Source organism: Asparagus officinalis, chromosome 6 (assembly GCF_001876935.1).
Source record: "Asparagus officinalis chromosome 6, Aspof.V1, whole genome shotgun sequence".
In the NCBI taxonomy this organism is placed as follows: domain Eukaryota; kingdom Viridiplantae; phylum Streptophyta; class Magnoliopsida; order Asparagales; family Asparagaceae; genus Asparagus; species Asparagus officinalis.
Genome location: NC_033799.1, coordinates 46,682,485 through 46,736,138, shown reverse-complemented (window position 1 = coordinate 46,736,138; position 53,654 = coordinate 46,682,485). Strand labels below are relative to the sequence as shown.

Sequence of the window (53,654 nt, the reverse complement as noted above, 5' to 3'; positions counted from 1 at the left end):
GGCGTGCCCGCACACGATAGGTTACTCTGACTGTCAAAATGACGAGTTGTACTATCATGCTGAGAGTACAAAACCCATGTTAAATCATTTTTAAAACATTTCAGATCTGGATTTTAAATTTACCAAACATTGGTAGGTTATTTATTATACTGAAAATGCACATCTTCATGTTACATGCAATAAAAACCCAATCTTTGTACTCAAAATACGTTTTAGGCCAAAGAGATCTCAATAAAACCATTTGAAAACGTTTAAAAAGAATGGGACAAGGTTGGGCGAGATGTTACTCGCCTCTGAGGTGATGAAGAGCTCCTGGATCTGAGGGGGAGTGATTCCTTTCGCTGCAAACTGAAGATCCCGACGAAAATCCTCCAATTTCGCCCCAAAATCACCAAGAACTATCCTAGGGTTTGAGAGAGAAGAGAGGGGGCTAGGGTTTCTCTGGTCTGAGGATGATAGGGGATGTTTTCGGGTGAAGAAGGATATATACAAACAGTTAAACCCGACCCAAACCCAAACCAAAACAAAACAGACCCGAAACCTGAAAAACTGGAAATCAGCGTATCCGACTGATGTGTCGACCGATATAGTCAGTCGACTGATGTGTCGACTGATCTGGACATTTTCAGTTTTTGTGCATGTTTTGCTTATTTGCAAAACCAACACACAAAACTCTACACCCATACTCTCATATCATCTCAAATAACTTGTTATCATGTACATCAATGACCTCAAGCTATTTATTAACTATGAATTATTTATTTACTAATAATTCATATATATTCATATATAAAAATTTACGGGGTTCTACAAGTAACATCTCGCCCAACCCTTCTCCCATGTTTCTAATTGTTTACAACTGTTTTCCATAAGTTTTATTAAGCCTAAGACTTATTTTCAAGTATAAATCAACATCTTTGTTAGGGTTAATGCTAGAGATCATGTATTTCGGATTTTAAATCCCCACTAACAAGTTTTTCATGAAAACCCAGATCTGGAATTTTATTTAAAGAATAAAAATGTGAGTTTTATTTTGATTAAATGCTTTCTTTCATGTATAGGAGTTAAATGTTAGATTTAACCTACAAGAAAATCGTTTCTCATAATAAATATGTTTTTCCCACTGTATTATAGTCGAGAATCGATGGCTATAGAAGTGTAGATCAGAAAATTGGAAGTGGGGATCGTGTTGAACAAGTTACAGTTGGGAGAAACACTTTGTTCAGCCCGTGAGTCGACCCAGAGCTCATCATGAGTCGACTCAACAGGTTGAGTCGACCCATGACTGTCATGAGTCGACTCACGAAGTCTAGTTGTGTTGTCTTTTTGTTTCTGCTGAGTCGACTCGTCAGTATACGAGGTGACCCATAAGTCATGAGTCGACCAATGACTATCATGAGTCGACTCATGAAGTCCTTTCCTGCTATTATTTGTGTTCTGCTGAGTCGACTCATAATGAGCACGAGTCGACTCATCGCAGTATATTCTTTCTGTTTCGTTCGTTCTTCTGTTTAAATCATCTGCTGTATATATATATATATATATATATATATATATATACAGTGTTTACATATTTCAAGGGTACTATCTACCACGTTTGGACTTGAGGAGTGCCTCGTTTATTGAGTATTTATTTGCAGTGAATATGATTTCACCTATATATGTGAGATGACTTTTCGGATACAAGTTTAAGTCAGTACAATAGGGTATGTACGGGTATAAGACATGCATACTTTCTTATATGCAGTCCTCGTGCTGGACTATAATCCATTAAAGTCCTCGTGTTGGACTATTAGAGTCCTCGTGTTGGACTATAATCCATTCTTTTTATATATCATGTTTTAGACTTTTGCTAAACCTTGAGCATGTTACGTAATCAAGTTGGGTACATGATATATTGTATTAGGCTGGGACATGATAGCTACCCAGGTTGTGCATGACACCTATTGTAGTTTTGTCATGTTTACACTTTATTGGTAGAGATGAGTATGTATTCTTTTCTTTATTTATTTCTTATGACCAACCTCGGGTTTAATATTTAGGGAGCTACAATTTGAGATACAAGGTATATACATGAGGGTTTCCTAGTTTGGATTATTTCGTTCGACGTACCAATGCTCGTGTTGTATTTCCTTATGTACTAAAACCCATAAATGATTGTGTAAATGATTTATATTATTATGTATTAACTATATTTCCATGTACAACGAGCCCTATCCCTTGGGGTTGGTTGTGATGTTGCTCGCTAGTGCTTTGACGCTCGTTGTTCCTCCCCCTTTCAGGTAACGAGCCAGGAGCCCAGAGAGTCGCAGGTTGACGGCGATGCACTTTAGCTTCAGCCATCTATTTTTAGTTATATTTTCTTTGAGCTCCACTGTAGACTTCTGTTTAGACATTTGAGAGTTTTATTCTAGAAGTTGTGAAGGCTGTGTGTCTTATTTTCTCTTGTCAGTCATTTTGTATTTGAGACTTGATGAGAACTCCAGTTTATTTATTTCGGACATTTATTTGTATTCCAACATATTAGATGGTGAAATATTAATTTGATCTCTATTATTTCATCAGTTGATTCTTGTATAACCTTTTACTTGCTTTGTACTACACCTGTTGTTGATTCCACTAGAGAGATAGAAATTATGATGGTGAAACATGTTATTACACGGTGTGGTGCATGGCAGGTTTGACATTTCTGGTTTCACCTCGGACTGCAGCCTTGTGTGAACCCAGGGGCGTCACAGTTGGTATCAGAGCTTTAGTTCCAGTATCCTTTGAATCATCCAGTGTCAAGTCATGGAGCTAGGTTAGAGTTTCTTAAGATTCATGTGTAAAGTCCGCTAAGGATTTCCTAGTATGAAAGAGGACGATATATGCGTATATCTCAAAATTTTGAGAAATTTTTTTTATGACAACTACTTTTGCTTAAAGTACATGTGTGAATATTATGTGATGTGAAAATCATATTGTGATGAACTATTTTTGCTCAATATGAGTCGACTCAATATAACTCGAAGGGCCGCTCAGGCAGAGCACCAGCAGGCCCCACCTGAGCCGTAGCAGGCCCCACCTGAGCCACAGCAGGCTCCACCCGAGCAGGAGCAGGCACCACCAGAGCCGCAGCAGGCTCCTCAGTATTTGGCGGATATCATAGATCCCCTTATTTGCCAGGATGACAGCCATTGAAGAGTTAGTAACGACTCACATAGAACCACAGACACCACCACCACCGATAGCTCAGCTGCAGGGGATACCAGCCATCCCGATCAGAGAGAGAGACCCAGAGGTAGCACCTGTAGTTATTCCACTAGCGGTACCAGACAGAGCCACAGATCAGGAAGCTTGGCTCCGTATAGTAGAGAGGTATCAGAAGATGAGGGCACCCGAGTTCCAGGGGTCACCAGACCCTCTTGCAGCACACAAGTGGAAGGAGGATGTGAGCAATATACTTGACATACTCAGTGTAGATTCGGTCCAGAAGCAGAGGTTGGCATCCTACAGTCTGAAGGGAGATGCCGGGAGATGGTACCGATTATAGTTTACCCCAGAGCAGAGGATGACCCTCACATGGGAGGATTTTATCTACTTCTTTGATAAGCAGTATATTTCTTCTGCAGCCCGGACTGGAAAGGAGCTTGAGTTGTCCCGGATGACTCAGGGGGACATGACAGTGGCAGATTATGAGAGCCGGTTTATGGAGTTGCTGCATTTTACGGGTATGTGGCAGACAGGAGAGCGTCAAGCTCAGATGTTTTTAGCAGGGCTACACCCTAATCTCCGTCGGTACCTCATCTCGAGGAGGTTCTATTCCGTTAGGGAGGTAGCTGAGGCCGCCACCTCACAAGAGGTTGAGACTACTATGTTCCTGAAGGACAAGGAAGGGAAGACCAAGGCAAGGCAGAGCGGGGATAAGGGTAAGAATAATAGACCTTTGAAAGGACATCAGCATCAGCAGCAGCAGGGTCCTTATAAGAAGGGACCCCATCAGGATCAGAGAGCGCATCAGTAGCGTAAGTTCTAGGGATCTTGTTTTAACTGCCACAAGGTCGGGCATAAGGCATCAGAGTGTCGTAGTGCACCAACTGGAGCTCAGCAGGGCAGGGGCCCGAACCATCAGCAGCAGTGACAGCAGGGCAGAGGTCAGGGTCAGTAGCCTAGGCTCGAGACACCGCCAGCGACGCAGAGGGCAAAGGGATAGGTTCGAGCAGTCCAGGAGGCTCCCCAGGGGCAGATTGTCCCATATTCTCCAGCATTAGCAGCAGAACAGTCTTCAGCCACATGCAGAGTATTTGTAGTGGTTCCCCGTGATCACGGTTCCAGCGGAGTAGTTGTGGAGGGTACGTTCCTTGTAAATTCCTTTCCTGCCCGCATTCTTTTCGATTCGGGAGCTTCGCATTCTTTCATCTCGCATGCATTTATGGCTAGACTCCAGCTCGTAGCTCAGCCTCTAGACACCCCTTTATCAGTCTCCACCCATTTAGGTGAGGTATCGCTTCTGGAGAGCGTTTGTAGGAGGTATACCATCAGTTTAGACGAGTCAGAGTTCATAGTTGATCTGATGTTTTGCATATGTCCGAGTTTGATGTCATTCTTGGTATGGATTGGTTATCGTCCTACCATATTAGTATTGACTGTTTTGCAAAGACAGTTAAATTACGAGCGTCTGATGGGTCTGAGATGATTGTGGCCACTTCTCTGGGCAATCGCTTTGCGGAGTCATTTCTGGCGTTCATCGACGAGGTGATGCTGCGGGATCAGAGTTCTGATTTGTTAGAGACTCGAGTTGTCTCGGATTATCAGGATGTCTTTCAGGACATACCTGGGTTATCTTCTGTGAGAGAGGTTGAGTTTTGTATTGAGTTGCAACCAAGCACAGCCCCAATATCCCGCGCACCCTATCGCATGGCGCCAGCTGAGATGAGAGAGCTTCAGACCTAGTTGGACGAGTTGTTAGCTCAGGGTTTTATTCGTCGGAGTCATTCTCCATGGGGCGCGCCAGTCCTCTTCGTGAAGAAGAAGGACGGCAGCATGAGATTATGTATAGATTACCGGGAGTTGAACAAGGTCACCATCCGGAATAGGTACCCATTGCCTAGGATTGATGACTTGTTCGACCAGTTACAGGGAGCGTGATTTTTCTCGAAGATTGATCTTCGTTCTGGCTATCATCAGTTGCGGGTTCGGGAGATGGATATCCCCTAGACCGCTTTCCTCACGCGCTATGGATCTTTCGAGTTCTTGGTCATGCCATTTGGGTTGACCAATGCACCCGCGGTCTTCATGAACTTGATGAACCGGGTTTTTTGTCCATTCTTAGATCAGTTCGTGATTGTTTTCATCGACGACATCCTCATTTATTCAAGATCGGAGGCAGATCATGAGCAGCACATCCGTTTAGCTTTGCAAACCCTACGGGAGCACCAGTTATATGCCAAGTTCAGCAAGTGTGAGTTTTGGCTTTCAGAAGTCAGATTCCTTGGCCACATCATCAGCAGAGAGGGCATATCTGCAGAACCAGCTAAGGTTTCAGCAGTGCTTGATTAGGAGCCACCAAAGACAGTGACAGAGATTCGTAGCTTTTTAGGATTTGCAGGCTACTACAGGAAGTTCATCCAGGACTTCTCGAAGATTTCGACGCCACTTACACACCTTACGAAGAAGGGTGTACAGTTTATTTGGAGCACAGAATGCCAGAAGGCCTTTGATATCTTGAAGACTAAGTTGACCTCAGCACCAGTTTTGACTATTCCGAGCAACGACAGGACATTCGTCGTCTACACAGATGCATCATTGGTAGGATTAGGAGGCGTCCTTATGCAGACTCAGAGAGTAGTAACTTATATCTCACGACAGTTGAGAGTGCATGAGCAGAACTATCTCACTCATGACTTGGAGCTAGCAGCAGTGATATTTGCACTGAAGTCATGGAGGCGCTACTTGTATGGAATACAGTTCGAGCTATTCACAGACCACCAGAGTCTGAAATATCTTTTCTCTCAGAAGGAACTCAACCAGAGGCAGCGTAGGTGGATTGAGTTTATCAAGGACTACGAGTTTGTGATTTAGTATCACCCAGGGAAGGCGAACGTCTTAGCAGATGCTTTGAGTAGGAAGCGTCGACATCAGGTTGCAGTTTTGAGGTGCTCATTGCACCGAGACCTTCTCACTCTTAGCCAGTTTGATTTTAGACCTGAGTTTGGTGGCAACAGTGTATTTTTGGGAGCCATATCAGTGGAACCAACTTGGAGCGGCAGAGTTGTTAGAGCTCAGTTGGAGGACTCTTGGATTCAAATCCGTAAGGAGGAGATTTTCAAAGAGCCTAAGGCCGATTGGACCATTTGAGCAGATGGAGGTCTACGGATGAATGGTAGAATTGTTATGCCAGCCAGTGCAGAGCTGAAGAGGGAGTTGTTTGATGAGGCACACCGTACTCGATACAAAGTACATCCAGGGACCACAAAGATGTACAAGGACCTGAAGAGGCACTTTTGGTGGAGTAGTATGCGCAGGGAGATTTCAGAGTATGTGGCGAAGTGTTTTACCTACCAGCAGGTAAAGGTGGAGCACCAGAGACCAGTAGGCACACTTCAGCCGTTGCCTATCCCAGAATGGAAGTGGGCGGACATTTCTATGGACTTTATTGTAGGGTTGCCCAAGTCGAAGAAGGGGAATGATTCAGTTTGGGTCATTGTGGACCGGTTGACGAAGTCAGCACATTTTATCCCAGTAAGGACTACTTATACAGCTGAGGCGTATGTGAAGATTTTCATTCGGGAGATAGTTCGACTTCACGGAGTTCCGGATACGACCGTGTCGGATCGAGGATCGGTTTTCACTTCGCACTTTTGGAGGAGTTTTCAGGATTCATTTGGCAGCAAGCTATCTTATAGCAGTGTATTCCACCCACAGACAGATGGTCAGACGGAGAGGGTGAACCAAGTGTTGGAGGACATGTTGCGAGCATGTGTCATTGATTTCCAAAGCAGCTGGGAGGATCATATCACACTGATAGAGTTCGCTTATAACAATAGTTATCAAGCGACTATCGGTATGGCTCCGTATGAGGCACTGTACGAGAGACCTTGTAGATCACCGATATGTTGGGCAAAGCCTGAGGATAGTTTGATGCTTGGACCAGAGCTTGTGAGGCAAACTACCGAGAAGGTAGCGTTGATCAGAGAGAGGATTCTAGCTGCTCAGAGTCGGCAGAAGAGTTATGCAGATAAGTTCAATGGAATAGAGGTGGAGTTGAGGAAGCTTCTTGGGAGCGCGAGGAGGACATGCGACGCGACTACCCACACTTGTTCGAGCAGGTAAAACTAATTAAAGTATTTATGATATGACTTATTACTTGAATATTTATATCTACATATATATGTTGATACTTATATTTAACACTAGAATGAGGGTATTTTTACTTAATTATTAATCTTACGGAACACATGGTATATACATGGGGGGTTCCTTGTTTGGATTTTTCGCCCGACGTACTAGTTCCGTTAGATTTGGGGTTAAGTAAGAATATTATCATTTTAGATCGTTAAGTATGAATCTCTCTATGTGCTAACTAGCATTCATTATTACGTAATGTATATGTGTACGGGTTAGATTAGACCCTTGTCATGCTTTTCAAGTATCTTTATGAGTTAGATGTGATTTCCTGAATTTCAAGGACGAAATTCTTTTAAGGGGGAAGAATGTAAGACCCCGTAGAATTTTGAGTATGTATATGTACATCAGTAATGAGGTTGAGTGTGCTAGATTTTAATCATATGCAGCAGAGTCAGAGTATGCAGTTTCTAGTCCATGAGTCGACCCATGACTGTCATGAGTCGACTCACGAAATCGAGTCCTGTTGTTATTTAGTCTTTGTTGAGTCGAATCATTATATCATGAGTCGACCCATGAGTCATGAGTCATGAGTCGACCCACGACTGCCATGAGTCGACTCATCGAGGTTTTTCTGGCTTTTCTGAGTCGGGTTTGTTTGGGTTTCGGGTTGGGTTTCATCCACTCATATATGTTTCTCCCCACCCGAAAACACTCTTGTTCATCAGAAAACCCTAGAGAAACCCTAGCCTCTTCTCCCCCTCTAAACCCTAGCTCGTTTTTGGGACTTCTTGGACGATTTTTGGGAATTTTCAGCGGCTTTTCGTGGATTGCAGCGAAGGGGATTGTTCATCATCACTTCTAAGGCGAGTAACATCTCGCCCAACCCTTCTCCCATATTTCTAATTGTTTACAAATGTTTTCCATAAGTTTTATTGAGCCTAAGACTTATTTTCGAGTATAAATCAACATCTTTGTTAGGGTTAATGCTAGAGATCATGTATTTCGGATTTTAAATCCCCACTCACAAGTTTTTCATGAAAACCCAGATCTGGAATTTTATTTAATGAATAAAAATGTGAGTTTTATTTTGATTAAATGCTTTCTTTCATGTATAGGAGATAAATGTTAGATTTAACCTACAAGAAAATCGTTTCTCATAATAAATATGTTTTTCTCACTGTATTATAGTCGAGAATCGATGGCTATAGAAGTGTAGATCAGAAAATTGGAAGTGGGATCGTGTTGAACAAGTTACAGTTGGGAGAAATGCTTTGTTCAGCCCGTGAGTCGACCCACGGCTCATCATGAGTCGACTCAACAGGTTGAGTCGACCCATGACTGTCATGAGTCGACTCATGAAGTCCTTTCCTGCTATTATTTGTGTTCTGCTGAGTCGACTCATATTGAGCACGAGTCGACTCATCACAGTTTTTTTTCTTTCTGTTTCGTTCGTGCTTCCGTTTAAATCATCTGTTGTATTTATATATACATGTATGTATACAGTGTTTACATATTTCAAGGGTACTATCTACCACGTTTGGACTTGAGGAGTGCCTTGTTTATTGAGTATTTATTTGCAGTGAATATGACTTCACCTATATATGTGAGATGACCTTTCGGACACAAGTTTAAGTCAGTACAATAGGGTATGTACGGGTATAAGACATGCATACTTTCTTATACGCAGTCCTCGTGCTGGACTATAATCCATTAAAGTCCTCGTGTTGGACTATAATCCATTTAAGTCCTCGTGTGGGACTATAATCCATTAAAGTCCTCGTGTTGGACTATAATTCATTTTAATCATGTTTTAGACTTTTGCTAAACCTTAAGCATGTTACGAAATCAAGTTGGGTACATGATATGTTGTATTAGGATGGGACATGATAGCTACCTAGGTTGTGCATGAAATCTATTGTAGCTTTGTCATGTTTACACTTTATTGGTAGAGATGAGTATGTATTCTTTTCTTTATTTATTTCTTATGACCAACCTCGGGTTTAATATTTAGGGAGCTACAATTTGAGATACAAGGTATATACATGAGGGTTTCCTAGTTTGGATTATTTTGCTCGACGTACCTATGCTCGTGTTGTATTTCCCTATGTACTAAAACCCATAAATGATTGTGTAAATGATTTATATTATTATGTATTAACTGTATTTTCATGTACAACGAGCCTTATCCCTTGGGGTTGGTTGTGATGTTGCTCGCTAGTGCTTTGACGCTCATTGTCTCTCCCCCTTTCAGGTAACGAGCCAGGAGCCCAGAGAGTCGCAGGTTGACGGCGATGCACTTTAGCTTCAGCCATCTATTTTTAGTTATATTTTCTTTGAGCTCTATTGTAGACTTCTGTTTAAACATTTGAGAGTTTTATTCTAGAAGTTGTGAAGGCTGTGTGCCTTATTTTCTCTTGTCAGACATTTTGTATTTGAGACTTGATGAGAACTCCGGTTTATTTATTTCGTACATTTATTTGTATTCCAACATATTAGATGGTGAAATATTAATTTGATCTTTATTATTTCATCAGTTGATTCTTGTATAACCTTTTACTTGCTTTGTACTACATGTGTTGTTGATTCCACTAGAGAGATAGAAATTGTGATGGTGAAACATGTTATTGCACGGTGTGGTGCATGGCAGGTTTGATATTTCTGGTTTTACCTCGGACTGCAGCCTTATGTGAACCCAGGGGCGTCACAGTTGGTATCAGAGCTCTAGTCCCAGTATCCTTAGGATCAAAACGAGCCCAGCGGTCGACCGCACCGGTCGACCGCCGAGCGGACAGAAACCCAAATCTGGGTTTCTGTCAGCTCGAAACCTGAAACAAAATTTCTACGATAACAAGTGTTCTAAAGTTATGGAAGAATAACAACTAGTCTCAAGCATGAAATCCACCTTCCCAATATTTCAAAATACATGAGAAACAAATTAAAACATTTTAATGACAGTAAAACATGTTTAAACTCTTGTTTAAGAAATCTCAGATCTAGATCTTCATTAGACAAAACGTTGGTGAACTTTCATAAACTAAAATATCGATTCTTGCAATCCATGTTGTAAAGAACTAATTTTTATACGAAAATACATGTTGGGCTCTTCAAAAACTCATGAAAAATCGAAATAAAACCATAGAAAAATAGGGGTGAGGGATTGGGCGAGATGATACTCGCCTTAGATGCTGACAACTGCCCTGGAGATGATCCTCCTTCGCTCAAATCTGTGAAAATCCCCTGGAACTCCTCCGAACTCCTCAAATCACTAGGTCCAGCTAGGGTTTTTGAGAAAAGAGAGATGGGGATAGGGTTTTAGGTCTGAGATAAAGAGAAGCTCTCCTGGGTTGAAATAGTACATATACAAATGCCCTAACCCGACCCAAAACCCAATAAGACCAAAACAAAAATCGTAAAAGAAAACAAACCTGTAAACCCTCTGTCCCGCTGATCGGTCGACCGCCACGGTCGACCGCTCAGCACAAAAATGCCCTCTGTTAGGCATTTCACATGCTGGCCTTAACACTCGATTTCTCTAACTTAAATACACTTGTTGGGTGCCCAAACACTGATAAAAAAATATACATCTGATATATATACATGATTATTCATCATAAGAGAATTATTCACTATTAATAATTCACATATATTTATTATAGAATTTTCGGGGTTTTACATTCTTCCCCCCTTAAAAGAATTTCGTCCTCGAAATTCAGAAATCATACTTAACGATCTAAAATGATAATATTCTCGCTTAAATCCTAATCTAGTGGGACTAGTACATCGGGTGAAAAAATCCAAACAAGGAACCCCCCATATATATACCATGTGTTCCAAAAAGATTAAGAATTAAGTAGAAATATTCACATTCTAGTGTTAAATGTAAATATAACCCAAGATGTAAACATAAGACTTCATCGATTTCGCTCAGGCCATCGCTCAGGCCAACCCACCGCCGCCGCTCGGACTGAGAAATCGGCGACCGCCGCCGCTCGTTTCGTCTCGTGAGGCCAACCCCGACTCCCCCTTTCGATCTCTCTTGACAGGTAAAATTTCAACTCGACCGCCCTCCTTTCTCTTACTGTAATGTTCTGTAAATTCTAACATCATTTACTGTTAAATTTTGAAATATTTGTTCTAGGGTTTAATTTTGAAATACTTTGCAAATAACGACACTCTTAAAAACAGCATGTTTATATAATCTCGATGGTAATTTTGGTAAAATATAGAACTGGATCTAGACAGTGAGACGGACATGAGATGGTTAATTGCATTACAGAGAACAAAAGTTGGCATTATAGAGAAATAAAACATGTTACAAACTTCTTATTCAAGGAACTTTTGAATGTTCCATAAGCGTAGCTGATATGAAGTCAAGTTTAATTAAAACATGTTACAAGAAATTAAGAGAATTTTTACTGTGGTTTTGCTTCAAACCATAATTTTTTAGGTGGTCCATAGCAAGAAAGAGTTTTTACATTGTGAAGAGAGGTCGACGGTGTGGAATTTATAATAATTGGGAGGACTGTAAAATGCAAGTTGATAAATTCCCAAATGTCGTATATAAATTGTATGCAACGTATGAAGAGGCTTTGGTTGAATGGAATAAGCACGGCATCGCTAGTGATTCAGTATCCAGTACAGGGCATGTCCAAACACCTTTTTATGTCCCGACACCTGATTCTGCATCAAGCTCAAGAACTACTATTTCCCCCACCTATGCTTTTGCATTAGGTTCAGTGTTTACCATGTTATTGTTTGTAATATGTATCGTTGTCGTATTTTTTTTTTCTCTCTTGCAAAAAATATGTGATTGTGAGAACTTATGTATCGAGTATCTTATGTGATTGTGAGATTGTGAGAACTTATGTATCTTGTGAGAACTTATGTGATTGTGGGATGTTTTATTACTTTGGCTTTTATCTAACCCTGCTATGGATGTGCTATGCCTTCTTTCTATATTAGTGATGCATAAGAACTTATGTCATGTTTGATAGAAAGCTTTGCTTGTTCACCTAGGCTCTGCTGGAGTTCTAGAAAAAACCCACCATCATTCTCTCTGGGAGGATTTATTGTCCTATGCTAGTCTTATACTTGACAATTTTCTGCTCCCTCAGTTTATTCTCAACAAGTTTCTAAATTGAAACAACTTTCATGCCTCGAATTACATCAGAATAGATTTGTGAGTTCAATTCCAGATTCTATCTCTAATCTTCAATCACTCTCTTACCTTGATCTCCATGGGAACTTGCTGAATGGTTTGATTTGTGAGTTCAATTCCAGGCTTCTGGCCGACTGAATCCAGCCTCGTTCATCTGGTTACTGAGTACATGTAATATAGGTTTCTTTGATCCGTACTCATCTCTGCTGTTCTCCGCATACTCTGTAGCTTCAGCAGCCACCTCGTTCACAAAATCGAACCTATTCTCCTCTGATAGCAACAACCTCGCGATGTCCATAGACATTATCTTTCTAGTTTCTCTAATCATCCTCACTTGTTCTTCGAGAAAAGGTATACGCTCCATCTTGTAGCGCAATTTGTCATCTTTCTTTGTCTGAAATAAACACATAACACACCAACATTAGCTGCCAAATAAATTGAATTTTCTTCCTGAACAATGTTATACTTTGTCATTGAGGATTCTAAACCCCAAAGATTGTAGAATTTATATAACTTGTTATATCAAACTTGTCTCTTCTGTAGACATAGAGCAAGCTAAAGGGCCAAAATTGGATTGAATTTATGTTCCCAGGAGATTTAACACCTAGCACTACTCCCAATCCAATTTTAAATCTGACATTTAGAATAAATAACATAATACAATTCACATACATCAGCATAAATGAAAGTTACTACAAGAACTGCATAAATGAAAGTTACTACAAGAAGCCATAGAATTAAAACTTACAAACTTCACAATATAATTCACATACATCAGCAGCTACAAGACAACAATCCATATCAAATAACCAATAACACACACACATACTCGGTCTTAATACATTAGTCTTAACACATCAGCAGCTATAAGGCACAATCAGTCTTAACACAATCAGTCTTAATACATAAAATGTAGTAATACATCAGCAGCTACAAGACAATCAGCAACAGTTGTGGATGAACCTGAGCAACATGTACAAGCAAATAAATTATTTGTTAAAAGTTAAAAACAAAGTAAATAAAGCACTGTTAAAGATTGATACACAAAAATGCATAAGATCATACGTACATTAATCATGAGATAATGACTTCTTGAACAAACCAATACATCCACCACCCGTGCATATGTTTACCTGCAAATTATATGACAAATTAATCATGAGATATGACTTTGTGCTATCAAGTTTCATAAACTTATATAGGGTTAAAACTGAATATAAACGAAAATGGTACCTTTGCAAGTTAACTTTACAACTAGTTCTATAATGCCCGAGTTCACCACATCTGCTACATATGTGTTTCTTCCTTTCTTTCTTTTCTTGTGCCTGTTCTAAACCTGACTGGATTCTAGTAGCATTGCGTGGACGACCTTTAGTCCTTACAAGTCTATCAGGATCACGAACTGCTATCTGAGGAATGTTCTCTATTGTATGTGAAATGGGTGCAGAAGGTTGAGGAATATCCATAATTTGATCTTGAGTTTCTCCAACTTCTTCTTCAAGTGATTCTATGAAATTTGTTAGCACATCATCAAGTTGTTGCAGCTTCTCTTCTGAATCAAATGCAAGCTCGAGCACATTATTGAATTTTGCTCTTAAAGCCCAAGATTTTAATAAATTAATCTTCTCTTCATAGCTGGTGATGTTTCTTCCAAATACAATATTGCCAACCCCAATGTTACGATGCCTTGCATGTATGGTCCAACGGTGTAGGATGTAGTGGTCGGGTAATGAATCCATTTGCCTAGCCATCATTAGCGATAATATATGTCTACATACAACACCATTAGTTTCAAACAAAGCACAAGTGCAACAGAACTGGATCTGACTAGATTGTTCATAAGTAACCAGCTCCCATTTTCCTCTATCTGTAAACTTACAGACCTTGTATTCAACAATGTCCTCATCTTTTCTCAATTCTTCACAGAACTCTGTACCAAATCCTTTGAATTCAGTATGGAACACATCAAACATATTGCGTGTATACATTTCTCCAGCTTGGATCTCAATTGGATGTCCAAGGAGCATAACCGGCTTTGTGTTCAGACTCTTATAATCTTCATGGGCTTCACTTAAGCGACGATGAGTTACTGTTTTTTCATATTGTGTCACAAACTCGTGTAACTGAGTCTGTGAGTTAACATACCCATCAAAAAATGTATTAATACTTTCACTCCTTTGGCTCGATCTCATTCCAGCAAAAAAAGTGTCCTGCATATAACACGGCACCCAGTGTTCTCTGCATTTGTAAACTGTTTGCAACCATCCCTCCCTTTCTTCATTTATATCAAACTTCTCTTTCATCTCAACCCAATATCCTTCACATTGTTCAATTGAAGAACTATTGCACCACAAGCCCCAATACCTTTGAAACTGTTCACCATAACGAGATACCAAAGTAGGCAAATGATCAATAATATGCTTTTGCATGTGCCAATAGCAATAACGATGTCTTGTCGTTGGAAACAGTGAGTGAATAGCATTACACATTGCTCTATCCTGATCTGTTATAATAGCACATGGTTCAATGTCGTGCATGCATTTCAGCCATTCTTCAAATAACCAAACAAATATATCTTCCTGTTCATCGACTAATAATGCACAACCAAGTAAAGTGGACTGCCTATGGTGATTTACACCAGTAAATGGAGCAAATGGAAGACCGAACTTATTAGTTCTGTATGTCACATCAAACACAATAACATCACTGAATTGCAAATAAGATGCTCTTGATCTTCCATCGGCCCAGAATACACTCCTCATTTGTCCACTACTGTCTACTTCTATTGCAAAATAAAATTCTGGATCATTCACTGTCATACTCTGAAAATGTCGAATGATAGATATGCATTCATGACCAATATTGTTGACTTTTTGGGTTCTGATATGATCAATGCACTGTTGTGATGTCACAAGTTCACCATCTCTTCCATTGGTTGCATTGATAACGCGAGAAATAGTGGAAGGAGGCATACCTTCTTCTCGCAGACTATCAATAAGTTTTTTACATCTTTGAGTTTTATGAAATTGTTGATGTGATATGTGCATTTTTGCTTTGTCTGGACTACTCAACACATGATTTGTATGTTCTTCAACAAACCCCGTGACCTCCCACGATTTGTCCTCCAATAATTTAACTCACATCATTGCCTTCATCCCACTCGGGTCTCTCACCGAAGAGGGATCTCTATCTTGCCACTATTAGATTTATTGCCCTCCTTATCACAAACAAACTTTCTGTCTACCACTTCTCTAGTCTTGCGAGAGTAATTCACACTGCTCTTCCTTATTCCAAAGCCCATCAACAATGCATAAGAGTTATAATAGTTATAAGCTTCTTCATTACTATTAAACTTCATTCCTAGTAGTGGTTTAGGAGCATTTACAGAATTGGTCGCAGTTTCAATTCCAATAACACTTGATTCTCCCATTCTGAACTCTACACTATTTGAATTCGTTTCCTCCATTCCAAACTCCTAAAGAAGAAAAAAACAATAATAATGACCACGTTAATTATTTGGGAACAAAAAAAAACATACACAAAAAAAAGACACAAATAAATTTGCAAAATTAGCATATACATTACTGCAGTACCCCATTACTGTTTCCATGACTTCATAAAATTTGCAAAATTAGCATATACTTTATGAATTTCACTGTAGGATCAATAAAACTCAAGTTCATAAAACTCCATTGAGATAAAATTAGCATTTCACTGTAGGATCAATAGAACTCAAGTTCATAAAACCCCGATCCCGGTTAAAATTTTAATCACATCAACACTTAGCAAAAATGCTTTGTCTGGACTACATCAACAAAGCATTCATACAACACAATACATTCTGTATATAAGATTTTTACTTAAATTTAACAGTAAATGTTAGAATTTACAGAACATTACAGTAAGAAGTAAGATTTTTACTTAAATTTAACAGTAAATGTTAGAATTTACAGAACATTACAGTAAGAAGAAAGGAGGCGGTCGAGGAGGCGGTCGAGGAGGCGGTCGAGAGAGGAGAATTTGAAATTTTACCTGTCAAGAGAGATCGAAAGGGGGAGTCGGGGTTGGCCTCACGAGACGAAACGTGCGGCGGCGGTCGCCGATTTCTTAGTCCGAGCGGCGGCGGTGGGTTGGCCTGAGCGATGGCCTGAGCGAAATCGATGAAGTCAGGCGGAGAGGGAGGATTTGGGGTCGATTTCGAAGGGGGCGGCGGGCGCCGTGAGCGATGGCCTGCCAGCGAATCGAAGGAGCTCAGCGTCAGCGGTGGCTGTGGCGGCTGCCAAGGAGGGCGGCCAGTGCTCGCGTCGGAGGAGAGGAACTGGGAAGAGAGGAGCTCTCAGAGAACTGAGATGTTGACGATCGGTGGGAGAGTAGCTAGGAGCTGGAGAGGAGATTTGGAAAGAAAAGTGATTTGGTCACGAGATCTTCTTGGAACTGGCGGAGAGAAAAGTGAAGTTGGGGTTTTACAGCTGTAATCGACGGGCGCGTTCTTTTCAAATCAACCTCTTGCACGCGCACATATCCCTTAACCGCTGGCAGGCTCATGGCCAGTTTTCATATATCATATATATATATATATATATATATATATAATATATATATATATATATATATATATATATATATATATATATATATATATATATATATATATATATATATTATATATATAATATTCTTCGTTACTCATATGCTAGGTATTTACTATGTGAGGATGCTTTCTACCATTGCAAAGGCAGTAATCATTTAATTTTCTTTCAAAATGATATCAGGTATTTACTATGTGAGGATGCTTTCTACCATTGCAAAGGAAATAATCATTTAATTTTCTTTCAAAATGATATCAGTGTACGTTTTCTCTCTTTATGTTTATAGTGGCTTTCATGGGTGTTGAATTCTGAGTTATTTCACATGGAGACGTACAAACTGATCCCAAAATACAACTTGTGTTCGCTAACACCTCTCTATTTGGCAAAATTTCTAGTTGTGGGTCGAAAGGATTTGTTGCGATACATATCCTTCATTGTATGATGAACTAACCTTTAGCATCCAGGCATTATTACATCCTTTGGAAGAAATAATTTATTAGCTATTGTTTTTTCTATACTGGAATATATTTTTGTTCTTGACAAATAGGTATTCAATATTGGTGATGTATGGATCTGAAGTAGAAATTGCTCAATCAATTCTAATATGTACATCAGTACATCTATGTAATCATGCTACTAGAATACTGTAGGTTCCCATCTTGCACAGAGTATAATATTAACACTTAAACTACATGCTTGTACTATGACTTATGGTTGTAAGTACATAGCTCCAGTTCAATCCAAAAGGTGTTTTATTATGAAAATTATGTGAACAAGCAGCTTTCTAGGAAATATATTCAAACTTGTAAAATTTCCCTATTTTAAACATATAATAGCAAGTTGGATATAAAAATAGAGAATATGATGTACCTGCATCCAATTATTGTGATTGTCTGTTTAATCCAGCCATGGCTTGAAAGCTAGACACTATCCTTTGTATTTCTTGCATTTGATAATCTCTTTCTTCTTTTTCCTGTGCTTTTTCTCTTTCCTCTTCCTTAACTTTTTTCTGTATCTCCTCATGTAACTCTTGAATTTTCTTATTAGCAGCATATAACTCTTGGATTTTCTGGTTAGCAACATCTAGCTCTTTTTGAAGTTGAGAGTTGTTTATACTACTCTCGACGTTATAGGATGTAGAAAACTGACTCGTTGTCCTTCCTTTGTATCCAATACCATATCCTCTTTCATATCCCCCATGGTGCTTTCCCGCTACCTCATCAAGAACAGTTGATAGTTTCAATTGATGGGCTTTTGTTACTGGATCTACATCTTGAAGTTGAACTCTGAGCTCCTCAATCCTTTTAATAACCTTCTCCTGCACTTGAGCATATATTTGTGTCCTTAAAGTTCTGTGAGCTAGGTTCAGCATATATTCTTTTCTTCTTCCCGATGATATTTCTTCTCTTCATCATCATCATGATCGCCTATTTAGGCGGCATGTTGTATTATCTGAAAAAATTCCTTTCATTAATATTCATAAATATTTATCACAATTAAGAGAGGATTTATACAATACCTAAGCATATATAATATATGAGTTAAAATTTATTTCTCAATTTAAATATAAGAGGAACTTTGATTTAAAGCTAATAATTAACACCTGAAACTTCTCCAAGTAATACTAAATATGCTTGGAAATGTTGGATCCCATGGCATGTACATGTTTATGTGCATTCTTCTTTTGCTATAATAAAAAATACTGAAATGTACTTGGGTAGTATAGCATAATTGCAGGCTTAGTTAATTAAATAAAATTCTAGCTGGGTAGATAACTAAACTAAAAACAAAATCATAATCTGCATCCAGTTGTCTATTCCCTTATCTTTTTCTAATATATTCATATAAATCAACCATCAAGTACTTTATGTGCATTCAATTGAATTAAATTGAACGGAGTATTAAATGAAAGATAAGCACAAAGAATAAATATAATGAATAAATTTTCAATTAAAATAAAATATCATCTAAAATACCTAAGATTTCTTTTTGTTCTTCCCAAGAAAACTTTTAGCCCCCTCGAGATCTTTCTGACTTACAAATGTGCCAATTCCCATATCTTTTCTAACCCACTCAATATTACCATCATCAATTGTAATGCCTTCTGAAGGGATACATGGATCGATGCTCTGAACATAATTAATATCTTTATCTTCAATTTCCTCCTCTATATGTTGCCCCTCTTCAGGAACTTCATAAGTATCTCTTGGCTTTCAATGACACACAACACTCCAGTTTGGATTTTTAGGATCCTTCGAGTAATTTTTAGGATCCTTCGAGTAATACACTTGTCTTACTTGTGATGGATAGATGAATGGCTCATCTATGTAGCTATTCCGAGATGTATTAAGAGATATAAGATTGTAATCATCTTTCTTCCATCCCAATCCTTCTCTATAGTCATACCAAGTGCATTTAAATAAAACAATAGATTTCATTTTTGGTACTTGTATAACTAATATTTCATCGATTATCCCATAAAATAATTTACTCTCATCACCCACAGTTACAACGCCACTATTTTGTGTTGTTCTTGTAGCCTCGACGGCTTTGGTTTCGAATTTATACTCATTGACACCAAATGCTGGATAACATGTAACATCGGGCAAAGGACCAAAAGCGAGATTGATCACTTCATCATCTAAATGAACATTTTGCCTCTTTAACGTATTAATATATGACAAAGTAATAAATGCATTAGAAATTGATATTATGAAAAATTATAAAGTTTAAGTAAAGTTTTTTTTGAAAGCTTACATGAGATATAAACCAGTCAACGAAATTTTTATGTCCTTCAACTTGGACTTGGCGGTTGTCCAAATTAGAATGTCTTTGCTTTACAAGTTTATCATATAACCTAGATTACCAATATAGTATTAAAATAAAAAAACATTAATGAAAATATAAAACAGATCCACACAACATACTCTCGATATGGGTGCATTGATCCCATATTATCAAGTATAAAGCAATATGCTTGGTACAATTCTTAGAGCGATAGTTTTTTACTCTTTTCTGTACCAAGGGAACCTTCTTGAAGTCGCACTGGTCGATTAAGTTTTGACTCCACATCATCAAGGTAACATGCACAAAATATTGTGGCCTCCTCCATCAAGTACCCCTTAGCAATTGAACCTTCTGGGCGGCTTCTATTTCGTACATAGTTCTTTAGTGTAAGCAAATACCTACATAGAAATTATAAATTATACTTCTAGAATAAATGTAAAATAAAGTGAATATAATTCATTTCACCATATCTCTCAATAGGGTACATCCAACGATATTGAACCAGTCATGCGAGTTTAGCCTCATTCGCTAAATGGACAGTCAAATGTACCATGACATCAAAGAACGCTGGAGGGAAAATCCTTTCAAGCTTGCATAGAATAATAGGAATACTTTGCTCAAGCTTTTCTATCAAATGTACATTAATGACCTTAGAGCATAATTCTCTGAAGAAGCTACAATAGTCATTCAAAACAAGACCTACATCATTTCTAAGTGATGTTCTCATGGCTAATGGAAGGAGTTGTTGCATCAAAACATGATAGTCATGACGCTTCAAGCCAATGATCTTGCTTTCGAATCTGAACTTGTCCTGAGCAGTTTGAAGAAAAATCATCAGGAAGTTTTAAGTCCTTCAAAACTTTTAAGAATCTTTCTTTTTCCTCTTTGCTCATGCTATAGGAGCATGAGGCAATACAAACTTTCCTGCTCTACTAGCTATCTCTTTAGGATGCAAAGGCTTCCTAATGTTTAAAATTTGTAAATCTCTACGAGCATTAAGATTGTCTTTTGTTTTTCCATCTCGACATAATAGAGTACTCAATATGTTATCACAAACATTTTTCTCAACGTGCATAACATCTAGGTTGTGACACACCAATTATGTTTTCCAATATGGTAGTTCAAAGAAAATACTCTTCTTTTTCCAACCTTTTGGTGTTGGTTGCTTTTCAAAAAAAAATTCCAAATGCCACATTATTGTAACTTTGCCACTGATTTAATACATCATGTCCAGATAATGAAATAGGAGCAGTATCTTTCTCCACTTCACCATTGAAATTTTTTCTATCATTTCTCCATGTGTGATTGGTCGATAGAAAGCGGTGATGCCTTAAATACATACATTTTCTGCTACAAGGTAAGTATATGGAACTATGGTTAGTATGACAAATAAGGCATGCAGTATACCCTTTAGTGCTCCAACCTGATAACATACCATATGCAGGGAAGTCTGATTGTCCACAAAATGGCAGCTCTCAACTTGAAGGTTTCATCATTTGCCGCATCATATGTATCGATACCATCTTCCCATAAAGTGTTGAGCTCATCAATCAAGGGTTGTAAGTAGACATCGATATCATTACCAGGCGACTTTGGACCGTCTATTAAAAGGGACAACATGAAGAAAGATTGCTTCATAGCAAACCATGGTGGAAGGTTGTATGCAATCAAAATCACAGGCCATGTGCTTCGGTTGCTGCCTGTCATTAGTTTAAAAGGACTAAACTCATCACTAGCAAGACCAAGCCTTACATTACGAGGTTCCATGGCAAATGAAGGATGTTTTGCATCAAAATCTCACCAAGCTTCAGAGTCTCTAGGATGACTCATTTTTCCATCTTTCCTGGGAGCGTTGTGATGCCAGGTCATGTCTACAGCTGTTTTTTTGGACATATATAACCTCTGCAACCTTGGAATCAACAGAAAGTGACGAAGGATCTTAATAGGAACATTTTTACCTCGAGAATCTTCTCTTCTTTGCTTCCATCTTGATTCTTTGCACACGGGACATGAATTCAAGTTTTCATATTCCCCTCTAAATAGCACACAATCGTTACAACATGCATGTATCTTGTTGCACTTTAAGCCTATTTCATCCATCACCTTCTTTGCTACATACCATGTCTTTGGCATGAGATTGTCTTCAAGTAAAAGATCTTTAAGCAGCTCAAGAAGACTGGAGAGTGACTTATTGCTCCATTTATTCAAATTAAATGTTTGAAACAAACGAACAATAAAAGATAATTTTGAGTACTTCTGATAATTTGGATAAAGTGGTTTCTTTGCATCCTCGATCAAATTTTCAAAGTTTCTTGCATTCCTATCTCTTCCTGTTCTATTTGATGAATCTGAAGTCGCGTCATTTTCATAAGCCGAAGACGATGGACAAATAGATGCTAGTATTCCTGCCATGTCATCTCTTGATGGAAGTATATTAATTGTTTCCTCCGAAGCCTCTTTCGATTTTCACCATGAAAATATCATTTAGTGTAGCCATGTACAAAACCATTCTTGACTATATGCATTTTAATAGTTTTCGTATCATAGTTACAATGGTTTTGACATTTTTTGCATGGACAACATACATTGGACCAGCTATAAAAATTTCTTCAAAGCATTCATTTTCCTCCTTATACATCCAACTCATGTCGGCAATGTAATCGTGTTCCATCTCTCAAGGTATCTAATAGAGTAATTGACATATAAAATTCATTATATTAATTTTAATAGGAAATAATTATGGGTAAAATGGCATATAATAGTCATGGAAAAGGTGTGAATGACCTACTAGAATATAAATATATAAAGTGGAGTCTCTTAAATTGACCATGTATGATGGATTATTTCATGATTTTGTTTTTCTTTTCCCTCTATAACAATTTCATGCATAGTTTATTCAACTATTTTGAGAAGCCCAATAGGGGACAAATATAATGGGTTATATATAATTTATTCACAACACATGGAATTTTGAAATGGAGCAAGAGTTTGAAGAAATAATAAACTTCTTATACTAAATGATTAAATAAGTAATGAAGACAAGCCTATGTAATTTATACAAACCTCATTCACAATCAAATAGATATCTGAATAAATCACAAAATAGATTATTTGTTTAGATTTACATGAATCAAACATATATTTGTACAAGAGATTTGTTTAGATTTACATGAATCAAACATATATTTGTACAAGAGAAGGAGTTTCTTTCAAACAAGAAGGGTTAGAGCTGAAGAATGTCGAAAGTGAATCCAGGAATGCAAAAATTAAAGCAGACTTTAGTATTCTGTATCTAAATAGATCAAATTGGGATTTGAATACGATGATGGACACATGGGTAGATTCTTCTACAGATTCTTTACTGAATAATGAAATTGGTGATCAGGACAGCCTAGTTCTTGGAGGCATCCAGCAAAGAGGTTGGAAACAAATATTATTTAGGGAACACAAATGTTATTTAGGGAACACAATGGAACTGATATAATATCTGGAAGTAGTGGGCGACAGAAAGTTGATTCAAATCCTGAAGCTTCCATAGAGTTGCAGCTTAAGCTGCCTTCTTTACCCGATCCTTGCATTTCATTAGGAAAACATGAAGCTATTACAGACAAGTCATTTTTAAGCCTTGCTACTAAGCATGTGATGTCTACTATCAACCCACCATTGGATAATGGTACAGCTATAAAATCAGAACCAATTGAGAAAGATCAAAAGGAGACAGCTATGGTTCAGTTGGGTTTGTTGAAATCTTTAGATTTGAAACCTGTCAAGTTCGAATCATGTGAAGGACAAGAAATCTCGAGAACAACTATCTCTAGCAACTTGACCTTTGCATGTAGTAAATCTGTAAAGCCAGAGCCACCTACAGAGCCGACCCAAAAATCAATCTCAAGTAAATACTAGGAATTCTTAGCATATTACATTTAAAAAAACTTAAGCAATAACTTCAGATTCTGTCAAGAGAAACAATGTATATGGACATACAAAATCTAAGGAATCACAACATACTCTGTAAAGAAATAATTTAAAAATCATAAAGAAAAAATCAAATATATAATCTTACCTGTAAAAGAATTGTAGTAGGCAATGAGAAGCACGTCCTTTAGAACACGATCAAGAATTTTCGAATTAGAAAATTAGGATCCCTCTGTAAAAAAAGGTAAATAAAAATAGAAATTGATAAGTAAATTTTAAATTAGATACTAAAATAAAACCATGACAAAAAATTTATATTTTGATGGTCCTAAAGATATAATCAAATTGTATGCGTTTTCTTGGAAGTTTTCACTTGGCACATATTAATTCTCAAATTAATCAACATGAAATTACAAAATTACTGATATTTTACAATAAAAGCTCTAGTATCCACAATTTTAAGAATTATTAATTTGAAAGACCAAATAAAAAAGAACATAGAATTACAACAATTAATATGAAAAATGTCCAATTTTTACAAACCCATCAAGAATAACCAACTCCTTGAAGATCCAAGTCCAAAATTCAATCTTTAAACAAGATCAAAAAAAATTCCCAAATAGTAGTTCAGAATCGTTTATGTTGACCAACAAGCACAAAAAAAATAAAAAACAGATCTAATTCAGCAATACTACGTACAGAGAGAAACCAAGAAATCAAAGATTAAGAAAGATTTGTGATGAGTGATTTAGAAGTAGAAGAAGAGGCGGTTCTACCTGAGCGAGTGGGAGCAGAGAAGATGTCGAAGGGTTTCCCTCTATTCCTAATTTCTTGAAGCGGGTCGATAGAGATTGGAGGGAAAAATTTTCCATTGATAATCGGAGGAAAAAGATTTTTTTGTTGATGAATTTAGAGGTGCCGAAACAATTTCGCGTGAGCTCCCCCCCACCCCTGAAAATATCTCCGATCCGTTCCAGACTCTTCTCCTTTCCCATTTATGTTAAAGAAATACATTATTTTATAATTAAATTAAGTCAGTTTTTAGATGGGCCCATTTTAAATAGAAAGTTATTATTAGACCCACTTAAATTATGTTCTATTAGAAACAATTAACTAAAATAGTGTTTCTAATAGACCCAATTGTAGTAGTGATATAAAGTGGTTTTTAAATAATTCAATATATGTATATTTTGTGGTTAGAAAAAGGTAAATCCTCCTTAGTCCTTAGCCTTCCGAAAAGTAGGTTGTAAAATGAGTGAACTCACCTATAGGAAGTGGAAGTATGAGAGTAATATCAATTTGTAGCGTAGTTAGCAAGCATTAGCTAATAGAAACGAGCACAATAGTGAGTCCTAATTTTTTTAGGCTAAATGGCACTTAAATACATTGTAGTTTCACTCACTCAGTATTTATATATGCTCAGTTGTGTTTCGTAGCATTTATATATTTTTTTAGTTGCTCAAATTTGGCAAGTTAATACCCTCTATTTTGTAAACATTACTTTTAGGGGCTGTTTGGTTCGCTATTATAAGGGGTGGAAAACTCAGAAAACCCATCCACGTCAGATTTTTAGCCCTCCACGTCAGCTTTTTTGTTTCCGTCCATTTCTTTGTGCCGCTTTGGTTCGCTCGAATGGAAGAGGGAAAACTCTGCTGAAATCACCGCCAACTAAGATTTTTTTCCCTCTCCGATTTCCTTCCCCAACCAAGTGAAATTGATGAAAACTCTGCCACGTCAGATTTTTTTCCTTCTCTGCTTTATTTACAAAAGTTTTTATTTTTTTCTATGCGAACCAAACACAAGAAAAATAAATACATTAGTTTCCCACCATTTTTTATGTGCGAACCAAAGCAAAACAATCTATTTCTTAGAAAAGTTTGGAAAACTCAAAACTTGTGTTTCTTTACATGGAATTACATTTCTCTATATCAAGGAAACGAACCAAACAGCCCCTTAATCCAAAAGTTCTCATATAACATTTACACACACACATACATACTTAATTTATAACTTACTGTCTATTAAGCTTGTTGTATTCATTCTTAAATCTTTCAAAGTTTTTTTCTTAAAATAGAATTAGGATACATTTAAATTAAAATTTGGGTAGGTTTAATAGTAAGTTAATAAATATTGATAATTAAAGAGCTCTAAAAATTAACACATAAATGTCATTTGAGAACTTTCAAATTAAAGTTTTCACATTTACATAGCATAGGGTACTAGCATGCCTATTTTAAATAACTTGGTGTGTATATAAATACTATGAAATATAACCCAGAGTATATAAATACTAAATGAGTGGTACTATAACGTATTTAAGTGCTATTTTTTGTCTTTTTTAATAGCAATTGTCATGGGTCCATTCCACACTTCTCTTTCGTATGTGTCAATTTAAAACATGTAATATGAAACTGATCATAGTATGCGTAACATTACTCATAAAAATGTTAAGCATAGTATGATCAGTATGCTTAATATTTTTACGAGTAATGTTAAGCATACTATGATTAGTATGCTTAACATTAGCATTACTCATAAAAATCGCCATAAAAAAACACTACTCATAAGAAGAACCCTTTATATCGATAATTAACAAAGTATTTAAGAAAGTGGACCAATTTGGGAGGGGATTATCGAAGTCCATAAAGAACATGGTAAGAATTTTTTTTTTAATCGCCACATATATGAGGAATAACCATAAAAAAGGAATTAATATAATTCGTATATTCCCACTGGTTATTGAATCGGGGTAGACTAAGGGGGTGTTTGGTTGCATTGTTTTTGAGAAATGTTTTCTCAAAAGTACTGACGCATGGCATTTGGTTGCATTGTTTTTGAGAAATGTTTTCTCAAAAGTACTGACGCATGGCATTTATGTAATTAAGAGTTTTCTATACATTTCTATAAACTGTGTTTGGCTCCAAAAAAATTTACAGAAATGTTTTCTGTAAAGTGCCCAAAAGTACCAAATTTTTTGGAAATTGATTTCCTTTTAAAATGGGAGGAAATCTCTTGGAAATCTGACGCATTCATTATTTAAATAATATAACTCATTAACTCTTTTCTAAAAAGTTCTCACTTTTCTATAAAGTTGGTGGTGTTTGGTTACATTTCTATAAATTATAGGAAATGTTGCTATTTTCCTAAAAGTTATTTCTCATTTTCTTGTTTTGAACCAAACAAGCACAATACAAAAAATAAGAAAATTTGTACTTTTTAACTTCTCAAAACTTTTCCTATAATTTTTTAAGAAATACAAGGAAATCAAATTTGGGATGGAAAACATTTCCTATAATTTATAGAAATGTAACCAAACACCCCCTAAGATTTCGCTCCAAAAATAACTGTAGGGACTTCAAAATAAAAGCTTACCTTAAATAATTACTATCATCACGAAAGATAACGAATGGGATGAACCTTGTCAACTTGCACTGCGTTTATCTTAACATTGGTTAGTCAGTGGTGATTGCTACGTATTAACAATGATTAAAGTATATGCTATGGTATTAATCGAAAGAATTTTTTTTCGTTCAAGAAGAAAAGGAATGTAAATTAATATATCATTTTTTAAATATAACTACATCATTGTACTATATGAGTTGTGTTACTTCCTAATTTTAAATAAAGATAAATCATTATTACTTTCTAAATTAACAATAAACGATGTAAATTATTTTGTTTCTTCATATACCCATAGTTTTTAACCTAATTTATCTTTAAGTACACCCACTTTTCCAAAACCATTCTCAACCCAAAATACTCTCAAATTAATTACACAAAAAGAATCATTAAATTAGACAAAAGAATCATTAAATTAAAAAAACAAACTTAAGTTAAAATAAATGCGAAAATAACATTAACAAAGCCTGACCCAATTTCTGCGCAGACAAGACAAACTGATTCATTTCTGCACTCATGCATGTTTCAGAGCATAAAGCAACAATAATAAGACAAAAACTAACACATTAATAAAAACAGGTTCAAAATTAATTACATGCTCGGCCACGGCCACTAATTAATAGCTCATAGAAAGAGAGAAGAGAGAGAAAGAAAACAGTGGAAAATTCTTCAAGCTCACGCGCTAATCTTTAGCTTTCTTCTCTCCTCTTTCTAGCTCACTATACCACACTGGACTTAACTAAACTAAGTAAAACAAGAATACATAGTTGATTACCTTTCTATATACAACCTACAACTATTTTGAACCACCTCCGGTCGCTCCGTCTCCATTGTGGTTCCAAAGCTGAGAAAAGAAGGGATCGGTGTCGTCAAAATCATCCAGGGCCCCCAGACTGCTCGCCGCAAATGGGGCCGTCGCGTTGCCAATGAACATAAAGTCGTCGTCGACACCACCGACCTCCATCTCCTCAACCCTAAACTCTCGAGCGGCGTCTTTATCCTCCTCCCCTACTGACCGCGACGTTGGCGACGTCCCCAGAGGTGTCGTAGGAGAATGCCTCGAAGAGGAAGAAGCCCCAGACTGCTTGTTGCGGGTGCTACCAGAGAGAACGCTCTTGTGAGTGGNNNNTCGGTGTAGGTGATGATCACCAGTTTCGGATCGACCCAGTTCTTCTCCACAAGTTTTCGGGCCGGGCAACTCTTATTAGTGCTGCACCTGTAATAACCTCTAAAATAAAAATTAAAAAAAAATTAAGATTAATTTAATGATGAAGCACTGAACATGAGTTGCAGTTTTCGTTTAAAAAAAAAAAGAAAAAGGCTGCCGATAATTAAGCAGAAGCTATGAGATTCATCTGCTCCGATACTCGAGCTTAATTACCGAGGATAAGGGGAGCCTTTAATGGGCTTCTGTCCGTACTTCCTCCAAGCCCAGTTGTCACTGCAGTTGCTGGTATCCGCCGGAGCGTGAACCACCACCTTCTTGATGGGCTCCTTCCTGTTCATTTTTATAGTTTTTTTTCCCCCAAAAAAAGTTAACCAAAAACGATCTTTCATATTTAGTAACAAAATCAAAATAAAAGAAACAAACGCCTAAAAATCGTGAAAAAATGTCCACCTACTTTTTTTTGCCTGATCTCCCCCCTAGCTGCCGCTTTTGCTTCGGCTGATCCGAGGCCTTCGTTGGGGGTCCCACAACTCCGGCGGCGGTCGGAGGCTGCTGAATCTGTGATAGGAACGGCATGCAAACTTCCTCCAAGCCCCCGAAACTTGAAGCATTGGCAAAATCCATTAACGACACGTTCTCATCAATCCTCACCATCGTCGGAGGAGGAGGAGGAGAAAAAATGTGAGAGAATGGGTCGGCCCTTGGTGGCGGCGGAGGAGGAGGCGGCGATTTGGGTTGAAAGAAGCTTCTGACAGCGGACCAGAGGTCGCCGTCACGGGGGTCCATGGACGTTGACTTTTCTTAAAGAGGGAATAAAAAATGGATGAGGGAGAAGGCGAGGGGCTTTGTGGGAATTTATAGACGGGAAAACCGCGGTGGTTTTGGGAAAACCAGAAAACAGGTTATTGCGGAAATTTGACTTTGAGAAGCTGTCAAAAGAGCGAGAGAATGCGGGTGAACAAGTGGAGGCGTAGAGACGGGTACGTCCACGTACACGCGCCACCGACCCTGGGAACTGCCGTGCCCGAGGCCACTGCACGGTTGGGATTAAAAGGTTGAGAAGGGGGTCGAAATAGTACGGTTACGGTGGGACCCGAGGTGGGTCCTACCATAGTGAGTGTGGTTTTTTGGTAGGGTTTGGATTAGGGGTGCTAAACCGTATTCGTATCTGAGAAAATATATGTAACCGTATCCGTTAGGATACGGATATGGTTACTCAAATCTATAACCGATAAGATATGGTTACGGATATGCTTTTGTAGTGAAATATCCGTATCCGTATCCGAAATATCCGAATACATATTAGTCATACTCTTACGATAGTTTCGATTCTTAGATTATGGATTTGTGATTAATTTTGATGACCAATATGTCTAATCTTAACTTTTCAATCATAATAGACATATTAACAAACTCTTTTGTACCACATGAACTATGTTTTTCTCAATACTATTTAGTTTTCTCATATCTATTTTGTATCTGCGTGTATATCCGCTTATATATCCGCATGTATATCCGTAACCATGTCCGATTTTAGCGGATATGGTTATAAATTTTTCTTACCAAGGTATATCCGTATCCGTATCTGTATCCGAGATGGGTAAGTGGATATGGATATGATAAGCATCATATCCGAGCCGTATCCGGACTGAATGCACCCCTAGTTTGGATCCATCTTGCTGTGAAAAATCTTGAGAAAACACTACTATTTTAATTATAAGGGTTTATTATTGTTGATTATATAATAGACGGTTGTGTGTATTTTTAAATTTAATATTTATTGTTACCTCTTTAAAGACAATTTTCTACTTTTCACTCAAGATATAATTGTTGGTTAAATAATAGATGGTTGGTGACTAAAAGTAGTAGTTTTGATTATGAAGAGAGTCTAATAGAGACCATGATTAATGAACACGATGAAGTGACCATACTGTGTCTCACAAAGGAACGCTATATAATGTTGTTAGGTGTCAACCCTAGCTCATGTTCACAACCGAGGAGAGACATTTCCACTGAAAAAGAAGAGAACAATGCATAAAAAATTACTATCAAACTTTTAACGAGATAGAGTCGCGATTAAGTAATTATTAGTAAAATAGAGGATAATTATCTAAAAGGATCTAGTTGAGTTGACAAGTTGTTTATGAGTAGTACTCTAAGGGTCTGTTTGGCTATTTCCAAAAAAAAAGGAAATGGAAATGTCACTTTTCAAATGCTTTCATAACATTTCAAGACATTTCCCAGTTTTCTTTTTTTATGTTTGTTTCGCAAAGAAAACTCTCATTTTCACTGCCAAGTCACACAAAAAACAAAAAAAGCCTCCATAGTAACAGTGTTGGACATTTCCATTTCTTTTGTTTGTTTGAAAACAAGAAAAAGAAAAAGAGAGAAAACCAATTTAAATAATATGTTTTATTCTCTCATCAATCCTCACCATCGTCGGAGGAGGAGGAGGAGAAAAAATGTGAGAGAATGGGTCGGCCCTTGGTGGCGGCGGAGGAGGAGGCGGCGATTTGGGTTGAAAGAAGCTTCTGACAGCGGACCAGAGGTCGCCGTCACGGGGGTCCATGGACGTTGACTTTTCTTAAAGAGGGAATAAAAAATGGATGAGGGAGAAGGCGAGGGGCTTTGTGGGAATTTATAGACGGGAAAACCGCGGTGGTTTTGGGAAAACCAGAAAACAGGTTATTGCGGAAATTTGACTTTGAGAAGCTGTCAAAAGAGCGAGAGAATGCGGGTGAACAAGTGGAGGCGTAGAGACGGGTACGTCCACGTACACGCGCCACCGACCCTGGGAACTGCCGTGCCCGAGGCCACTGCACGGTTGGGATTAAAAGGTTGAGAAGGGGGTCGAAATAGTACGGTTACGGTGGGACCCGAGGTGGGTCCTACCATAGTGAGTGTGGTTTTTTGGTAGGGTTTGGATTAGGGGTGCTAAACCGTATTCGTATCTGAGAAAATATATGTAACCGTATCCGTTAGGATACGGATATGGTTACTCAAATCTATAACCGATAAGATATGGTTACGGATATGCTTTTGTAGTGAAATATCCGTATCCGTATCCGAAATATCCGAATACATATTAGTCATACTCTTACGATAGTTTCGATTCTTAGATTATGGATTTGTGATTAATTTTGATGACCAATATGTCTAATCTTAACTTTTCAATCATAATAGACATATTAACAAACTCTTTTGTACCACATGAACTATGTTTTTCTCAATACTATTTAGTTTTCTCATATCTATTTTGTATCTGCGTGTATATCCGCTTATATATCCGCATGTATATCCGTAACCATGTCCGATTTTAGCGGATATGGTTATAAATTTTTCTTACCAAGGTATATCCGTATCCGTATCTGTATCCGAGATGGGTAAGTGGATATGGATATGATAAGCATCATATCCGAGCCGTATCCGGACTGAATGCACCCCTAGTTTGGATCCATCTTGCTGTGAAAAATCTTGAGAAAACACTACTATTTTAATTATAAGGGTTTATTATTGTTGATTATATAATAGACGGTTGTGTGTATTTTTAAATTTAATATTTATTGTTACCTCTTTAAAGACAATTTTCTACTTTTCACTCAAGATATAATTGTTGGTTAAATAATAGATGGTTGGTGACTAAAAGTAGTAGTTTTGATTATGAAGAGAGTCTAATAGAGACCATGATTAATGAACACGATGAAGTGACCATACTGTGTCTCACAAAGGAACGCTATATAATGTTGTTAGGTGTCAACCCTAGCTCATGTTCACAACCGAGGAGAGACATTTCCACTGAAAAAGAAGAGAACAATGCATAAAAAATTACTATCAAACTTTTAACGAGATAGAGTCGCGATTAAGTAATTATTAGTAAAATAGAGGATAATTATCTAAAAGGATCTAGTTGAGTTGACAAGTTGTTTATGAGTAGTACTCTAAGGGTCTGTTTGGCTATTTCCAAAAAAAAAGGAAATGGAAATGTCACTTTTCAAATGCTTTCATAACATTTCAAGACATTTCCCAGTTTTCTTTTTTTATAATGTCACTTTTCAAATGCTTTCATAACATTTCAAGACATTTCCCAGTTTTCTTTTTTTATGTTTGTTTCGCAAAGAAAACTCTCATGCTTTCATAACATTTCAAGACATTTCCCAGTTTTCTTTTTTTATGTTTGTTTCGCAAAGAAAACTCTCATTTTCACTGCCAAGTCACACAAAAAACAAAAAAAGCCTCCATAGTAACAGTGTTGAACATTTCCATTTCTTTTGTTTGTTTGAAAACAAGAAAAAGAAAAAGAGAGAAAATCAATTTAAATAATATGTTTTATTCTTCATAACTATTCAAACAGTGCTTTTAGAAATAAATAATTCTCTGAAGTGATATTTCCCAGTGTTTTCAGAGGTTTTTGTTGTGAAAACACATTTCTTAAAAATATGAGGTGGCATCCTATGTGGCTTTTCATTTCTCAAAATTTAAAAACGAAACAAACACCTAAAATGGAAAACTCTTGAAATCAAAATCCTAGGTGGCACAGGGGGGTTTTCTTGAAAGGTGATGTGGAGGGACATTTCTCATTTTTTTTTAAAGCAAACAAACAGACCCTAATGTCTTGGATTCGACTCTTCTAAAGAGCACCCACAAAAATTTAGCTTTCTAGAATAGCCGTGGCTTTGCGTTTTGGGGTACCTTTTAGTTTGCCTAAGTGTTTGATACCTATGATCCAAAAAATCGTAGAAAATTTTCCTCAACAAACAAAGACAAATACATGTTATGTTACTAGCTTCAAACTTACAACTCACTTGTAGAATCACCTTTAGATCGTGAATAATATCACAAGATATTTTCAAGATATGTGTAAAATATTAAACAAACAAGCCAAGAGAATGAACTCTTAAAAAATCTGCTTCCCTTTCTCTCTCTTCACAAGGAATAACAAGCTCTCTCTGTAAGCTAGCCGTTCAAAAGTCTAAGAGAGAGAACACAAATCCCCTATAATTAGGTGGTAATTGAAGAATGTTTAATTATTCTAATCATATTGCCGTTTATTCCAATTTCAAACAATGAGATTATGCCACATATGCTCTTCACTTATATTGAAAACCATCATTGTGTTAAAAACCACTAGTACATGGTGTCATCTTATCCCTTGGAGTTGGAGTGGACATTAAGGAATTAAGTAATTGGGTACTCTCCAATTATCATCTAACTAGTTTGCGGTCCGTGCAAAGCACGGTTTTTTTTTTCTACAGTAATCCCGCTTTTTTAATATGGTATTATTCGAATTTTTGAAAGTGCTACAGTACCTTTTAAATGCTACGATATACCCGTGTGCTACAGTACTATTTTTAATTAATTATTAGCTATAGTAATAATGCTACAGTAAATGCTACTGTAGCATTTGCTGTAGCATGAACAGTGAATCTCTGATCCTCCTATTTGTATAAAGGAATAGATTGGAGATGATTTAAAACCTGAGATGGAAATGAACAATGTTTAGCAAATTACTCTAAATTTTAAATTAGAATTTTCGTAGAAAAATACCAAGAACTAATTTTTAATGTAAAAACAAAAAGTACCAAGTCAACAAAAAAAGTATCACAAATAGTCAGAAATCTAAAGCTTAGTTACATGATGATACCTAAACATAATTTTAATTATCTGATAATAATGTAAATCATGGTAGTTTATTCAAAAATTCATTGTAATATTCAAAAGAATAAAGGGAAATTCATCATATTATATTCATACTTAAGTTCTTCTTATAGAGGATAGTCCTTTACTAATTTAAAAGTTTTAGTAGTTTTATGCAAAACTTTAAACGTAGTTAGTGATAGTTTTTAAAAATTAATGAAAATGTTCAAACTATCTAGCAGTTACATGCTATTTCTGAGAATAAATGATAAATAAGATCTTATTAATATTTTAGATTAACGGAGTAATGTTTAGTCTAGTTAAATAATTGAGGGATTTGACATCCAAATCATCTCTAGCTCTAGAAAGAAGCATGAAATTATTTTTTCCCCTGCTTTAAGAAGGGATATATTATTTCAATTTTTGTTTTACTTCTCACAAATGTTACTTTAAATAAGCTGAAATAAAGTAGATGTTTGTAAAATAAAATTTACAGTATGAATTATACTTGAAGAATTCAATAAACAACCTAATTCTTAATTACACTCTAGAAAATTTAACGCTTTGTCGTTTATATTATTGTTTTTCCTTATTTCGATCGTCGTCAGAAACATAAAAAATTAAATGAAGTAATTTTATTCCCAAATTTGATCGTACAAGTTATTTGTCGTTTTTTAATTTAATGTTTCTTCTATTCTGACATTAGAAACACGCAGATTGGATAATACAGTAGATTCGCTGACATAATTTTTTTGTCGTTTTACATTTTGGTTTCTTCCATGATTATAAAAAATTATTGCAAATTGGATTACATAGTCTGATCTATGAATTTGTCAGCGATTGTTTTTTGTCGTTTTTAATTTGATTTTCTATTCTAACATTGGATAGTAATGATTAACGAATATATCATAGATTTGGTCGACCCTTGTACATTTTGTTATTTTTTTATTTTTTATTTTTGGGTTTCTACATTCTATTATAGGAAATATAAATAAGTGGGATACAATATAATTGGTATTGACACATGCATTTCCTAGTTGGTTTTTTATCCCTCCTTGCATATTTAATTTATTAATTATGTTTTGTTTTTAATTTTTGTAAGAAATTTGATAGAGATTGGAGTAAATACTAGTACATATGTTGAGTCTATCATGCCCAGGAGAGTAAGTTCCTCGATTAAACTTGATTTAGAAAGAAAAAAAAAGCTAAAACACGAAATCGTGTAAACCTTATCCATTTTGTATAAGACTATCTGATGTAGGAAGGTTACACTTGATCAAAAGTGTTACTATCTGATGCAAGAAGGTTACACTTGATCAAAAGTGTTAGTTGGTATTATAGATGTTACATTTTGGTGAAAAAGGTTCTGATCAAAATTGATGACATGCGCAGTACATTTTTTAAAATTTACAAAATACTTTCTCCAAAGTTAAAAACTTTTAGTTTTCAGCAGGCATATATTTTTCAGATTTCTTACTAAATTAAAATAATTAAATTTTATAATTTTTAAGATGTTTTAATACAATTTTGAATTTATAAGGGTGTTTTTGTAATTTAAAAAACTTAAAGAATATTTTTTATAAAGTCCAAAAACTTTTAGGTACTGGCAAGCATATGGTTTTTAGATTTCTCTACGAACTAAAATAAGTAAAAAATTTGAATTATATCGAACGTATCTCCTTTATCCAATAGCATGTTAAGTCCCATTATGAACAGGATAAATTATTTAATTATCAATTCAAAGAAGATAGGATAATTATTTAATTATAAAAATTTTGAATTATTTAATTAACGAAAAAAAGTATCACATGTCGTCAGAAATCTATAGCTTAGTTACATGATGATACCTAAACATAATTTTAACTATCTAATAATAATGTAAATCATGGTAGTTTATTCAAAAATTCATTGTAATATTCAAAAGATTAAAGGGAAATTCATCGTATTATATTCATACGTAAGTTCTTCTTATATAGGATAGTCCTTTACTAATTTAAAAGTTTTAGTAGGTTTATGCAAAACTTTTAACGTAGTTAGTGATAGTTTTTTAAAAATTAATGAAAATGTTCAAACTATCTAGGGGGGTGATTAGTGTCTTATGCTAATCTAATCAGATTTTATGCTAATTGAAACTAATTCAAATATTATTCTTGCAAGATAGATATAAAATATGATATGAGCAAGAATATGCAATATGAACAAAGAGATATATCCTAGCAAAGAAGTATATGATAAAATATATGCAAGAATATATAAACTAATGCAAGGGTGAAATAAACATAACCTAGATAGTTGGTTAAATAAACAAAGAGCAATACACAATGGCGATATAAGATATGAACATGAAAATAAGTGCGTCAATGCAATCTCAAACAAATGATATGTTCACGGAGTTCGGTCCCCACGACTTACGTCTCCGCTCCTCACCTCGAGGAGATTTCCACTATCACAACCGAGTTTTCTATATTTACCCGAACAACGTTTACACCACACAATACGGTTTTCTAGTTTACCGAAAACTCTATAACTAACACACTCTTGTAATCACACTCTACACCCTCTCAAGTGTTGAACTAGACGTGTCTCCCTCAAGTGCTCGGATACAACCTCTCCCTAGGTTCGTCAACTGACGCTACTCCTCTTGGGACGATCCCCGACTCTCGCCACACACTTCTCTCGGTGTACAAGTGTATTACAAAGTGAATCTCACAATAAGCACAAATACAAAGTGTTTGTTCTCTACAATGGATGAGAATGAATTATAAGCTCACTCTCTAAGTTACACAATCCCACAACTCAATTATACTATGAATGTAAATACAATAAGTTTAATGGTTGTGTGTGTGTAAACAAAGAGAAAATAAAATCAACTAAACTCAATATGAACACTAGCTTAATAAAATGATAATCAAATAATATAAAATATAAAGCTATATTGAGTTTAGAAAACTTCTCAATAGATCAAGAGTGGAAGGAGAAGAGTTGGATGCTCAAACACCAATAGATGATTTCCTCAAGCTCTTGTAAAATTGATTTCACAAACTCAAACTTCCAAATGCTTAAAAGCTTCTTAAACAACACTTAAACCCTTGTTAAAACACTTGTTTAAAAAAAACTTCTTGGATAGCCATGAGAACTTAGATCAATGGGGTATTTATAGCCTCTCAAAACCTCAGCCAAAAGCCCAATAGAAATGACCAAAAAACTGTGATGCCCCTGGGTTCACACAAGGCTGCACTCCAAGGTGAAACCAAGAATGTCAAACCTGTTATGCACCACACCGTGCAATAACATGTTTCACCATCACAATTAACATCTATCTAGTAGAATCAATAACTGGTGTAGGTACAAAACAGGTAAAAGATAATACAAGGAATACTGATGAAATGATAATAGTCACATAAATATCTCATCATCCAACAACATAGAAGTACATAGTCAAGATCTGAGTAGATAAACTGAAATACTCAACAAGTCTCAAAATACAAATATCTGACAAAAAGGAAATAAGGCACACAGCCTTTACAACTTCTAGAATAATACCCTCAAATGTCTAACCACACTACAGTGGAGCCCAAAGAAAATAATACATAGCTAGAAAGTAAAGCTGAACACTAATGTGGTCCGCTATCAACCTGCGGCTCTCCGTGCTCCTGGCTCGTGACCTGAAAGGGGGAGGGACAACGAGCGTCAAAGCGCTAGCGAGTAACATCACAACCAACCCCAAGGGGACAGGGCTCGTTGTATATGAAAATACAGATAATATATAATAGATCTAAAATCATTGATCCTACTAAAGAGGGTTTTAGTATTTAGAAATTTACAACACGAGCATAGGTACGTCGAGCGAAATAATCCAAACAAGGAAACCCTCATGTATATACCTTGTATCTCAAATTGTAAATCTCTAAACACCAAACGTGACCGTTGTCCAACGCATGGACCGGATATGACCGTTGTCCAACGCATGGACCGGATGTGACCGTTGTCCAACGCATGGACCGCATGGTAATGCATATCCAGCACGAGGATTAAAAATAGCTATGCATGTCCAACACGAGGGCTAAGAGGTAATGCTTGCCCAACACGAGTACTGTGGATTTTAGTCCAACACGAGGACTGTGAAATGGTGAAAATATCACTGGATACAGAGTGAAATCTACCTATATCAATTCACAGTCAAAACAGTGTATGAATCTATAATTGATACCCTCAGGTCTTCTATCATGCCTGGGTACATAGTAAGACCAAATAACAATGTCAGATAGTCCAGGAAATCACTCGAACCTGAACAAATATTCAAAAATGTACAAAACAGGGAAAATGCAACAGAGAGTGCTGCGGTCGACCGATCCGGTCGACCGAACTCTGGCAAGAGCCTGGCGGTCGACCGCTAGGCATCTCGGTCGACCGACCAGACGTCGCGGTCGACCGGATAAATGTCGCGGTCGACCGAACAAACGCCGCGGTCGACCGAACAAACGCCGAGGTCAACCGAAGCCCTAAAACGAGCTCAGCGGTCGACCGCTCCGGTCGACCGCCAAGCGGACAGAAACCCATATCTGAGTTTCTGTTAGCTTGAAACCTGAAAAAATTTCTTTGTTAAACAAAATCTAACTTGTAGAGGTGTCATGAATCAGTAAAATCTCGAAAATAAATCTTTAAAACTTTGCCACCAAGATTCCATAAATGTTTAGACATGATTTACTCATCGTTAACAATAAAAACAGGGTTTTTACTCCTTTCCTAGGTATTTTCAGATCTAGATCTGTTAACAGAAAACGTTGGTGAGTTTTTTAAAACAGATAAAATCACAAATCCATATTCTATGCCACAATACTCTATTAGCTATATTTAAAATACGAATTTGGCTCCATAAAACCTAATAAAAACTTAGTTCTTGACATGAAAACGAAAGGGGTGGGGGTTGGGCGAGAAATTACTCGCCTTGGGTGTTGACGAAAGCCCTAGATCTGCAGGAGGTTGATTCTCTACGCTGCCAATCCAAAATCTCGCTGAAAAATCCTCCAGATCTCCTCCTAAGCACCAAATCCAGCTAGGGTTTGAGATCTGGGAGATGGGGGCTAGGGTTTTGAGCCTGAGGTGAAGAGAGGCTCTCCTGGGTTGAGTTGGTATAAATACCAACTCCCTAACCCGACCCGAAACCCAAAAGACTAAATCAAAACCGTAAAAGAAAACAAAACTTGAAACTCTTTGTACGCTGATCGGTCGACCGCACCGGTCGACCGCCACGGTCGACCGCGTCGGTCGACCGCTCACCACAAAAATGCCTTCTGTAGGCATTTCACCTGCTGGCCATATACCACTCGATTTCTCTCACTTGTAAACACCTGCTGGGTTCCCAAACACTGATAAACATATATATCTTATATTTATATGGTTATTCATCACAAAAGAAAGGTTTATTACTATTTATTCACACAAATTCATTATAAAATTTCGGGGTTTTACATTCTTCCCCCCTTAAAAGAATTTCGTCCTCGAAATTCGGAAATCATGCGAACTTGAAATATGAACTCTTAGATAACCTTATAGAGATATTTACACTTAACGATTTGAAATGATAATATTCTCGCTCAAATCCTAATCTAGTGGAACTAGTACATCGGCCGAAAAATCCAAACAAGGAACCCCCCATACATATACCATGTGTTCCAAAAGATTAAAAATTAAGCGAAAGTATTCTCATTATAACGTTAAATGCATACATAACCAAAGATATGCACATAGGTTAAGATATGTAATCATAATGAGAATTTATTTACCTGCTCGACCAAGTGTGGGTAGTCACGACGCATGTCCTCTTCGCATTCCCAAGAAATCTCCTCAATGCCTCCTCAGTTCCACTGAACTTTCACCAAGGGAATTACCTTGATCCTAAGCCTCTTGTCCTCTCTGGCAAGAATACGAACCGGAATCTCAATAGTAGTCAAGTCATCCTTGTTCGCAGTGAAAATCGTAGCTTTCTTCATCATTGATTCCATTGCAAATTCTTGTAATAGTTTATCGATTACAAAGATCTGGTCTTTTTTTTAGATCCGGTTACAATGAAAGTCAAATAACAAAAGATATAAAAAAAAATTATAACTTTCTCCTTATTTGTCGAACGAATCGCAAGATCCTGTTTTGCGGTCTCTTGCTTGTGTGGGTTCTTTGCCGACGCCGGGGTTAATCCGTGGACCACCGCGCGATCTAGATCCGGTCGGATATACACGATTTGACGGGTATTATTCCGCAAAGGGAATAATAGCCGGGGAGGATTAGTTCACCAAGAAAATAATCGTCCAAATCTCGGGATCAAAGGCCAAGCTTTGATCCGGAGTGTAGTTTCGTGTAGATCTCAGATCTGAGCTGTACCTCTCTCGAACTCCCGCCTTTTGTGACGTGGACGCTCGCCGAGAATCAGATCTGAATCTTAAAGTCCTCAAGTCTTCAAAACTCCAAGCTCGATCTTCAATTCGGCAGAGTTTCGGCTCTCAAAGTTCCAACCTTTTCAAATGAACAAAGGGGAGCCTATTTATAGGCTCTCTGAACTGTGCCCGTGCACAGATTCGGGTCGGCCACCCATGGGTGGCCGGCACTGGGCCGAGCCACCCATGGGTGGCTCGGCTTTGGCCGAGCCCCCTTAGGCGTTTGGGTTTTGTCGTTTTGTCCCAGTAAATCTGGATCCTGATTAGGCAGTAAATCCGATTCCTGATTTGGCAGTAAATCCACTTCTGAGTTCGAGTCCGAAACCGATCTTGATTCGATCGTGATTCGTCCGAGTCCGCTTTTGTTTGAATGACTCGTTGATTCCCCGAACCGTTGGCTTGATTCCACGCTCGAATGAATGTATTCCGTTGCTTGTGTGCAATTCGTCAACCTCGTCGCCTCGTTGGTTCGTCGGTTTGTGCCGAGCTATGCTAAGGGACCTATAAGCAATTTTATACGCCTACAGATACCCCCTCCAAAGTATTTCAGCCTCGTTCTTTTATAGAAGAGTCTGGAATACTTTGGATATGATTGTCCCAACCTTCAGTCGGTATAACGGGACTTTGGAATGGCTTCTGTTCTTGATTCCTTCAATCCTTCAGGCTATTCGGTGCTTTGTCGAATGTCTGTAAGGATTCTAGGCTCAAAAAATCTTCTGATCCTTCCGAATGTGTGGGAGAGGCAAGAATAAACCAAGGACTGAACCCTCGGTCGATTTGAAGTTGTTTCGATGCTCGATCCAGCTTTAATTTGAATTCTGGTTCAAACCAGGTCTGGTCCGGTTCAACTTGGTCTGGTCCGGTTCAACTAGGCTTGGTTCATCATTATAAAAAGGGTTTTTTTTCTCCTCATTAGGGCCGGCCCCCCTCTCTCCCTTATTTTTTGATTTCTCTTCCCTCGAGCATCTTTTCTCCCTCAAAACTTCATAGTTGCATTAGATCTAGTCTTCCTTTGGATCCTTGACTGAGAAATCCCTCAAAACTTCCATATTTAAAATTTCTCTCAGGCCCCTCGAGCGCGTGGTCTGAGTCTCTTTCAGGATCTGATTTTTATTGGATCCACGAGCTTTCCCTCAGGTAAATCCTCAACCATTTTAGCCTTTTTTTATGCTTAATTCAATTTATGAATTTGTGGGGTCGCATGCGAGGGTTAGGATTAAGATTTGGCGCCTCGAGCTCACCTTTCAGGGGGGGAATTGCAAAAAAGAGGAATTTTTTCTGGATCTGATTCCTTAACTTATTTTGATCCCTTAACTTATTTTGCAGGTCTCCATGTCTCGTATTGCGAGGGGTCAATCCTCTACCGCGTCGGCTGATGGCGCGCCTCCCTCTTATGCTGGTGAACTATTTTTGAAATTTTACAAATTAGTCCATTTTTTCTTGGAAATTTGCAAATTGGTCCTTTTCACCCCATTTTGTTCTCCTTGGCGAGGCAATCGGGAAGAGCCTTGATTCTCCTTGGCGAGGATCGACGCTTTAAAGATATGTTTTGCTTGGTCAAAACCATATCTCAAAATCAATAAAGGGGGCGTTTTGACGCTGCATTGTGCCTTATAAGGCAGGGATATATAGTCGATATACCCTATCTTATAAGTGCATAATGTGGCCAAATCGTCTCACCCTTTATAAGGCAGTGACTCCATCTTACCCATTCGTAGGATGAGTTCAACTTCCTTTTATGATTGGGACTAACAACCGTTTAAATTTTTGCTTCCAGTGGAATATCCTTCTGGGGCGTTCTCATCTCACGCAGTGTACGGGCGTCGTGGCGAGTACTATTCGACTTCCGACGATTTCTCCCCTATCCCAGTCACTTCTCGGTTTGCTTCGGGCACGTCGACAGAGGTTGCCCAAGTGGTGAAGGAAGGTGGATATCGAGCTCTTCGCCAGTTGATTACAGATGCGCCCCTCGTGAAGGATGCCAGTTCGATCCAGCCTCTCAAGAAGACCGACTTTTTATTTGGCGATTCTGCCAGAGATCCGGATGCCGTGTTTATTGATGCTGAGCAGTGGCTTCATAAGACTGGCAGTGGTTTCATATATTTGCCGAAGATTCCTCGGCATCGTGGCGCTTGACGGAGGAGCATGAGAGCGTTCACTGCGGATACATCACTCATCAGGCAGCTCCTGGTTCGAGCAGGAGTCACATCACTGGATTGCATCCTGGAGTATTGGGGTTAGATGCACCGCCACGTAACGAGCTTCTTGCCGCTGCTTCTACTTTGAAGAATCGCCTCGCTGCTTTAGGACGGGAGATGCCTGCGACACGCCACAGGTTTTATGGTTGGGTCCATTCTTTGGACAAGCTTTGGTGGACTCGCATGACGAAGTACGTCTTGAGCCGATGGAGCGAGGAGTTGCACGCTTGTGGTCTGTATGCAGCCGTTCGTGCCACCATGTATGGTTTACCTGTTAGCACGAAGCATTTCTTCGCTTTGTGCGAGCTCTACAACCCGGATTCGAACACTTTTCTGACACGGCAAGGGGAGTTGGGCTTGGCCCTCCATGAGATGCACAGGATTTCTGGTTTGCCCATGGGACAAATGCTATATCAGGAATATTTTCCCTCCAACCAAGAATTAAGTCAGCTGAAGGATCGCATGCCCGACCGCTACGAGACTTTATGGGACCTCACATGTCACTATCATATCGCTTTGGCGCAGTCTGAACCCTTAGCGAAGAGGGCTAAATCCCATGTGAGCCAGAAACAGTTTGCGTCTTATTTGTTCAGGAATCTAGAGAGCAATTCTGGCGAGGCTATTTGTGAGCTGGCACCACTCACTCCTTCAGGGGTTAATAGTCTACTGAAGAAGGTTGATGCTCATTCCTATACCACTAGCAGTCCTGAGAGTGGTTTTCCTACAGGGACCAAGTTCAAATCATTCTTGTGGCATGCGACCGCGCCGATTCGACCGATGACCCTTCTCGCCGGTTACCTCGCTATCTGGTTAAAGAAATACGTGGTCCCATATCAGTCTAGTGATATCTTGCCATTGGAGGTGCTCTACCCAGCAGTTCAGCTTGCCTACAAAAAGGAACTTTCGCTTCTTCCGGTGATGGTGGCTAACATTCATCGAGGGCTTCGACAGATTTCTAGTGCTTTTACACGGAAGGAAAGTGCTACAGTTGTTTGAGAATGACAAGTGGGAGGGGCGAGGATTCCCTGACGTCAGACAGCAGCTACAGGTCCACAAGTGTTGGGCGTTCTCCACTTGTTTTCCGCAGTTCTCCGGCCGATACGGCGAGTGTCTGATTGATGAGGAAAAGCCGAGGGGGTATCGAACTCATTTAGACGTCGGCTGCTTTAACTGGCTGGTGAACATCAGGCTGGGTTATCTGACTTTCCGGGTGAGGAATCAGTGTTTCATAGAGCCATACCTACCCTGCCGATTCGCTCGCCAGTTTGGATATGATCAGCTTTATGTCGGGAACCCACGTCAGCAGCTTCGGACCCACGGCGGTTTGGTGGACGGTCTTCGTGCATGGTTGTGGACCGTGACGGGCTGTACTGGTGCTAAGTTCAGTCTCCCGAGTTCTGAGCGGCAGTTGAACCTCACCTTCCTAAGCTGCAAGTGGTTGTTAGCAGCCAATAAAACTATTCCTGTGAAGCCGATTGCAGAGCTAGAGGCTGAGGAGGCTTCTCAGGCTGATTCCCGTATGATTTGGGAAAATGCTCGATCACAAAGGGCACGGCACAAGACCCGTCGGATTGACGAAGAGGGAAAGAAGATCTTTCATTCTGCTGATGAAGCTTCAGGCGGAGATCTTGAAGATCCCGAGGACTATTCTGAACGAGGTCAGTTTCTTACCCTTTCCCTTTATCTTCCAGAATTATTAAGCCTGACAATGGTTTGATGCTTCAGGGACCACAGCTGACCAGGATGAAGAGTTCCGTCTTTCTCCCCAGACGAGACCTTCGATTGTTGCCCCTGCCGCTAGGCGGAAGAGATTAGCCCGCAAGCCGCGTGTAGTTTCACGAGCATCGGATATGGTTTTGGCCGGCGATGATCTTGCTAGTGATGGAGGTAACATCTACCCTATAGACTAGCCTCTTGATCATTCAGAACTTTGACTCACGCTTTTCCATTTCTATATAGTAGAGCGTGGGGAGAGCGAGATGAGTCCTGATCCTGTTTTTCACGATTCTACATCTTCTGGTGAGCCCGACTCACCCCACCAGGTAGAAAGGCCTGCGGAAGCTGATGACATTAGGGAGACCATCGATGTAGGACCCGGTTCGATGAATCCAGGTACATCTACCATTAACAATACATAAAGGAGTTGAATGATTTGGGATTTGTGCATTCCTTAATGGTCTCTATACTTCTTGCTCTTTTAGATAATTCGCAGGAGGCAAACGTGGACTTTGGGAATAGAGAGGCTGACGCACCCATGAGAGGTAACTCATTTCTATTGGTCGTAATCTCTTTATTCTCCTTTCGTACTTATATTCTCTTGTGTCAGATTTCTCGATTGATGATTTTGACGGGGAAGGCTTGCTCGTAGACACTCCTATGCTCCACTTCATGTATGGTTCTCCTCAAATTGATGACCAATTGCCTGGAGATGTATTTCCTGAGCCTACGCTCCCTAAGAATCCCGAGGATGGTTTTTCTGAAGGTACGTATTTTTTTCTCAAATTAATTATAGGACCAGTCAATTTTTGACTAATGCAACTATAATATGATGCATCTGAAAATTCTATTTTGTATTTGACAGGAGCTTTTGTCGAGACTGATCCTGTTGAGCCGGCTGTGGGACCAACTACCCCAGTTGATACACCCCAGCCGTTATCACCTCCACCACCCCCGGTGATTCAAGGGGAAGAAGGTATAACTTGAGCAACTGAGGAATGTCATTCATTTCTTCATCAAGGCTTTTGACGGATTTCTCCTTTTTGTGTAGGGCTTTCTTCTCGGCTTCACGTCCTTGTGAAGGAGTTGTTATCAGACAACGACCCAGAGAAGATTGTCATATGTATAGAGATCCGTTCCTTCTTCTCCTTTGTGAATGCTATGATTGACAAGCTCTTCCACGGCGGACTTTCCCTTCACCAGTTCAAGCCATTCCTTGATCTTAAGATAAATTCAATAAAGGATGCAGGGTACCCAGATCTGGCGAAGTCTATTGTTGATGATCTTGACTGCCTAGAGCGTGAGCTTCAGATGTTTCGTGAGCTCCGGGATGCAGGTGCCTCTTCATTCATCGCTGCCGAGTTGGACACTCATTTACAGACATGGCGCGATGCTAGGTTTCTTGCTGAGTTAGACATTCAGGTGCAGCGGGATCGAGTGGACCGAGTTGAGGCCCACCTTGCTGCTAAATCATCTTCACTCACCGAGCTTGACTCTTCTCTTGCCTCCTGTGCGACCGAGATAGACCAGCTCAGAAGAGCACTCCGTGAAAAAGAGGAGACTTTTGGTATTCTTCAGATGACGAAGGTACAGGATCAACAAGCCCACACTGTTTTATCTGGTGAGTTGACATCTTTGAAGCAGAAGCTGACTGAGACGGAGGAGGTTGCTGCGAGAACTTTAGATACCGACGAGGAGTCCATCAGAGCTGAGTTGAGGCAAGCTTATGATGGGAAGCTTTCTAAGCTTAATCAGCAGATTTTTGGCCATGTTCTTGATGTATGATTTCATTTGCTGAATGTTTTGACTTTTGATCCTTTTAGTGGAACTGGTTTTTGTCTTTATCTTTATTATGATTCCTCATTCCGTTTGAAATGATTGACCATAATACTTTTAGGATTTTTGGCAAACCCTCAGCCATCAACGGATTTGATTAGCCTTTACCGACTACCGTTCACTACCACATTTGAGGCCTATGGGGACGGTTCTGAACCGTCACCCTAGGCATGGAAACCGTCACACTAGGTCTATGGGGACGGTTCTACATCCGTCTCGTTTGCAGCCGTGCCCGTAGGGCTAATGAGACGGTTTATGCTCCTAGTGCAACGATTTGTAAACCGTCCCCACTAGTACCATAAGGGAACGGTTGTGCTAAGGGGTCGGTTCTTAGTTTAGAGCAAGTGGAACGGTTGTATATCAAGGGGAACGGTTTTTAGGTTCTTCTGGTGTTATTAATAACAACCTGTCACAATGTTGAATATGTGAACGGGTGTTCTTTTTAACGGTTAAGAACTAACCGGCGGCGCGGGTTAAGCGCCGACTTATCCTTGCTTAGGTTTCAGGATAAAATACCCCAGAATCGCACTCTGGTGTCTTTTTCTATGGAAAAAGACTAAACCGGCAGAGCGTGTTAGGCGCAGACTTATCACTGCTTAGGATTCGGGATAAACTTCCTAGGATGAATCCTAAATTGACAAATTTTGGAAAAGATCAATGCGGGAAAGGAAGAATTTTATATTCTATTTCCCGGTCTTCTTTTAGGGTGAAGGCAAACCCAAACAAGGAAGGAAGAATTTTATATTCTATTCCTTGATCCTGGAAAGGAAGAATTTTATATTCTATTTCCAGCGAGAAAGAAACTAGAAGTGGGATCTCCACTCCGAGAATCTGGAAAATCTAGATAAACTTGCCTTTTATAGGATTGGTTATCTAAACTGAAAAAAGAGTTCTTCGTTTATCGAAGTGAAACTTCAACTTCGGTTATAGCCATGAGAGGGCTTAACCAAAGAGAAGAAGAAGGGAGTTCTTTCGTTTATCGAAAGGGGACTTTGAACTGAAAGTGGACCTCTTATTCATGGAAAGAGTCAAGAGGGCCAGAAAGACATTTTTAGTGGACCCACTGTCAATTGAAATTGATCAGTGAGGGATTTTGGTGGTGAAAAAGATTTTGGGTTATCCTCTAGAATATTAAGTGTAATATTCTTCAAGGAACTTCCCGGTAAATGGGTTATCCTGAATTTACTAGGGATAGTACTTTTTCAGGAACTTCCCATTTATTGGCATTAATTTCCTGGTGCCTTCTTGAGTACTCAGGCGATATGCACCGTTTGAGTAGACTGTGTCTATCACAAACGGTCCTTCCCACTTGGGTTCGAATTTACCTTTCTTCTTGGAGGTGAGGATTATCGGTCGGCGAGCAGCGAGGACCAGATCTCCTTCCTTGAAGCTTCTCTGTCGGACCCTTTTGTTGAAAGCCCTAGATATTCTGGCTTGATATAACTCAATTTGTTGTTGAGCCTCCAAGCGCTTTTCATCCAACCTCACGAGTTCTTCGAGACGTTTTTGGTGCTGTTCTTCTGTCGTCATCTCAGTTGCGAGAGCGATCCGAAGTGACGGGATTTGAATCTCCAAAGGCAGCACAGCTTCACATCCGTATACCAACGAGTACGGGGTGGCCCCTGTAGGTGTGCGTATGGTGGTGCGATAAGCCCAGAGTGCTTCACCGAGTTTATCGTCCCAGTCTCGTTTATTGGTCTTCACATACTCCGGCAAGTCATCATATACTTCTGCCGTATCTGTGGTCGGGTTTGCCGCCAAAAGGTCCGTGATTGCGAGAATGAATCGATCACCTTTGACTGAAGGGGGAAAAATAGGACCGACAATGTCCATACCCCATGTCTCGAACGGCCATGACGTGGTTGACGTGTGCAACTGCTCTGGTGGTTGATGCATATAATTTGCATGTATTTGACAAGCGTGGCATTCTCGTGCGTGTTCGATTGCATCTCGAACCATCGTTGGCCAGAAATATCTCATTCTCCTGATGCGATCATACAGTTTGGGACCGGGCTGATGCGCACCGCATTCTCCTTCGTGTGCTTCCTTAAGAACTTCTTCTGCTTCTTTGTTCGAAAGGCATCGGAGTAATAAACCATCGTACCCTCTACGGTATAACGTATGGGTTTCAGCATTATAGAAGAATCTTGGTGCTCTTCGGCGGATTGATTCTCTTTCTTTTACATCCTCTGGCAAAATACCATATTGGACATAGTCAATGATGGGAAAACGCCAATCTCGGGACTCAGACCCAATTTGAGTTGAATTCACCTCCTTGGAGTTTATGCTTCCATCGTCTTCCTCTTCAATATCCATATCGTATATGGGTATGAAGAGCTGATGCGTCCTTACTGTGACTAACAGCTCAGTTTCAGGAGGCTACGCAAGTGATACTGCTAGTGCTGCCAGTGCATCCGCATAAGCGTTCTGGAGACGAGGGATATATTCAATGAAGAATTCCTCAAAAGATTCTTTCATTTTGATGGCCTCCTATCAGGTCTTGGTTCCTGACTTCATACTCTCCACGGACTTGGTTGACTATCAATTGAGAATCCCCAAAGGCTTCGAGATATTCGACCCCCAGCTCCTTAGCGAAACTGAGTCCAATGAGAAGCGCGTTGTACTCGGCTACGTTATTGGAGCACGGACTAGTCAACGAATAAGCTCGAGGCATCACATGCTTCCCCGGGGAGATTAGGACAACTCCAACCCCGGAGGAAACTGTAGAACCTCCCGGGGTTATCACCCTATTAACTGACCTTGAAGCACCATCGAAATATAACTGCCATACTTGTTGGTGCGATGTAGTGTTAACCTCGTGGGTTTCATCCGGCAAGTCATCATATACTTCTGCCGTATCTGCGGTCGGGTTTGCCGCCAAAAGATCACAAATCGCTTGTCCTTTGATCGACTTCTGCTGTTTGAAGTGCAAATCATATTGGGAAAAGAGAAGAGCCCACTTCGCTAACCGCCAATTCATAGAGGCCGGTTGCGTCATAAACACCCGTACTGGGTTAACATTGGAAATGACGTAAATCGTCTGTCCAACCAAGTAATGCCGCATCTTTTGCATCGTGAATACCAATGCGAGGCATTCTCTCTTAATCATAGGATATCGAGACTCGGCGCCTATCAAGGTCCGACTTAGGTAATAAATTGCCTGTTCGTGACCGTTATCATCGTCTTGTGCTAGTAAAGCACTTATCGAATGCTGTGCGCGGGCACAGTTCAGAGAGCCTATAAATAGGCTCCCCTTTGTTCATTTGAAAAGGTTGGAACTTTGAGAGCCGAAACTCTACCGAATTGAAGATCGAGCTTGGAGTTTTGAAGACTTGAGGACTTGAAGATTCAGATCTGATTCTCAGCGAGCGTCTACGTCACAAAAGGCAGGAGTTCGAGAGAGGTAAAAATTAGATCTGAGATCTACACGAGCAAGAGACCGCAAAACAGGATCTTGCGATTCGTTCGACAAATAAGGAGAAAGTTGTAATTTTTTTATTTCTTTTGTTATTTGACTTTCGTTGTAACCGGATCTAAAAAAAAGACCGGATCTTTGTAATCGATAAACTATTACAAGAATTTGCAATGGAATCAATGATGAAGAAAGCTACGATTTTCACCGCGAACAATAGAGCCGAGCCACCCATGGGTGGCTCGGTCTTGGCCGAGCCACCCCTAGGGGCTTGTTGGCCGAGCCCCCCTTAGGGTTTTGGGTTTTGTGTTTTGTCCGGGTTCGTCCGTTGATCGGTCGGTGTACGGCTTGGATATTTGTCTGGACTCGATTTGGTTGGACCTGATTTGGCAGTAAGTCGGAATCCTGATTTGGCAGTAAATCCACTTCTGAGTTCGAGTCCGAAATCGATCTTGATTCGATCGTGATTCGTCCGAGTCCGCTCTTGTTTGAATGACTCGTTGATTCCCCGAACCGTTGGCTTGATTCCACGCTCGAATGGATGTATTCCGTTGCTTGCGTGCAATTCGTCAACCTCGTCGCCTCGTTGGTTCGTCGGTTTGTGCCGAGCTATGCTAAGAGACCTATAAGCAATTTTATACGCCTACAATCCTGAAGCTCAATCTCCGGTGCATCCAATACTCGTTGCTGCTCCTCATCATGCAAGTGCTTCTTCAGCATAGAAATATGGAACGCGTTGTGTATACTAGACATCGATGCTGGAAGATCTAGTCTGTATGACACAGCTCTAATGCACTCTAGGATCTGAAAAGGCCCAATATATCTCGGTGCAAGCTTCCCTCGCCTACCGAATCGCTGTACGCCTTTCATAGGCGATACCTTAAGCATAACCAAATCTCCACCCTGAAACTCTAGGGGTCTTCGCCTCTTATCTGCATAGCTCTTCTGCCGACTCTGAGCGGCTAAAATCCGCTCCCTGATCAAAGCTACCTTCTCAGTAGTCTGCCTCGCTAGCTCGGGCCCAAGCATCAAGCTATCCTCCGGCTCGGCCCAACATATCGGTGATCTACAAGGTCTCCCATACAATGCTTCATACGGGGCCATACCGATCGTCGCTTGATAACTATTGTTATAATTCTACCAATGGAATATGATCCTCCCAGCTGCCTTGGAAGTCAATGACACATGCCCGCAAACATGTCCTCCAACACCTGTTCACCCTCTCCGTCTGACCATCCGTCTGGGGGTGGAATACACTGCTATAAGACAGCCTGCTGCCAAATGAGTCCTGAAAACTCCTCCAAAAATGTGAAGTGAAAACCAATCCTCGATCTGATACTATCGTGTCTAGAACCCCGTGAAGTCGAACTATCTCACGAATGAAGATCCTCGCATAAGGCTCAGCTGTATAAGTGGTCTTCACCGAGATAAAATGTGCTGACTTCGTCAACCGGTCCACTATCACCCAAACAGAATCATTCCCCTTCTTCGACTTCGGCAACCCCACAATAAAATCCATAGAAATGTCTGCCCACTTCCACTCAGGGATGGGTAAAGGCTGAAGCGTCCCTGCCGGTCTCTGATGCTCGGCCTTCACCTGCTGACAGGTAAAACATCTAGCCCCATAGTCTGCAATCTCTCTACGCATACCGCTCCACCAGAAATATCTCTTCAAATCCTTACACATCTTGGTGGTTCCTGGATGCACTGTGTACCGAGTACGGTGTGCCTCATCAAATAACTCCCTCTTCAGCTCTGCGCTGGTTAGCATAAGCAATCTACCCTTCATCCGTAGACCTCCGTCAGCTCCGATGGTCCAATCAGTCTTAGGCTCTTTGGAAATCTCCTCCTTTCGGATTTGAATCCAAGAGTCTCCCAACTGAGCTCTGACAACTCTGTCACTCCAAGATGGTTGCACTGTCACAGCTCCCAAAAATGCACTGGCTCCTCCAATCTCGGTTCTAAAATAAAATTGGCTAAGAGTGATAAGATCCCAATGCAATGAACATCTCAAAGCTGAAATCTGATGTCGACGCTTCCTGCTTAATGCATCTGCTACGACGTTCGCCTTCCCCGGATGATACTGGATCGCGAACTCGTAGTCCTTAATAAACTCGGTCGTGAGATATAAGCTGCTACCCTCTGAGTCTGCATCAAGACGCCCCCTACGCCTGCCAATGATGCATCTGTGTACACAACAAATGTCTTGTCGCTGCTCGGAATAGTCAAAACCGGCGCTGTAGTCAACTTAGTCTTCAGAATATCAAAGGCCTTCTGGCACTCCATGCTCCATATGAACTGTACACCCTTCTTCGTAAGGTGTGTAATAGGCGTCGAAATCTTCGAGATGTCCTAAATGAACTTCCTATAATATCCAGCTAAGCCCAAAAAGCTGCGAATCTCTGTCACCGTCTTCGGTGGCTCCCAATCAAGGACTGCCGTGACCTTAGCCGGGTCCACTGCTATACCCTCTCGACTGATGACATGGCCAAGAAATCTGACTTCTGAAAGCCAAAACTTGCACTTGCTGAACTTAGCATACAACTGGTGCTCCTGAAGGGTCCTCAACGCTATCTGTAGATGCTCCTCATGATCTGCCTCCGATCTCGAGTAAATGAGAATATCATCGATGAAACGGTTCATCAAGTCCATGAATACCGTGGGTGCATTGGTCAACCCAAATGGCATGACCAAGAACTCGAAAGAACCATATCGAGTAAGAAAGGCGGTCTTGGGAATATCCATCTCCCGAACCCACAACTGATGATAACCAGAACGAAGATCAATCTTCAAGAAATACTGCGCTCCCTGCAACTTGTCAAACAAGTCATCAATCCTAGGTAGTGGGTACCTATTCCGGATAGTGACCTTGTTCAACTCTCGATAATCTATGCATAATCTCATACTACCATCCTTCTTCTTCACGAAGAGGACCGGCGCGCCCCACGGAGAATGACTCCGGCGAATAAAACCCTGAGCTAATAACTCGTCCAACTGGGTATGAAGCTCTCTCATCTCAGATGGTGCCATACGATAGGGTGTGCGGGATATCGGGGCTGTGCCAGGCTGCAATTCGATACAAAACTCCACCTCTCTCACCGGAGGCAATCCAGGTATGTCCTGAAAGACATCCTGATACTCTGAGACAACTCTAGTCTCCAATAACTCAGCACCCTGATCCCGTCGCATCACCTCCTCGATGTATGCCAGAAATGACTCCGCAAGTCGGTTGCCCTGAGAGGCGGCTACAATCATCTCGGTACTAATATGGTAGGAAGACAACCAATCCATACCAAGGATGACATCAAACTCGGACATATGCAACACTATCAAATCCACTATGAACTCCGACTCGTCTAGACTGACGGTACACCTCCTACAAACGCTTTCCAGAAGCGATACCTCACCTAAACGGGTGGAAACAGATAGAGGGATATCTAGAGGCCGAGCTACGAGCTGGAGTCTAGTCATAAATGCATGCGAGATGAAAGAATGCGAAGCTCCCGAATCAAAAAGAATACGGGCTGGAAGAGAGTTCACAAAGAACGTACCATCCACTAAAGCTCCGCTGGCTCCGTGATCACGGGGAACTACCGCATATACTCTGCCTGTGGCTGAAGACTGCTCTGCTGATGGTGCTGGAGAATATGGGACAATCTGCCCCTGGCAAACCTCCTGAACTGCTAGAACCTGCCCTTCAGTCTTCCGTTGCTGCTGAGTTGGACCATTTCCCTTCTGAGCTCTTGTTGGTGCACTGCGGCACTCTAATGCCTTGTGTCCGACCTTGCGACAGTTAAAACAAGATCCTTGGAACTTGTGCTGCTGACTTGCTCTCTGATCCTGTTGAGATCCCTTCTTATGAGGGCTCTGCTGATGCTGTTGGGATCCGATCAAGGGTCTCTTGTTCTTACCCTTGTCTCCGGCATACCCTCTCTTAGCACTCCCTTCCTCGTCCTTCTGGAACTTAGATGTCCCATTTTCTTGAGAAATGGCGGTTTCAGCTACTGGTGGTGGTGGTGTAATGTGATTCGCCACAAGCTCCTCGATTGCTGCTATCCTAGTGACTAGGGGAGCAATAAGATCTA

General features: G+C 39.4%; 2 protein-coding genes across 6 annotated transcripts; both read right to left on the bottom strand.

Moving 5' to 3' along the window:
* Window positions 13,191-24,753, bottom strand: LOC109844351 (protein FAR1-RELATED SEQUENCE 5-like). Of its 5 annotated transcripts, XM_020413346.1 has the most exons (7): window positions 24,552-24,753; window positions 23,924-24,007; window positions 23,624-23,722; window positions 17,944-18,525; window positions 13,718-15,959; window positions 13,554-13,617; window positions 13,191-13,447 (listed from the first exon to the last, which is right to left on the bottom strand). In XM_020413346.1, exons 5-6 carry the CDS (start codon window positions 15,529-15,531, stop codon window positions 13,614-13,616), a joined length of 1,818 nt encoding a protein of 605 aa, XP_020268935.1. In that variant the 5' UTR covers window positions 15,532-15,959; window positions 17,944-18,525; window positions 23,624-23,722; window positions 23,924-24,007; window positions 24,552-24,753; the 3' UTR covers window positions 13,191-13,447; window positions 13,554-13,613. The 5 variants fall into 5 exon arrangements, 3 of the variants coding, with proteins under 3 accessions (XP_020268935.1, XP_020268934.1, XP_020268936.1); XM_020413345.1 differs by lacking the exon at window positions 23,624-23,722; XR_002247997.1 differs by lacking the exons at window positions 13,718-15,959; window positions 23,624-23,722.
* Window positions 28,183-29,128, bottom strand: LOC109846130 (WRKY transcription factor 22-like). The gene is made up of 3 exons (XM_020415356.1): window positions 28,797-29,128; window positions 28,556-28,672; window positions 28,183-28,402 (listed from the first exon to the last, which is right to left on the bottom strand). Exons 1-3 carry the CDS (start codon window positions 29,126-29,128, stop codon window positions 28,183-28,185), a joined length of 669 nt encoding a protein of 222 aa, XP_020270945.1.

Excerpts from the sequence above, each read along its gene's own strand:
- LOC109844351 (XM_020413346.1), bottom strand. The coding sequence starts at position 15,531 with ATGCACATATCACATCAACAATTTCATAAAACTCAAAGATGTAAAAAA.